The sequence below is a fragment of the Salvelinus fontinalis genome, chromosome 5 (genome assembly GCF_029448725.1).
Source record: "Salvelinus fontinalis isolate EN_2023a chromosome 5, ASM2944872v1, whole genome shotgun sequence".
Taxonomy (NCBI): domain Eukaryota; kingdom Metazoa; phylum Chordata; class Actinopteri; order Salmoniformes; family Salmonidae; genus Salvelinus; species Salvelinus fontinalis.
This window is the reverse complement of record NC_074669.1, coordinates 43861330-43922520: the sequence shown is the minus strand read 5'-3', so window position 1 is coordinate 43922520 and position 61191 is coordinate 43861330. Positions and strand designations below refer to the sequence as shown.

Sequence of the window (61191 nt, the reverse complement as noted above, 5' to 3'; positions counted from 1 at the left end):
ATCGTGAGCTTTTGAGTGAAAACCTCCTTCCATCAGCAAGGGCATTGAAGGTGAAACGTGGCTGGGTCTTTCAGCATGACAATGATCCCAAACACACCGCCCGGGCAACGAAGGAGTGGCTTCGTAAGAAGCATTTCAAGGTCCTGGAGTGGCCTAGCCAGTCTCCAGATCTCAACCCCATATAAAATCTTTGGAGGGAGTTGAAAGTCCGTGTTGCCCAGCAACAGCCCCAAAACATCACTGCTCTAGAGGAGATCTGCATGGAGGAATGGGCCAAAATACCAGCAACAGTGTGTGAAACCTTGTGAAGACTTACAGAAAACGTTTGACCTCTGTCATTGCCAACAAAGGGTATAACAAAGTATTGAGAAACTTTTGTTATTGACCAAATACTTATTTTCCACCATAATTTGCAAATAAATTCATAAAAAATGTGATTTTCTGGATTTTTTTTCTCATTTTGTCTGTCATAGTTGAAGTGTACCTATGATGAAAATTACAGGCCTCTCTCATCTTTTTAAGTGGGAGAACTTGCACAATTGGTGGCTGACTAAATACTTTTTTGCCCCACTGTATGTTATTTCATAGTTTTGATGTCTTCACTATTATTCTACAGTACAATGTAGAAAATAGTAAAAATAAAGAAAAACCCTTGAATGAGTAGGTGTGTCCAAACTTTTGACTGGTACTGTACAACAACTTATACTTCTGATCAATTAATAATTATGGAATGCACTGTGTAGATACAAAAGTAACGTAACAATATATACAAACAACATCATTTGACATTGTTGTGTGTTCTTATGTTACCAAAAAGTAATGCAGAACATCTCTAGCCATCTCTTCATATCCTCATCTACTGCAAAGCTGTCTTTTGGATCTCCCGTTTTACTACAACATTCAAGTACAGTATTTTTAAGACCTATCCAAACTAAAGGTATTTGCAATGGAGGCTAAGGCAGAATGATAGGCTGCAAGCCGTTCAGAAGAAACAGTAGACATCCCAAGTGGAGTATTCTTTGATAAGAACAGGACAGGAGGGATCTCAGCCATGACATTTGTCTCCTATATCAGTCTCTCCGCCATGTTGGGTGATGGGTTTGGAACTGGGTCCAGGCCAGTGAGTGTTTCCTATATGAGTCTCCCAATGGAACAATGGACAGGACAGTTGAGTGGTGGGTTTGGAACTGGCCCCAGTCTTCTATATGGGTCTCTCCATGAGTGTCGGATGGGCTATGTCCACATCTCTACGCGAGATCCCTCTTTCTCCTGTCGGCTGGGGCTGTAGGTGCCGTGGGTGGCCCTCTGGTTTAGCGCCACCACCAGGCCCACGGAGGTACTGACCAGGGCCAGCAGCAGCAGCACAACAGACACTAGACTGACTGACAGCAACAGGTCAGAGGTTAGACCCTCAGAGGTCAACTGGAGAGGGAGACGGATTGAGGAGGGGGGAGGAGGGGAGACAGGGGTAAGTACAAGTACACAACAAACGGGGAAGCAGGAAAAACATGAACATCAATTAAAAGGTGCAAAAGTGCATTAACAGCATGATAAATACTGGTCAGACCAGGGAAGGAACACAGACACACGCACACTCACTCATGGTTACGTTACACAAGGCGCTCCAGTTCCAAGTGCTGTACCAGCGTCATGAGGGATCTGTCCCCGAGCCCGTAGGCAGTAGAGCTGGTACCAGGGATCGACCCAGGCTGGGTAGGAGACTGGAGGGGTGAACCCTGCCTCCATCTGCTGCTGCTCACAGATTTTGGCTGCGACCCCAACGCCAGCACCAGCAACAGGACTATCATCATGCCAACCACACACGGCACAAGCATCGCCGCCATGCGCAAGACACCTGGGGTACGCTCCGTCAGAGGAGAATCACACACCCAGAAACGCACACGCTGTGTAAACGCAATCTAAATCCAGACAACCATCAAACAACGCAAAATCATAGCATTTTCCTAATGACCGAATATGTAAGTGAAATAATCACTGTTTTTGATACTGATTCACACTAATTTGTGTGTTGTATATCTGATGATTTTGACAAAATGTGCCATCATACTGAGCCACCGTCAAAATGCCCATACAAATGTCATATTGCCTGGTATCATATTGGAGCCATGCTGAGGAGCTGCTGGGAGATATGACCAGTTAAACCAAGTCAACAGTTACTTCACTTCACACAGATAAAGAGTTAGCAACATGCCCCTGTGGTGCTACTGTAAAACATTCCTTAAAACAATAACACCACCACAAAATTCTGGAACAATACTATTCTATCTTGTTTAAAAAATAATATGTTGTCTGTTTACCTGTCAGATGAGAAGGGTTTACTCTCAGAGTGAATGTAACACAGAGTACCCAGACCCAGAGAACTCCACAGCCAAGGGTCTTCATCAGTCAGAGGCAGACAGGTTCAGTACTCTACTCTCTAACCAGTCTGCATTCTAAGCAGTTTCTATGGCAGAGCAAGCCCACACACACAGTCTCAACCTGCTACACAGTACGCATCTCAGCAGCTAGGAGTCTGACAGGTAGATGTGTCCTGTACTGTGTGCCTATATATACAGTATACGTGTGTGTGTGTGTGTGTGACTGCCTCTAGATGAACGAGCATGTCTGCCAGTTAAGCTGCCCTCGTGCATTTCTGTGAAACAGTCCCAACCTGCAGGTACGCCACCAGATCAATGCTGAGTTGCACTTCAGATGGAAACACAGGCTGCTTTTAGCTGGCCAAGCACCATCTCTCTCTAACAGCCGTGCCACACAGCTCACCGGCAAACCCATGGAGTACTTACACTCATGGGTCTATGCCCGCCCGTACATACGTACATAAACAGACAGACACACACACACAGACAGACACACACACACACCTCTGCCCGGGACTTGACAAGTCTATGACCAGTGGAATAACTGTTGGCAAGTGGTTAGAGCACTCTGAAACTGTGACAAGAGAGGTAAAGTCATGGCAGGGTGTTGAAGTGACATTTATGAGGCCAGTTTTGTGAGTAGTGGCAGCTTCAAGGGTTGACTTTCCAATGTCACCAGTCCTAGAGCAGTGACAGCTACAGGACACTTCCCGCTGGGCACAGGCATCAGTTGAACAAAATTTTTTGAAATTGACATTTGATTCGTTGTCAACTAACGTGAATTCAACGTGAAATCAACAACAAATGTCACCATGCCATTGGATTTGGTGTTTCAAGTGGTGTGAAAATAAAAATCCCTTATGTTGATGACTTTTTGCAATCCAATCCGTTTCCCACGTCGATTTAATGTCATCACGTAGGATTTTTTTGTTGTTGTTGAAACGACGTGGAAACTACGTTGATTCAAACAGTTTTTGCCAAGTGGGATGTTTTGGAGCCGTTTCTGATGGCAAGCTTTAGCCATCCGACTTTCTCCAAAACCTACTGCTTTATTTTCTCAGATCATTGAGACGGAGAAACAATTAGGACTGGAAGAAAATAGCCAAGAGTGGTCATGTTGGATAAATTAAGACAGGTAGTGAAAGGAGGATAAACAACAGACGAGGATGAAAAAACAGGAAATGTTTATTTGAAGACAGAAAGTGGTTTAAAGAAGTAAGACATGACAGAACACCTCAGAACGGACACAGACCCGTCGAGAGACAGATACACTACATGGCCAAAAGTATGTGGACACCTGCTCGTCGAACATCTCATTCCAAAATCATGGGCATTCATATGGATTTGGTCCCCCCTTTGCTGCTATAACAGACTCCACTCTTCTGGGAAGGATTTCCACTAGATGTTGGAACATTGCTGCGGGTACTTGCTTCCATTCAGCCACAAGTGCATTAGTGAGGTCGGGCACTGATGTTGGGCGATTAGGCCTGGCTCGAAGTCGGTGTTCAATGGGGTTGAGGCCAGGGCTCTGTGCAGGCCAGTCAAGTTCTTCCACACCGATCTCGACAAAGCATTTCTGTATGGACCTGACTTTGTGCACGGAGGCATTGTCATGCTGAAACAGGAAAGGGCCTTCCCCAAACTGTTGCCACAAAGTTGGATGCACAGAATCGTCTAGAATGGTGGTGTTAGATTTCCCTTCACTGGAACGAAGGGGCCTAGCCTGAACCATGAAAACATTATTACTCTCCACTAAACTTTACAGTTGGCACTATGCATTGGGGCATGTAGCGTTCTCCTGGCATCCGCCAAACCCAGATTAATCCGTCAGACTACCAGTTGGTGAAGCGTGATTCATCACTCCAGAGAACGTTTCTACTGCTCCAGAGTCCAATGGCGGTGTGCTTTACACCACTCCAGCCGACGCTTTGCATTGCGCATGGTGACATTAAGCTTGTGGTCGGCTCCTCGGCCATGGAAATCAATTTCATGAAGGTCCTGACGAACAGTTCTTGTGCTGATGTTGCTTCCAGAGGTAGTTTGGACCTTCCACTTCATGATAACATCACTTACAGTTGACCGGGGCAGCTCTAGCAGGGCAGAAATTTGACTAACTGACCTGTTGGAAAGGTAGCATCCTATGACGGTGCCACATTGAAAGTCACTGAGCTCTTCAGGAAGGTCAATGTTTGTCTATGGAGATTGCATGGCTGTGTGCTCGATTTGATACACCTGTCAGCAACGGGTGTGGCTGAAATAGCCAAATCCACTAATATGAAGGGGTGTCCACATACTTTTGTATATATAGTATATAGTAGACAGACAGAGAGGTGGATATATATAGAGACATACAGACAGAGAGATGGACATACAGACAGACAGATTTGTAGGTATAGACAACAACAGAGAATGTGTGACAGAATTTTGATTAGTTTAAAATTGATAAACGGTAAGTGTGATTCGCTGCCTTCAAGGGCCTAGGGGAATCCATCTAGCTACACCACTTAGAGTATCAGTATGTACAGTACCATTATCCTCAAGGAATACACAACACCAAATGGACATGAGCCTGACCATATATTGTGAGACATTTTGCTTTCAGAGACAAGATTCATCCAAGGATATATATACATTTTTTCCAAAAGTGAAAAAGTTTTTCAATAGCAAAACATTCCTTTTGGAAATGGTGGTTCTACACTGACAAATCTGTGTAATTGCAAAACCAGTGTCTTGTTTTCCGTTTGGTCCATGGAAAATAGCCATTATTATAGTTTCTGTGTAGCTTAGTCTAATGTACAATATAATGCTACCTGATCTGTGTTAGTTTAGCAACATCGTCCAAAGGATATTCACATTGTCATATCCAACAGAGAGGATATTCCAAAATCACACGACTTTTTATAAAAATTTGCTGCCCATAAAAAACGTATTGTTTTAAGGCACAAAAAACAGCTCTGTGCTCTTGTCAGAAAAGGAAGATAATACATTTAAACTTGGCTCACCTGAACAATAGAACAACAAGTAAACCTATAGCTAAGTTGTACTTTTACACTCAGAGACATTAAGTCTTGTCCAGGGCTCCAATTTCTCATTGGCCCAGTTCAGGAACAACCCCTATTGTTTCTTAAGTCAAGTACTTAGTGGTCAACAGTCACAGCTGGATTTAATCCCGAAACACCGGGTATAAAGAATCCTCTCTGCTAACCCCAGTGGTAATGTAATGCACAGACACAGATATAACGGCACTCACACTATTTAGATCATAGCTGTTTTTCATTGAACAGGCATTTAACACCTTAAACACCCATCGCCATAAGTCTCAAGTTTATACACCACTCGAACGCACATGCACAAACACATGCACACACACACACGCACGCACGTACGCACTCGCTCTCTCTCAGTCGTCTTGCCCTCCCCAGTCGATCACGGGATCGTCATCGAGGTTCAGGATGAGGTAAGAGATCAGCTGGAAGAGGTTCTGCCAGAACAGAACGGCCATGTAAAAGTAAATGTCGCTCACGTCGACCTGGCAATTGTCCCCGGCGAAACTCATGTCACACACACAGTGGTACTTGTTCATGAGGTTTCGGCAGTAGCCCCCGTTCAGGCAGGGGTTGGACTTGCACTCATCCACCGCCTGCTCACAGCTACACACAGGATGAGGGTCAGATATAGAGACAGAGGCAAAAAAAAGAGACAACACACAACATCAAGATTGTCTGTGTCTAATGAATGTTTTACAAAGTTCACCTATTTTCTGGGTATATTTTTAGATGATCTCTCCCCTCCAATCTACCACCTTCCTTCTTTTTCCCCTCTGTATCCTTCTCTTTTCTCGATTTATTTATTTCTCTTACCGGTGTCCAGTGAAGCCGGGCAGACAGTCACAAGACAGGTCCCTCTCAGTGCAGTTCCCTGCGTTGAAGCAGATGTAGTTCCTGGTCTCATCTCCACAGACAGACACTGGCAGCTTGGGCCTATTGAGGAGAGAGAACCCCATACAGACCACACAATCAGACAGGCACACTCCTCTAGAGGGTGTGTGTGCATAAGAGAGATTTAGATGGGAGGGGGCAGAACATTGTCTTGCTTCCGGTAGCGTGGTTGAGCGAGTGGTGGTGCGTAGAAGAAACACCACCTGACGTTAAACAATGGGCAATGGGGGGCAGGGGTTATTGGGTAAAGGGTGTTATTGTCTACTAATATGTGTGTGTGTGTCACGTTCCTGACCTATTTATGTTAGTTTTTGTGTGTTAGTTGGTCAGGACGTGAGGTTGGGTGGGCATTCTATGTTATCTGTTTCTATGTTGGTTTCGGGGTGCCTGGTATGGCTCTTGATTAGAGGCAGGTGGTTTGCGTTTGCCTCTAATTAAGAGTCATATTTAGGTAGGGCATTCTCACTGTTTGTTTGTGGGTGATTGTCTCCTATGTCTGTATGTACGTTCGTACCACATGGGACTGTAGCGTTTGTTTGTTTCGTTTCATTTCGATGTCGTCCGTTTCCTGTGCGTAAGTTTATGTTTAGTTATGTAAGTTTATGTTCAGGTTTCGTTCAACGTCGTTTTCTTGTTTTGTAGTTTGAAAGTGTTTTGTTTCGTTTCGTGTTGCCATCAGATTGTATAATAAAGATGGCTTATTTCCCAAAGCCTGCGTTTTGGTCTTCAGATCCCTCTCTCCTCACCTCGTCCGAGGATGAGGAGAGCGTCACCCGTTACAGAATCACCCACCAAGCTAAGACCAAGCGGCAAAGGGAAACTCAACGGAGTAAAGGACAGGAGAGAAACAAGGATTTCTGGACTTGGGAGGAAATATTGGACGGGAGAGGTCCATGGGCACAGCAGGGAGAAAATCGCCGTTCTCAGGAAGAGAGGGAGGCAGCTAAAGCCCAGGAACGGTGGTTTGAGGAGGCAGCAAGGAGACGTGGCTGGAAGCCCGAAAAGCCATGGGAACAGGTGGAGGCATTGAGGAGAGCAGAGGCTACCTGGGAGAGGAACCGGAGCTATGAGGGAACGCGTCTGGCACGGAAGCCGAAAAAGCCCGTAAGTAATTCCCAAAAATTTCTTGGGGGGGGGCTAGGAGATAGTGGGCCAAGGGCAGGTAGGAGACCTGCGCCCACTTCCCAGGCTTACCGTGGAGAGCGGGAGTACGGGCAGGCGCCGTGTTACGCAGTAGAGCGCACGGTGTCTCCTGTACGAGTGCATAGCCCGGTGCGGGTTATTCCACCTCCCCGCACTGGGAGGGCTAGATTGGGTATTGAGCCAGGTGTCATGAGGCCGGCTTAACGCGTCTGGTCTCCAGTGCGTCTCCTCGGGCCGGCATACATGGCACCGGCCTTACGCATGGTTTCTCCGGTTCGCCTACATAGGCCGGTGCGGGTTATTCCACCTCCCCGCACTGGTCGGGCAACCGGGAGCATTCAACCAGGTAAGGTCGGGCAGGCTCAATGCTCAAGAGTGCCAGTACGCCTCCACGGTCCGGTATTTCCGGCACCACCTCCCCGCCCCAGCCTAGTACCTACAGTGTATACACTACGCACTAGGCTACCAGTGCGTATCCTGAGCCCTGTTCCTCCTCCACGCACTCTCCCTGTAGTGCGTGTATCTAGCCCGGTGCCTCCAGTTCCGGCCCCACGCACTAAGCTACCAGTGCGTCTCCAGAGCCCTGTACACACTGTATATTCTCCCCCTACTAATCCTGATGTGCTTGTCCTCAGCCCGGCGTCACCAGTGCCAGTACCACGCATCAGGGATAGAGTAGGCTTTGAGAATACAGTGTGCCCTGTCCCTGCTCCCCGCACTAGTAGGAGGGTGCTTGTCATTAGCACGGTGCCTCCAGTTCCGGCACCACGCACCAGGTCTACAGTGCGCCATATCCGGCCAGAGCCATCCGTCTCCCCAGCGCCATCTGAGCCATCCGTCTCCCCAGCGCCATCTGAGCCATCCGTCTCCCCAGCGCCATCTGAGCCATCCGTCTCCCCAGCGCCATCTGAGCCATCCGTCTCCCCAGCGCCGTCTGAGCCATCCGTCTGCCAGGAGCCTGCAAAGCCGCCCGTCTGCCATGAGCCTGCAAAGCCGCCCGTCTGCCATGAGCCTACAGAGCCGTCAGCCAGACAGGAGCCGCTAGAGCCATCAGCCAGACAGGAGCCGCTAGAGCCGTCAGCCAGACAGGATCTGCCAGAGCCGCCAACCAGACAGGATCTGCCAGAGCCGCCAACCAGACAGGATCTGCCAGAGCCGCCAACCAGACAGGATCTGCCAGAGCCGCCAACCAGACAGGATCTGCCAGAGCCGCCAACCAGACAGGATCTGCCAGAGCCGCCAACCAGACAGGATCTGCCAGAGCCGCCAACCAGACAGGATCTGCCAGAGCCGCCAGCGAGCCATGAGCAGCCAGAGCCGTCAGAGCGCCATGAGCGTCGAGAGCCGTCAGCCTGCCATGAGCGTCGAGAGCCGTCAGCCTGCCATGAGCGTCGAGAGCCGTCAGCCTGCCATGAGCGTCGAGAGCCGTCAGCCTGCCATGAGCGTCGAGAGCCGTCAGCCTGCCATGAGCGTCGAGAGCCGTCAGCCAGCCATGAGCATCGAGAGTCGTCAGTCAGCCATGAGCTGCCCTTCAGCCTGAAAAGGCTAGATACCCAGAACTGCCCATCAGTCCAGAGCTGTCTCTCTGTCCGGAGCTGCCTTTCAGTCCGGAGTTGCCCCTCTATCCTGATCTCCCTCTCTATCTTTATCTACCTCTATAGTCTTATCTATCCCTCTGTCTTGGTTTATCTCTCTGTCCCGGTATTGTCATTATTAGATATGTTATTAGGAGGATTTTGTGGGGGAAGTAAGAGGGTGGACATTCTTGAAGGGAGGGGGCTAGGATGGATTATGGTGGGGTGGGAACCGCGCCCGGAGCCTGAGCCACCACCGTGGTTAGATGCCCACCCAGACCCTCCCCTAGACTTTGTGCTGGTGCGTCCGGAGTTCGCACCTTGTGGGGGGGGTACTGTCACGTTCCTGACCTATTTATGTTAGTTTTTGTGTGTTAGTTGGTCAGGACGTGAGGTCGGGTGGGCATTCTATGTTATCTGTTTCTATGTTGGTTTCGGGGTGCCTGGTATGGCTCTTGATTAGAGGCAGGTGGTTTGCGTTTGCCTCTAATTAAGAGTCATATTTAGGTAGGGCATTCTCACTGTTTGTTTGTGGGTGATTGTCTCCTATGTCTGTATGTACGTTCGTACCACATGGGACTGTAGCGTTTGTTTGTTTCGTTTCATTTCGATGTCGTCCGTTTCCTGTGCGTAAGTTTATGTTTAGTTATGTAAGTTTATGTTCAGGTTTCGTTCAACGTCGTTTTCTTGTTTTGTAGTTTGAAAGTGTTTTGTTTCGTTTCGTGTTGCCATCAGATTGTATAATAAAGATGGCTTATTTCCCAAAGCCTGCGTTTTGGTCTTCAGATCCCTCTCTCCTCACCTCGTCCGAGGATGAGGAGAGCGTCACCCGTTACAGTGTGTGAACTAGGGGGAGTGGGATGCGCCGTCTGTCTCCCCACTGGGAGACTACAGGATTTAGGGGGCGATCAGGATAAAGACATTTAGACCCCTGACTGCTCCTCAAGAACAGGACATTAAACCACTACTATAGGACTTTAAAACATCACAGACTCTGTCCTGCTCTGATGGACGTACAATGTCCGGATATGTAGGGGGAAAACACTGGTGCTGGTTGTTATGTAATTTCTTGAAATAGGTGGGAGGAGTATCAAATAAGAAAACTTACAATTTTCTGCTGTCTATGTACCATGGAATGTCCTCAATGCGATCACTGGAGAGAGAGAGAGAGAGAGAGAGAGGAGGAACAATACATAAACTCAGCAAAAAAAGAAACGTTCCTTTTTCAGGACCCTGTCTTTCAAAGATAATTCGTAAAGGGTTTAAACACTGTTTCCCATGGTTGTTCAATGAACCATAAACAATTAATGAACATGCACCCGTGGAACGGTCGTGAAGACACTAACAGCTTACAGACTGCAGGCAATTAAGGTCACAGTTATGAAAACTTAGGACACTAAAGAGGCCTTTCTACTGACTCTGAAAACACCAAAAGAAAGACCCCCAGGGTCCCTGCTCATCTGTGTGAGCGTGCCTTAGGCATGCTGCAAGGAGGCATGGGGACTGCAGATGTGGCCAGGACAATAAATTGCAATGTCCGTACTGTGAGACGCCTAAGACAGCGCTTCAGGGAGACAGGACGGACAGCTGTTCGTCCTCACAGTGGCAGACCACATGTAACAAAACCTGCACAGGATCGGTACAGCCGAACATCACACCTGTGGGACAGGTACAGGATGGCAACAACAACTGCCCGAGTTACACCAGGAATGCACAATCCCTCCATCAGTGCTCAGACTGTCCGCAATAGGCTGAGAGAGGCTGCACTGAGGGCTTGTAGGCCTATTGTAAGGCATGTCCTCACCAGACATCACTGGCAACAATGTCGCCTATGGGGACAAATCCACCGTCGCTGGACCAGACAGGACTGGCAAAAAGTGCTCTTCACTGGCGAGTTGCGGTTTTGTGATGGTCTGATTTGCGTTTATCGTTGAAGGAATGAGCGTTATACTGAGGCCTGTACTCTGGAGCGGGATCGATTTGGAAGTGGAGGGTCCGTCATGGTCTGGGGCGGTGTGTCACAGCATCATCGGACTGAGCTTGTTGTCATTGCAGGCAATCTCAACGCTGTGCGTTACAGGGAAGACATCCTCTTCCCTCATGTGGTACCCTTCCTGCAGGCTCATCCTGACATGACCCTCCAGCATGACAATGCCACCAGCCATACTGCTCGTTCGGTGCGTGAATTCCTGCAAGACAGGAATGTCAGTGTTCTGCCATGGCCAGCGAAGAGCCCGGATCTCAATCCCATTGAGCACGTCTGGGACCTGTTGGATCGGAGGGTGAGGGCTAGGGCAATTCCCCCCAGAAATGTCCGGGAACTTGCAGATGCCTTGGTGGAAGAGTGGGGTAACATCTCACAGCAAGAACTGGCAAATCTGGTGCAGTCCATGAGGAGGAGATGCACTGCAGTACTTATTGCAGCTGGTGGCCACACCAGATACTGACTGTTACTTTTGATTTTGACCCCCCCTTTGTTCAGGGACACATTATTCCATTTCTGTGGAACTTGTTCAGTTTATGTCTCAGTTGTTGTATCTTGTTATGTTCATACAAATATTTACACATGTTAAGTTTGCTGAAAATAAACGCAGTTGACAGTGAGAGGACGTTTCTTTTTTTTGCTGAGTTTAGAATAAAAAAGATTGATTTAGGATGAAAACTTTCCAGTAAAGATAGACATCTTGTCTGAAACTCGAGCTCACTGAGGGAAGTTGTTTCAAAAACGTCCTTGTGAAGGAGCGATGTGAGAGAAATGTGTGTGAGCGAGAGAGAGAAAGAGAGAGTGTTGGTAGTGCAGAGAGAGTGTGTGTGTTTACAAGATAAATGGATGAAGGCATTCCCTCGATGATGCTCCGAGGCAAACGGGAGATGAGAGGCAGTAGCACTGAACCACCAGGGAGATAAATACACCACACACAGTACACGACGGTGACATACTACAGCAATGTTACTACACAGACTACAGCGACACACTAGAGCCATATATGACGTTAAGTAGAACGGAAATGCTACAACTTAAACACACGGTTCATGCATGGTTTAAGTGCTTTACAGAGATCTGAACATTACATGGTTTCCTTTTTCCTTACTTGTGTTATAAAGCTAAAAGGGAGTCCCACTGGTGTGCTATTGCTTTGAGATCCTTGGATTATACTTTTATCTCATTGACATATTCAAAATGCAGAATCCATGTTTTCAAAACATAAAATATTGTTTTAAGATGCTATTCTTTCAACTGTTGGTTATTAAAGCCTATTTGTGGACTGAATACTTCATATTTAGCAAATTGTGTTTAATCTCAAAGGGACTGCAACTTTGGAACACAAACTTTACAGATAAAAGGAAAGTGACTGTTTAGTTGTGTGTTTATTCCTTTGTATAAAAATAAATATTCCATTCCATTGCTAACCCCACCCATGTGACTCACTTGCAGTAAGGTCCGGTGTAGTTCTCAGCACACAGACAGGCGTACTTGTCCACTCCATGTAGACATGTGCCTCCATGAGCGCATAGATGGTTCTCACACACATCCACCTCCTCCTCACAGTCCACCCCGGTGTAGCCAAACTCACAGGCACACTCATATGCCAGCCGCTGAATGCTGCAGTTGCCATGGATACAGGGATTGGAGGCGCAGGTGTCTGTGTTGCGCTCACAGCGGCGTCCGGTCCAGCCCTCCTCACAGCTACAGTTGAACAGATTCCAGAGGTCCTGACAGCTACCTCCATTCATGCAAGGGCTGGGCTGGCACACCGGGCCTCCACTGCACCCGCTATGGGGTGGCGTGGGGGATGTCCGAAGGAACTGCTCCTCCTGAATCCGGGGCAGGTTGACCTCTAAGGGGCTGTAGTAAGGCAGGGCGATGCCCCCCACCTCCACAGTACCCAGGCACCCCTCTAGGCTCCAGCCAGCCTTGGGCCCAAGCCCCCACAGCTGGATGTCCACCCCCTCCCTGAGGAAGTCCAGGTTGCCCCCTTTGCTGCTGGAGTTCCCAGCTTTATCCACTTCCTCATCCAGCACTAGGGTCCAGCGGGACACCTCTGCCCATGGGGTGACCATGAAGAGGTGGACGCTGTGCCAATCCCCGTCGCTGACCCCCATGCGGCTGCTCAGGGACACCGTGGACGAGCCCTCACCACTCTGTAGCTCCAAGAAGAGAAGGCCATGCTGCACAGACACCGTCACAAACTCCGGCCCACGCTCGGCATGCAGGATGGCGACGTGGCGTTTACGGGTGCGCAGGCTGACGGTGATGCTGGCCAGGCTACGTTGGATACGGCCGTTACCGCGGTAAGACAGTACACTGCTGTCGTCAAGGAAGGTAGCACTGGAAAAGCCTGGGAAGGAAAATAAGGGATAGGTATGTAAATATGTGGTCATTTAATAAAGGCTTTAACCCTCAGCATCAGTCCAAAATGTGATGGAATATGGACCATAGAATAAAAGTAGTAATAAAGCAATAAAAAAATATACATGAACAAATAAATAGAAAATCAACCACAAAAAGGCTGAATGATGAACAAATGTGTGATGGGCAGACAATGACACTGTCTCCTCTGCTTTTTCTGAGTGACAGTGTTGTTTCTGTCTTCATTAAAGGACAGCTAATCATAGGGGTGACAGGGCAGACAGACGGCCACGTAAATCATCACTAATTCAACCACAGGCTAATCTGTCCTAATCCCAGTCCTACCTCACAGACCGACGGGCAGATTTAGGGAAGAATGACTCACACTCGAATCCCTGGTTGAGGGTGCGGCACTCCGCCTTTGCGGGGCAGGGGGCTAGCTCACACCACTTGACCTTCTCACAGTGCCGCCCTGCAGTGTTGTGGGGGCAGGTGCACATGAAGTCGTCCCACATGGGGTAGCACATCCCCCCGTTCTGACAAGGATTCCTCTGGAGAGGGAGAGAAAAAAAATACAGTTTATTAATATTATTATTATTATTACTACTACTAAAGGATATAGGGACATTCAGGTTATCTTTTATAATTCCTAAATTCATTAGGCTCTAATCTATGGATTTCACATGACTGGGCAGGGGTGCAGCCATCGGTGAGCCTCGGAGGGCTTAGGCCAACCCACTTGGGAGCCAGGCCCACCCACTGGAGAGTCAGGCCCAGCCAATCAGAATGAGTTTTTCCACACAAAAGGCCTTTATTACAGACTGAAATACTCCTCAGTTTCATCAGCTGTCTGGGTGGCTGGTCTCAGACGATCCCGCAGGTGAAGAAGCCAGATGTGGCGGTCCTGGGCTGGTGTGGATACATGTGGTCTGCGGTTGTGAGGCTGGTTAGATGTAATGCCAGATTCTCTAAAATGACATTGGAGGCAGTTTATGGTAGAGAAATAAAAATGTCATTATCACTACAACATCACTACACTAAAATGTCACTACAACAGCTCTGGTAAACATTTCTGCAGTCAGCATGCCAATTACACGCTCCCTCAAAACTTCTGTGGCGTTGTGTTGTGTGACAAAATCGCAAATTCAACAATGAGTGGTTTGGAAGGAATCAGTGGCTAACTGTAAAGGTTGCAAAGCAATCATTAGCCTGCTATTCAGTGGAGTGGGTGTGTGGCCTAAGTCTGGGTTTAAGGGTTTCTTTTCCAAGCTTAAAAGGATAAGAATTCCACACGATGGGCCAGAAAAGGTTGAATACATTGGCCGTGCTGTCAATCCAGCATGACTTCTGCCGTGTTCAAAACAACTGGAAACTTGGAACTGGGACATCTCAGACTTCAGTGACTTCAAACAACTGGAACTGAGTTCCGACTAGGAAAATGCATTCTGAACAGTCATCCAACTCGGAATTCCAACTCCGCCATCTTTCTAGAGCTCCGGCCTGAAGATCACTGACATCATGATTCAATCTTGTTTTTTTCCGAGTTCCCAATTGTCATGAAAGCACCATAAATCCAGAGAATGCCAGACCCCCGATTGCTCAGTTTGGCCGGTCTGCCAGCTCTAAGAGTCTTGGTCGTTCCAAATGTCTTCCATTTAAGAATGATGGAGGCCACTGTGTTCGTGGAGACCTTCAATGCTGCTTACATTTTTTGGTACTCTTCCCCAGATCTGTGCCTCGACACAATCACATCTCAGAGCGCATCTCTGACATGCACTGTCAACTGCGGGACCTTATATAGACAGGTGTGTGCCTTTCCAAATCATGTCCAATCAATTGAATTTACCATAGGTGGACTCCAATAAAGTTGTAGAAAGATCTCAAGGATGATTAATGGAAACCGGATGCACCTGAGCTCAATTTCTAGTCTCATAGCAAAGGGTCTGAATACTTATGTAAATAAGGAATTTATGCTTTATTTTTGATTTTTTTGCTTTGCTTTGTCATTATAGGATATTGTGTGTAGATTGACGAGGAAAACATTTATTTAACCAATTTTAGAATAAGGCTGTGGCGTAACAAAATGTTGGGTCTGGCGTAACCCATTTATACTGCCAGGCAGGGTCAAATCTACATTTGCCTGGCATTTTAGTTATCGATGTGATGTTTGGCGGTGCCTAATCAGTCAGTTTTGTACCTGCCTGGCTGAGTGGCAGTGTGAGTGGTATGAGCGAGCTCGCCAGGCAACCAGAGCCGAAACACGTGAGGAAATAAAACTTGGTAGTCTGCCTGGAAATTAATTCACAAGACCAATACATTTTTCTAATATTTTTCATATTAACGTATTTGATCATTTTCTCTTCTCCTCTCTTTTGAATTCAAGCATTTTTCAAGTACCAACTTCAGAGTTCCAAATTCAAGTACTTTAAGCACCTCAATTACTTGGTGCGAACCTCGTGAGATGGAGGACATTAAGCCATTACGGCCCATGTTATTAAATGGAGTCAAGTGCTTTAGTCAAGTAATCTAGCCCTAGCACTGATCCTAACTGAGCCCTATGGCTGCGTTCACACAGGCGGCCGAATTCTGAACTTTTCCTCTAATTGGTAATTTGACCAATCAAGTCAATCATTTGGCAAAATATCAGAATTGGGCTGCCTGTGTAAACACACCCTAACAGTTGGCAGTTCCTTATTGTCTCCCTGTCTTCTTGTCACTTTCGTCTTCTCTACTTCACGTTAAGTACGTAACAGCATTTCCAATTAACACCCTAAACCTCACCCTTAAACACAATTTAATTTGATTGTGTGGGATTGGTGACATATGTGGCTGTCAAACGCAGTGATGGCGAGTAAGATAATGAAGGCAGAGAATGGATCAGAAGGGGCAGGGTAGTCTGACATTGGGGCATAATTGGTAGGGCAAGGCATGGTTGTGTGCAGAGCAGGGAAAGGCAGGACTGGGTATGGCATGGGCAAAGGACAGGGTAGGGCAGGTGAAAGAAGGGGACAGAGTAGGGGTAGAAGAGGCAGGTGTAGAGAGTAGTAAGGATTGCTCAGTCCACTCACACTACAGGAGTCGACCCCAGCGCAGCCCGCCGTGACATTAGCCATGAGCACCAGAGGGTATGGCGTCACTGTGGTGTCCAGCCTGAAGAACTGCAGTCTCTCACCGTTGATCCTCAGGTCCTGGATACAGCCTTTAAAGTAGCCCCCGAATGCTGATGACGCCTTCTGCTCTGCCAGACCCCCCACATACACCACATCCCCCAATCTGACTGTCCGTCGTCCTGACCTCCACCGAGCCCTGCTTCTGGTTGGCCACGTATAGGACCAGATGCTCACGGTCCACCACCACGCTCACAAAGTGGATGTCCCCGTCGGTAACCGCACTCTCACTGGTCAAGGTCTCAAAGTTATGGAGCTGAACTCTGACCCGTTCCCTCATCCAGCCACAGGCGCAGGTATTGGCTGGTGCTATTGGCGAGCACCAACAAGAGGCCAGCGGCGCGGCGTGTGCTCAGAAAGAGGGAGACGGTGATGTCACTTCCTGCATCATCTGTGATGGTGAAAACGGCGTAGCTCTGAGAGTCGTCGTTGCCGAAGCGGGCCGTCTCATACTCTACAGAGAAGGACAGGGAGGGAGAGGACAGAAGAGGAGGGTCATTGTTTTATTATAACATATTCACGGTTTCAATTCCTGGTTCCCAAATAGTAAAAATTATGCATTTGTTTTGTGTGACAAAAATACCAAATACAACTTCTAGTGGTATGACTTTCTCGCTCACTGTCCAAGAAGTCTATGTTATATTGTGTGTGGTAAGCAGCCAGTAGCCCATATGTTCCCATGTTACAGACGCAGCCCAGACGACACTCATCTAGTACACACTCTGATCTGTCTAAGATAGCATTCACAGCCTGCACTGTCTGCCTTTTTCCACATGACACACATACACACAGGTGCATAGACACTGAACAAATGTAATCTCTCATTGTCACCCACTTCCCGTTCCAATAGCAGATAGCAGGCTATAGGTGCTGTAATTAAATAAGGCGGGGGGGGGTAATAGTGTGTTAATTACCCCACATCCTTGTGAATCTACTTTCAGAGACACACACACACGTTGCTTGCACATCCCCAAAATCAAGCACATACACACGCACGCGTATTACATAAAGACACACACACACGTTGGTGATCTGCATGCATTTAAGAGCGAAGGGCTTGAATTATCCATACCATCTAGGATAGCAGTAGCTTAACTCTAGATCTCAGCATGTGTGTGCAGCGTTTGTGTTTCTGTGTGTCTTTTCTTGGGTACTGGCAGATTACTAATCTGCTTTCGTGGCAATTGGTTATTAATATCCCTCTCTGAAAAGAAAGAATCCAAATGACTTACCAGGGTCTCTACCCTGACTGACATTTGTGTGACTACGGTTGCAAATCAATTTTTGTTTGGATTGTGTAACTATTGTAAGTGTCGTAAGCGCTGCTGCGTCCTTGTAAGGATACCTCATTGTATCCAACACAGATTTTCTCCCTCTCCTTTACTCCATTCAGGGAGCTGATCTCTCACTGTGACTTCTGACTGGTCTGCTCTACGCTCTCTCTATTATGTAGGTCTACTAAGGATGTTCTACCTTATATGATGAATGACTTTGGAGGGCAGAATTGTTTCATTTATTATGAAATATTAAAGCATTAGACCTTTCACTGAAGGCTTCAGTCACACAAAATGTATACTTAAAACTTCTTTGGGATAGGGGGGCGCTGTTTTCACTTTGTAAAAAATCGTTCCCAAATTAAACTGCCTCGCACTCAATTCTTGCTTGTACAATATGCATATTATTATTACTATTGGATAGAAAACACTCTCTAGTTTCTAAAACCGTTTGAATTATATCTGTGAGTAAAACAGAACTCATTTTGCAGCAAACTTCCAGACAGGAAGTGAAAAATCTGAAATCGAGGCTCGGTTCCAGGGCCTTCCTATTCATTTGCTTCAAATCTATGGATCTACATGCACTGCATACGCCTTCCACTAGATGTCAATAGGCAGTGAGCGGTGGAATGGGGTGTACAGTGATCCCTCGCCACTTCGCGGTTCACTTATCGCGGATTCGCTATTTCGCGGATTTTCATAATGCATTTTTTATTTTTTTTTGGTGCATTGTGCTCTGCATTCTGATTCGCTAAAAACTCACTCCCGCTTCTTGTATCAAAACATGCTACGAATTTTGCTATCATTTTGTCGTCTCGTGCAGTTATGTGTACGTACATAAAACAGCTTGGCAAATTTACATTAAATTGGCCAAATTATCTTGTAATTTCGAACATCTCCTAAACCCATAATGGCCACTGAACTTAAGCGAGTAGCTGAGGAATGGGACCCTTTGATGAGCCGTTCATTACAGTTCTCCAACGTAATCGATGGTGGCATGTCGGTGTACAAGGATCTTTTTGCAAAGAAGAAAAAAGAGCGACAACAGCTGCCTATCACTATGTTCTTCTCCCGAACAAACACACCTGCACCGCGGGCTTCAGAAGAAGAGAACACTGCAGAGCGCAGTCAGGATGCAGCGGCCCAGTCTGAAGAGCAGTGAAACGGCCTACACGTGAGTCACTGTATTTGTATACATGTAATAGTTGCTAATTGTAAAAAAAAAAAAAGTTTTCTATTTCGCGGATTTCACTTATCGCGGGTCATTTTCGGAACGTAACCCCCGCGATAAACGAGGGATTACTGTATAGCTTGATCTGAGGTCAAAAGAGAGCTCTTGGAATGACATGACCCCAATTTCCTTTGTTCAGCAAGGCACGGGAAGGAACTCTGGATTGCCTTCTGAAAAGCTTTCATTATAGACGGCTAATATCTCCGGCTTTGATTTTATTTGATAAATGTGATAATATCATCGTAAAGTATGTTTTTTCAATACAGTTTTATCAGATTATTGAAAGTTTATCGGGAGTTTTGGCGTGTTCTGTTCTCTGCGTTTGGTGGAGATGGACAGCTTCGCGCCACTTGGCTAACTTTGGTTGGTAATTCGACAGGAAAAAAGGACATTCTAAAACCAAACAACGATTGTTCTGGACAAAGGACCCCTTGTACAAGATTCTGATGGAAGCTCAGCAAAAGTAGGAACCGTTTATGATGTTATTTCGTATTTCTGTCAAAAATGTTTAGTATTATTTTCCGCCCTGATTTTGGGCGCAGTCTTGCTATAACGTAAGCTTTATGTCGTACTAAAGTTATTTTTAGAATTCTAACACGCCGATTGCATTAATAACTAGGGTATCTTTCATTTGCTATCCAACATGTATTTTTTAGTAAAGTTTATGATGAGTTATTTGGTCAGATTAGGTGAGTGTCAGAAATATATCCGGAGATTCTGGAAAAAAGTTGCTACGTTTTCACAATGTATAACCACGGATTTCAGCTCTAAATATGCACATTTTCGAACAAACCATATATGTATTGTGTAATATGATGTTATAGGACTGTCATCTGATGAAGATTGTGAAGGTTAGTGAATAAATTTATATCTTTTGCTGGTTTTTTCGCTATCGCTACCGTTGCGTTGAATGAATGCGGTTGTGTGGCTGGCTACTGTAGTAAGCTAATATAATGCTATATTGTGTTTTCGCTGTAAAACACTTAAAAAATCTGAAATATTGGCTGGATTCACAAGATGTTTGTCTTTCATTTGCTGTACACCATGTATTTTTCATAAATGTTTTATGATGAGTTTTTAGGTATTTCACGTTGGTCTCTGTAATTGTTCTAGCTGCTTCGGTGCTATTTGTGATTGTAGCTGCAATGTAAAACTATGATTTATACCTGAAATATGCAAATTTTTCGAACAAAACATAGATTTATTGTATAACATGTTATAAGACTGTCATCTGATGAAGATGTTTCTTGGTTAGTGACTAATTCTATCTCTATTTGGTCGGTTTTTGTGCAAGCTAACTGTGCTGTGAAAGAAATGTCTGTGCTTTTTTGTATTTGGTGGTGAGCTAACATAAATATACGTGGTGTTTTCGCTGTAAAACATTTTAAAAATCGGACATGTTGGCTGGATTCACAAGATGTTTTTCTTTCATTTGCTGTATTGGACTTGTTAATGTGTGAAAGTTAAATATTTCAAAAAAATATTTTTGGAATTTCGTGCGCTGCCTTTTCAGTGGAATGTGGGCGGGGCTAGACAGGTTAAATTCGAACCTCTTCTCCAGCAGATTAGTAAGAATGTCTCACCCCATGTTCAAGAATGGGCTTTTTACATTTATTTAGATTATAACCTTTAACTTTCATTTATTTGAAAATGAAATAATCTACAAAATATCACTATTTTTAAAACAAGTCACAGGAAGTTGGTTTTAATTTCAGTTTAATCCACCAGAAAAGACAGAACAAATATAACAAAAAAAATAAAAAATATACAAAATATAAATATAAATATTTTTTGTATAATTTTTGTAAATTATATCATAAATTGGACTGGTTGAGTTATGTCACACAAAATATATGGAAATGTCTGCTCTACTCAAAATTACAACCAACTAATTGCAGCATTACCGCAAAAATGAAAGAGACAAGTGAAAGGAGGAGAAAGTAAGGAACTTATCTGTCAGCCCTGCACTAAAGAACAAAATTGGTTAAAGAAAATTGTGATAAAAAAAGGCATACCACTTTAATTTAAGGACCAAAAAACTGACAGCCATATAGATTGCAAATTAGTTGGGAAGAGGTTTTTGATGTACCGATTCCATGGCATATGGTTTATGAATGAAGCTTAATTCAAAACTTAATTTTCAATTTAAATTATTATAAATAAATATTACGACCAATAGAATGTTATATACAGACCATTCGGAAAGTATTCAGACCGCTTCCCTTTTTCCACATTTTGCTACGTTACAGCCTTATTCTAAAATTGATTAAATAAGTTTTTGACAAATGACAAAGCATTTTTGACATAATGACAAAGCAAAAACAGGTTTTTAGACATTTTTGGAAATGCATTTAAAATAAAAAACTTAAATATTTACATAAGTATTCAGACCCTTAGCTATGAGACTCAAATCAAAATCAAATAAAACTGTATTGGTCACATACACATGGTTTTCAGATGTTAATGCGAGTGTAGCGAAATGCTTGTGCTTCTAGTTCTGACAGTGCAGTAATATCTAACAAGTAATCTAACAATTCCCCAACAACGACCTAATACACACAAATCTAAAGGGATGGAATAAGAATATGTACATATAGATATATGAATGAGCAATGGCCGAGCGTCATAGGCAAGATATAATAGACGGTATAATGTTTTAAGAAACAAGTGAGTCTCTATGTAGGCAGCAGCCTCTCTGAGTTAGTGATTGCTGTTTAGCAGTCTGATGGCCTTGAGATAGAAGCTGTTTTTCAGTCTCTCGGTCCCAGTTTTGATGCACCTTTACTGACCTCACCTTCTGGATGGTAGCGGAGTGAACAGGCAGTGGCTCAGGTGGTTCTTGTCCTTGATGATCTTTTTGGCCTTCCTGTGACATCGGGTGCTCTAGGTGTCCTGGAGGGCAGGTAGTTGGTAGACCGCACCACCCTCTGGAGAGCCTTGAGGTTGAGGGTGGCGCAGTTGCCGTACCAGGCGGTGACTCAGACCGACAGGATGCTCTCAATTGTGCATCTGTAAAAGTTTGAAATGGTTTTAGGTGACAAGCCAATTTTCGTCAGCCTCCTGAGATTGGCATGGCTGTGTGCAGATCAGGGAAAGGCAGGACTGGGTATGCATGGGCAAAGGACAGGGTAGGTCAGGTGAAAGAAGGGGACAGAGTAGGGATAGAAGAGGCAGGTGTAGAGAGTAGGAAGGATTGCTCAGTCCACTCACACTACAGGAGTCGACTCCTGTTGTGTCATCTGCAAACTTGATGATTGAGTTGGAGGCATGCACGGCCACGCAGTCATGGGTGAACAGGGAGTACAGGAGGGGGCTGAGCATGCACCCTTGTGGGGCTCCAGTGTTGAGGGTCAGCGAAGTGGATATGTTGTTACCTACCTTCACCTGGGGGTGGCACATCAGAAAGTCCAGGACCCAATTGCACAGGGCAGGGTTGAGACCCAGGGCCTCCAGCTTAATGATGACCTTGGAGGGTACTATGGCGTTGAATGCTGAGCTGTAGTCAATGAACAGCATTCCTACATAGGTATTACTCTTGTCCAGATGGGATAGGGCAGTGTGCAGTGTGATGGCGATTGCATCGTCTGCGGACTTGTTGCGGTGGTATACAAACTGAAGTGGGTCTAGGGTGGCAGGAAAGGTGGAGGGGATATGATCCTTGAATAGTCTCTCAAAGCACTTCATGATGACAGAAGTGAGTGCTACTGGGCGATAGTCATTTAGTTCAGTTATCTTTGCATTCTTGGGTACAGGAACAATGGTGGCCATCTTGAAGCATGTGGGGACAGCAGACTGGCATAGGGATTGATTGAAAATGTCCGTATACACACCAGCCAGCTGGTCTGCGCATGCTCTGAGGATGTGGTTAGGGATGCCGTCTGGGCCAGCAGCCTTGCGAGGGTTAACACATTTAAATGCCTTACTCATGTCAGCCATGTAAAAGGAGAGGGGGGGCCCGCAGTCCTTGTATACATCGTGATTGTGTATTGCCCGCATGAGTGCTGCAATCAATATGCTGATAGAATTTAGGTAGCCTTGTTCTCAAATTTGCTTTGTTAAAATAAACAGCTACAAAAAATGCAACCTCAGGATACATGGTTTCCAGCTTACATAGAGTCCACTGAAGTTCCTTGAGGGCCGTTATGGTATCTGCTTGAGGGTGTATATACACAGCTGTGACGATAACTGACAAGAATTCTCCTGGGAGATAATGTGGTCGGCATTTGACTGTAGGGAATTATGGGTCAGGTGAACAGAAGGACTTGAGTTCCTGCATGTTGTTATGAATACAACATGAGTCGTTAAACATGAAGCATACAACCCTTCTTCTTCTTCTTCTTCTTCCCAGAGAGATGTTTATTTCTGTGAGCGCGACGCATGAAGAAACCCGGTGGCTTTACCGACTCCGACAACATATCCTGAGAGAGCCATGTTTCCGTGAAACAGAGAAAGTTAAAATCAAATCAAATTTTATTTGTTACATGCAGATGTTAATGCGAGTGTAGCAAAATGCTTGTGCTTCTAGTTCCGACAATGCAGTAATAACCAACGAGTAATCTAACCTATAAATTCCACAACTACTACCTTATACACACAAGTGTAAAGGGATAAAGAATATGTACATAAAGATATATGAATGAGTGATGGTACAGAACGGCATAGGCAAGATGCAGTAGATGGTATCGAGTACAGTATATACGTATGAGATGGGTAATGTATGGTATGTCAACATTCATGTATTACATAAAGACGGCAAGATGCAGTAGATAATATAGAGTACATTATATACATATACATTATCTTACGTGGCATTGTTTAAAGTGGCTAGTGATACATTTTTGATCAATGTCCATCAATTTCCATTATTAAAGTGGGCTGGAGTTGAGTCAGTATGTTGGCAGCAGCCACTCAATGTTAGTGGTGGCTGTTTAACAGTTGGATGGCCTTGAGATAGAAGCTGTTTTTTAGTCTCTCGGTCCCTGCTTTGATGCACCTGTACTGACCTCGCCTTCTGGATGATAGCGGGGTGAACAGGCAGTGGCTCGGGTGGTTGTTGTCCTTGATGATCTTTATGGCCTTCCTGTGACATCGGGTGGTGTAGGTGTCCTGGAGGGCAGGTAGTTTGCCCCCGGTGATGCGTTGTGCAGACCTCACTACCCTCTGGAGAGCCTTACGGTTGTGGGCGGAGCAGTTGCCGTACCAGGCGGTGATACAGCCCGACAGGATGCTCTCGATTGTGAATCTGTAGAAGTTTGTGAGTGCTTTTGGTGACAAGCCGAATTTGGTGACAAGCTGCTGGGCCTTCTTCACAACGCTGTCTGTGTGGGTGGACCAATTCAGTTTGTCCATGATGTGTACGCCGAGGAACTTACTACCCTCTTCACTACTGTCCCGTCGATGTGGATAGGGGGGTGCTCCCTCTGCTGTTTCCCGAAGTCCACAATCATCTCCTTTGTTTTGTTGACGTTGAGTGTGAGGTTATTTTCCTGACACCACCCTCCGAGGGCCCTCACCTCCTCCCTGTCGGCCATCTCGTCGTTGTTGGTAATCAATCCTACCACTGTAGTGTCGTTCGCAAACTTGATGATTGAGTTGGAGGCGTGCATGGCCACGCAGTCGCGGGTGAACAGGGAGTACAGGAGAGGGCTCAGAATGCACCCTTGTGGGGCCCCAGTGTTGAGGATCAGCGGGGTAGAGATGTTATTACCTATCTTCACCACCTGGGGGCGGCCCGTCAGGAAGTCCAGTACCCAGCTGCACAGGGCGGGGTCGAGACCCAGGGTCTCGAGCTTGATGATGAGTTTGGAGTGTATTATGGTGTTAAATGCTGAGCTGTAGTCGATGAACAGCATTCTCACATAGGTATTCCTCTTGTCCAGATGGGTTAGGGCAGTGTGCAGTGTGGTTGCGATTGTGTTGTCTGTGGACCTATTGGGGCGGTAAGCAAATTGGAGTGGGCCTAAGGTGTCAGGTAGGTTAGAGGTGATATGGTCCTTGACTAGTCTCTCAAAGCACTTCATGATGATGGAAGTGAGTGCTACGGGGCAGTAGTCGTTTAGCTCAGTTACCTTAGCTTTCTTGGGAACAGGAACAATGGTGGCCATCTCTGATGTCTCTCTGGAAGGCAACCCTTGCCCTAATTTCATCCACCATGTTGTCTCGAGACTGGACATTAGCGAGTAGTATACTCGGGAAGAGGTGGGCGGTGTGCACGCCTTCGAGGCCTGACTAGGAGGCCGCTCCGTCTACCTCTTCTGCTGCGACGTTGTTTTGGGTCGGCCTCTGGGATTAGATTCAATGTCCTAGGTGGTGGTCCGAACGAAGAATCCGCTTCGGGAAGTTGTATTCCTGGTCGTAATGTTGTTAGATTTTCTGGGCTTACAATGTAATAATACATTTTTTTAAAACTGCATAGTTTCCTAAGAACTCGAAGTGAGACGACCATCTCTGTTGGTGCCATCTTGCTGACTCTAAATTGTGCTTAGGTGCATCCTGTTTCCATTGATCATCCTTGAGATGTTTCTAAGACTTGATTGGAGTCCACCTGGGGTCAATTCAATAGATTGGACAGGATTTAAAAAGCTGTCTATATAAGGTCCCATACTTGACAGTGCATGTCAGAGCAAAAACCAAGCCATGAGGCCAAAGGAATTGTCTATAGAGCTCCGAGACAGGATTGTGTCGTTGCACGGATCTGGGGAACGGAACCAAAAAATGTCTGCAGCATTGAAGGTCCCCAAGAACACAGTGGCCTCCATCATTCTTAAATGGAAGAAGTTTGGAAGCATTAAGACTCTTCCTAGAGCAGGCCGCCCGGCCAAACTGAGCAATCGGGGAGAAGGGCCTTGGTCAGGGAGGAGATCAAGAACCCGATGGTCACTCTGACAGAGCTACAGGCTTCCTCTGTAGAGAAGGCAGAACCTTTCAGAAGGACAACCATCTCTGCAGCACTCCACCAAGCAGGCCTTTATCCAAGATGGCGTAGCAGTGTAGACGTCTTTGTCCTGTCGTGTCCCGTGTCCCTTGTATATCTTTTTACATCTTTTTCTTCGCATATCTTTTAAAAATATTTTCTTAAACCTCAACTTCTAAATACTCTCCTGCAACCCGCCTCACCCAATGTTTCTATTTCTATTTACTTCTGATCTAGAATCCATCTACTGAAGATAGCCAGCTAACTGCCTACCAGCTATCAGTTAGCAAACCATTGCTAGCGGTCATCAGCTAACCTTTAGCTCGGAAAGCTCTCGCTAGTTCGAACAACGTGACTAAAACCAGAGCATAACGGACCTATTTCTCTCCATATCCCCGGATTCCGACCGCAAACTCTGAACATTTTCATCTGGATCTTCGCAACTAGCTAACCACAATCCCGGGTGGGTGACCACTCCTGGCTAGCGTTTCCATCCCGGAGCAAGCACCAATTTGCCTGAAGCTAGCCCGGCTAGGGCTCCTGTCCTACCACTGAAGCACCTCCTCCCAGCTGCCCACTGCACTGAGGCTAGATAACACGGTCACCACTGATAAGTCCGTGATAATCGAAAACTTCAACAAACATTTCTCAATGGCTGGCCATGCCTTCCTCCTGGCGACTCCAACCTTGGCCAACAGCCCCCCCCCCCCCCCCCCCCGCTGCTACTCGCCCAAGCCTCCCCAGCTTCTCCTTTACCCATATCCAGATAGCAGATGTTCTGAAAGAGCTGGAAAACCTGGACCCATACAAATCAGCTGGGCTTGACAATCTGGACCCCCTATTTCTGAAACTGTCCGCCGCCATTGTCGCACCCCCTATTACCAGCCTGTTCAACCTCTCCTTCGTATCATCTGAGATCCCAAAGGATTGGAAAGCTGCCGCGGTCATCCCCCTCTTCAAAGGGGGAGACACCCTGGACCCAAACTGTTACAGACCTATATCCATCCTGCCCTGCCTAGCTAAGGTCTTCGAAAGTCAAGTCAACAAACAGATCACTGACCATCTCGAATCCCACCGTACCTTCTCCGCTGTGCAATCTGGTTTCCGAGCCGGTCACGGGTGCACCTCAGCCACGCTCAAGGTACTAAACGATATCATAACCGCCATCGATAAAAGACATTACTGTGCAGCCGTCTTCATCGACCTGGCCAAGGCTTTCGACTCTGTCAATCACCATATTCTTATCGGCAGACTCAATAGCCTCGGTTTTTCTAATGACTGCCTTGCCTGGTTCACCAACTACTTTGCAGACAGAGTTCAGTGTGTCAAATCGGAGGGCATGTTGTCCGGCCCTCTGGCAGTCTCTATGGGGGTACCACAGGGTTCAATTCTCGGGCCAACTCTTTTCTCTGTATACATCAATGATGTTGCTCTTGCTGCGGGCGATTCCCTGATCCACCTCTACGCAGACGACACCATTCTGTATACTTCCGGCCCTTCCCTGGACACTGTGCTATCTAACCTCCAAACGAGCTTCAATGCCATACAACACTCCTTCCGTGGCCTCCAACTGCTCTTAAACGCTAGTAAAACCAAATGCATGCTTTTCAACCGTTCGCTGCCTGCACCCGCACGCCCGACTAGCATCACCACCCTGGACGGTTCCGACCTAGAATATGTGGACATCTATAAGTACCTAGGTGTCTGGCTAGACTGCAAACTCTCCTTCCAGACTCATATCAAACATCTCCAATCCAAAATCAAATCTAGAGTCGGCTTTCTATTCCGCAACAAAGCCTCCTTCACTCACGCCGCCAAACTTACCCTAGTAAAACTGACTATCCTACCGATCCTCGACTTCGGCGATGTCATCTACAAAATAGCTTCCAATACTCTACTCAGCAAACTGGATGCAGTTTATCACAGTGCCATCCGTTTTGTTACTAAAGCACCTTATACGACCCACCACTGCGACCTGTATGCCCTAGTTGGCTGGCCCTCGCTACATGTTCGTCGTCAGACCCACTGGCTCCATGTCATCTACAAGGCTATGCTAGGTAAAGTGCCGCCTTATCTCAGTTCACTGGTCACGATGGCTACACCCACCCGTACGCGCTCCAGCAGGTGTATCTCACTATTCATCCCTAAAGCCAAAACCTCATTTGGACGCCTTTCCTTCCAGTTCTCTGCTGCCTGCGACTGGAACGAATTGCAAAAATCTCTGAAGTTGGAGACTTTTATCTCCCTCAACAACTTTAAAAATCTGCTATCTGAGCAGCTAACCGATCGCTGCAGCTGTACATAGTCCATCTGTAAACTACCCACCCAATTTACCTACCTCACCCTCATACTGCTTTTATTTATTTACTTTTATGCTCTTTTGCACACCAGTATCTCTTCTTGCACATGATCATCTGATGATTTATCACTCCAGTGTTAATCTGCTAAATTGTAATTATTCGATTTATTGCCTACCTCATGCCTTTTGCACACATTGTATATAGATTCTCTTTTTTCTACCATGTTATTGACTTGTTTATTGTTTACTCCATGTGTAACTCTGTGTTGTTGTCTGTTCACACTGCTATGCTTTATCTTGGCCAGGTCGCAGTTGCAAATGAGAACTTGTTCTCAACTAGCCTACCTGGTTAAATAAAGGTGAAATAAAATAAATAAAAAATAAAAAATATGGTAGAGTGCCCAGACGGATGCCACTCCTCAGTAAAAGTTACATGACAGCCTGCTTGGATTTTGCCAAAAGGCATCTAAAGGACTCTCAGACCACGAGACATCAAGATTCTCTGGTCTGATGAAGCTAAGATTGAACGCTTTGGCCTGAATGCCAAGTGTCACATCTGGATGAAACCCTGCACCATCCATACGGTGAAGCATGATGGTGGCAGGATTGGGAGAGTAGACAGGATCGAGGGAAAGATGAATGGAGGAAAGTACAGAGAGATCCTTGATGAACACCTACTCCAGAGCACTCAGGACCTCAGACTGGGTTGAAGGTTCATCTTCCAACAGGACAATGACCCTAAGCACACAGCCAAAACAATGCAGGAGTGGCTTCGGGACAAGTCTCTGAATATCTTTGAGTGGCTCAGCCAGAGCCCGGACTTGAACCCGATCAAACATATCTGGAGAGACCTGAAAATAGGTGTGCAGCGATGCACCCCATCCAACCTGACAGAGATGAGAAGAATCGGAGAAACTCCTCAAATACAGGTGTGACCAGCGTAGCATGATACCCAAGAAGACTCAAGGCTGTAATAGCTGCCAAAGGTGCTTCAACAACGAACTGAGTAAAGGGTCTGAATACTTATTTTATTTTAAAATATCTGTTTTTTATGTTTAATACATTTGCAAACATTTCTAAAAACCAGTTTTTGCTTTGTCATTATGGGGCATTGTGTGTAGATTGATGAGGGAAAAAAACGATTTAATCAATTTTAGAATAAGGGTGTAACGTAACAAAATGTGGAAAAAGTCAAGGGGTCTGAATACTTTCCGAATGCACTGTGTTTACAAAAAATATATATGGGGGATTGTTAATTATGCAGACAGTAACATTGATGGAAGTCACAATCTATCTGTAATATTAAAGCTGATATACAACCCCCCCACCCCACCCCACCCCACCCCTACCCCGCCGGTACGTAGCTATGCCGGTACGTAGCTATGCATGTAGTGGACAAAAATGAACCCTTAAAATTAAAGGAGATCTCGACTATATCTTATACTCAGCATCCCCATCCACTCTGTCCACTCATTCCTCCATTCTTACCCTCAGCGCAGTCCTGGCCTTCATATGGCCGGGGGCACCGGCACTGGTAGCTCTGCCACAGGTTGGTGCACTGTCCTCTGTTCTGACAGGGGCTGTCTTGGCATCTGTCTCTGTGGCTGCAGCCTGTAGTCATGTTCACTGCCGAGTCGCTCAACCACTCCCCGGGAACCACCAGCTGGGAGTCCACAAACATGTCCCGCAGACAGCCGATGAAGGCCGGGACCGGGACCAAAACCACACCTTCCTCCACCACCCCACCGATGAAGGTGTTCTGGAGGGGAGACTCTGGAGAGTCTGTCCCAGCCAGAGTGCCTGCGACCTGGGCTTCCCTCTCACAGTCCTGTTCCTGACAGACCCCGCCATCCAGGAGCCTGAGGCTGAGTAGGCCGTCCCCCAGCATGGCCTCCACAGAGTGCCACCCCCCATCAGTCACGTTAAGGGGGAGCTCCAGTGTCTGGCTAAGTTGCAGGGCCTCTCCCTCTGCCCTTCCCCCAACCAAGGCCTCCCTCCTCAGGCTGTCTCAGATGGCACCCCAGCAGCTCCAGACCCAGGACCAGCCTTCCATTGCCCCGCTGGAAGAGGACGGCCCTGGGCAGCACTGTCCGGAAACTCAGGGTGATGTTGCAGGAGGCCTCTGTTGACATCATGGGGCTCTGCAATAACAGGTAGCCACTCTGCTCGAAGGAGAAGGCTGTGGGGGTCTGGCAGAGAAGCCCGGTGTGGCCCGGGGGGCAGTGGCAGGAGTAGCCATGATGCCCGTCGCTTAGGAACGGAGAGCATGAGCCCTGGTTCTGACACTCATGGCCCTCGCAGCCCACCAACGCTTCGCTGCAGTTCTGGCCCCCAAACAGGAACTCATCGAGGTTTTGCTGGGAGCAGTGGCACATATAGCCCCCCACAAGGCTCTGACACTGAGACCCGTTCTCACATGGGCTGGCGTTGCACATGTCCACTACCTCATCACAAAGGGTACCTGGAAGGGAAGGGAGACTGGATGATGATGTGGGTCAATGGTACTATGATTGGTACAGCTTAGTCTGTGAAGGTGTGGAAATTGAGTGACGTTATAACTTTTTCTCTAAGTTCTGCGCCCAGGTGGGAATTATTCACTCTTCACCTTTCCTGCTATTCCAGTACAGAAAACATACTTATTCTCCTCATCTTTGAAAGCACTATTGTCTATTATGAATCATGAATAATGTATGTAACTTAATATAGTACATGCCTACACTATAACTTCTTACTGGAGACATGTTAACCTTCCCTATATATGTATTGTTTATGTGCTGTGTATAGTCTATATTGGTGTGACGTTAAGTTCTAGACTAGAGGAAGCTGCCTGCCATATACCCCATGATGCCATCTCTGAGTTGAACCTCATCATCCTCGACATTTTGTCAGGTCAACTTCGACACCTTTGTCACTGACAGGTATTTATGGCATTTATGCCTCTGCTCCATCATTGGTGGCAGTTAGCCTAGTGGTTAGAGAGGTGAAACAGCAACTGGAAGGTTGCCAGTTTGAACCCTGGGTCCGACGGGAAATATATGGTGGGAAGTGAGCTACAGTAGCAATTGGGCTACTGAGCTCAAATCCTAGATGTTCTTGTGCAAGGCACTTAATCCCCCACAACAACAGCTCCCCCGTTGCCCAGTGTGGCAGTCCCCGCAGGTTTTTGCCTGCCATATGAGTTCTGTTATACTCACATTCAAACAGTTTTAGAAACTTCAGAGTGATTTCTATCCAAATCTACTAATAATATGCATATCCTAGCATCTGGGCCTGAGTAGCAGGCAGTTTACTCTGGGCACGCTTTTCATCCGGATGTGAAAATACTGCCCCCTACCTCAAAGAAGTTAAGGAGGATTTGAAGCAGTGTTTGTGGACTATACAATGCAATACCGTACCTAGGGCTCTATGGTTTTGGGAAGGCTCTGCAAACCAACCGACCTCATACCATCACGTATTCTAATACCCTGCATTGTCAACTGCAGTGGTCTGAGCAGCATGCTTTTGGCTTCGAGCATCACAAGTTCATGCCCAGTGCTGGGCACTTGTTTTTACACTTTGTATGAATGGAAACTAATGTTGGTGTAGCATACTGTTATTATCCAAAATACAAAAGCTGCTTCCTACCTGCATCCAAAGGCACCTACCTTAGTAGGTAGCACTTTTCCAGTAGGTTACTGCCCTTTGGGAAGGGATTAGAAGGCAGTATCATGTGATAATGCATTCACATTCCACCGAGAGCGAGACATTTGTAACCACCGTAGCAGAATGAGCAACTAGTACTAGCAATTCAGTGAATGACTATCCCAAAATGGAAATATCTCACACGAATAACAAGTAACAGAATCGATCGCCTCAGTACCTGATAAATTAATTGTTGTGATGTTTGATTTGTCCTATATTTTTATTGAACTTATTTCAATTTTAAATCCCATCCCCGCAGGAAGCCTTTAGCCTTTTGGTAGGCCGTCACTGTAAATAAGAATTTGTTCTTAACTGACTTGCCTAGTTAAATAAAAAAAATTAATTAATTTGACACCGACCAGAATAATTGTCCTCCTCTCGCATATTGCTTGGTCTGCTGCTCCATTGTTGTGGACATGACAGGTAAGCTTGCAGATTCATCCTGCAACTAGCCATTTAAATTACCATTTACATTAACATGATTGACTTTTACTTTTAGTGTTACAGATGACTAGTTGTGAAAAGATCCATAGCCTGGAGTCCTTCATTAACCAACTGTAAACTATTCTGATTCACCCAAAAACGTTTAACGTCAACAGAGGCATTTCCATAATCTCTAGGAACAAAATGTATAAATTGTCAGGTTGAATGTGTCCCTCACTATCAAATAAGACTTAAAAACAAGTTTTTATCCAGTGTCACGCCCTGACCATAGTAAGCTGTTTTTTCTCTGTGTTGGTTGGGGTGTGATAGTGACTAGGGTGGGTCATCTAGGTTTTTGTATGTCTGTGTTGGCCTGATATGGCTCCAATCAGAGACAGCTGTTTATCGTTGTCTCTGATTGGGGATCATAATTAGGTAGCCATTTTCCCCATTGTTAGTTGTGGGATCTTGTCTATGTTTAGTTGCCTGTCTGCACTATTTGTATAGCTTCACGTTTCGTTAGTTGATTTTGTTGTTTTTGTTCAGTGTTCATTCATTAAAGAGAATGTACGCATACCACACTGCACCTTGGTCTCTCTCATACGATGATCGTGACATCCAGGGTGTTCCATTCCTAAGATAATGTTGAAACACTCACTTCTTCTACATCTAGTGGCAGCAAAAAGCAGAGACCTTGAAGAACGAGCTCAGTGCTGAATAGGCCTAGTATAAAAAATTATACAAATACATTTCCTATAGCTTTTCCTTGGACTTTACGAGAAGAGGAATGGCCTATGAGGAGAGGCTTGCATAGCCTATAGCCCAGGGGTAGGCAACACTGTTCGTGGAGTGCCATAGCCACCCCCCCAAAAAATGAATTAATTGCGTTATTAGGTGTGTAATTGCGCAACAAAACAAAGACTGACATGCTTGGGTTGTAGCCTATAGCCTAAACTAGAAGCGTATGCATATTAGCCCATAATTCATAAGCTCAATGCTAAAAAAAGTATCACATGGGCCTAACGAAATCATAGGTAGCCTACACTATTTTTCAGGATGTATCGGCTAACAGAAACATGCTAATGCAGAGACTTCTAGAGGTGCGCATATTACTTATGATAATGCGAGAGCGCAGAGGAAGTTGTATCCATAGTTTCCACGTTTGGCTTCCGAGTTTTGAAAGCGTTTGAAAATGAGGTGGATAGTCCGTTTAGTAACTCCACTCACTACTTGTATCTGTATAGTCCGTTTGTTTGTGTTGGTCACGTGGCTGCTAGCACCGTCATGAAAAGAGGTACAGTATGAGGGAAGCCCTACAACATTACGTTTTTCTAAGCAGTGAGAACACTCAGGCGCAGGCAATGTTGAAAAGTAATCTTTAGACTTGTTGCACTTTTCATTAAATGTAGTTTTGTAATTGACTAAAGCAAGCGGACAAGAAAATTGTGTTTGACAAGTTTTTGCTGTGAGCTAATGGAGTAACCTAGGTAACCACGGGTAAGGCCTATATGTGTGCTCTGAAGGCAGCGGCCCTAACCACTAATCCACACCAGGCCACGAGTGAACTACATTTTGAGTTCATTCATAACCTTAGGATACAGACTTATTTAGAATATAGACTTATTTTCACTGTATTATTGACTGTATGTTTGTTTTACTCCATGTGTAACTATGTGTTGTTGTATGTGTCGAACTGCTTTGCTTTATCTTGGCCAGGTTGCAATTGTAAATGAGAACGTGTTCTCAATTTGCCTACCTGGTTAAATAAAGGTGAAATAAATAAATAAATAAATAAATACACTAGACACTTGTATGTCGTAGCCTAGTGGAGACCAATATCTATTTTGTGTCATTAAGTTACATAAAACGTTGGTTGTTGATGTGCATAGCTGCATTTCAGAAAACATAAAGAAAATTCTCAGCAACAAAAGAGTGATCAAGTTAAGATCCGACATCTGTATGTGTCTCTTTCGGAGGGTTTGGGTTAAAAATAGAAGACGAATTTAGGATTTTTGACCATTAAAGTAATCTTAATCTGAAATGTGAAGGCAGAGGTTTGGCCCTGTGGGCACGTTATTTGTTATACAGTTTTATTAATATTGATATAGATTTACATTTTAGACATTTAACAGATGCTCTTATCCAGAGTGACTTACAGGAGCAAATCAGGGTTAAGTGCCTTGCTCAAGGGCACATTGACAGATTTTCACCTGGGTGATTCAAACCAGCGACCTTTTGGTTACTGGCCCAACGTATTGATTTATGATGTATATATAGTTAATTTTTCTGTATATTGTTATTTTTAGTTATTTAGTTATTTTATGCTATGTGATGCAGAGGGATTACTGTTGTTTTGTTTTGTCTATCTTGTGTGTATTCCTTCAGGGAACACATTGGAAACAAGTAGAATCACTAACTTCACTAGGGCAGCATTAGGAATTTTGGATGAAAAGCGTGCCCAAATTAAACTGCCTGCTACTCAGCCATAAAAGCAAGAATATGCATATAATTAGTAGATTTGGATAGAAAACACTCTGAAGTTTCTAAAACTGTTAGACTGATGTCTGTGAGTATAACAGAACTCATATGGCAGGCAAAAACCTGAGAAAAAAATCAAACCAGGAAGTGGGAAATCTGAGGTTTGTAGTTTTTCAACTCTTGGCCCGTCGAATACGCAGTGTCTATGGGGTCAAATTGCACTTCCCAAGGCTTCCAGTAGATGTCAACAGTCTTTAGAACCTTGTTTGATGCTTCTACTGTGAAGTGGGGGTGAATGAGAGGGGAATGAGTCAGAGGTCTGCCAGAGAGCCACGAGCCCATCTCGCACGTTCATGTGAGAGCGAGCACTGTTCCATTGCAATTCTACAGACAAAGGAATTCTCTGGTTGGAACATTATTGAAGACTTATGTTAAAAACATCCTAAAGATGGATTTTATACTTCGTTTGACATGTTTCTACGGACTGTAATATAACTTTTGGGACTTTTCGTCCGTACTTTCACAGCTGAAAACTGTTGTGCTGATTAAAGAAGCAAAAAAAACTGGCCTTGTTTAGACTAGTTTAGTATCTGGAGCATCGCCATTTGTGGGTTTGATTACAGGCTCAAAATGGCTAGAAACAAAGACCTTTCTTCTGAAACTCGTCAGTCTATTCTTGTTCTTAGAAATGAAGGCTATTCCATGCGAGAAATTGCCAATGAACTGAAGATCTGGTACAACGTTGTATACTACTCCCTTCACAGAACAGCGCAAACTGTCTCTAACCAGAATAGAAAGAGGAGTGGGAGGCCCCGGTGCACAACTGAGCAAGAGGACAATTACATTAGAGTGTCTAGTTTGAGAAACAGAAGTACTCAACTGGCAGCTTCATTAAATAGTACCCGCAAAACACCAGTCTCAACATCAACAGGGAAGAGGTGACTTCGGGATGCTGGCCTTCTAGGCAGAGTTCCTCTGTCCAGTGTCTGTGTTCTTTTGCCCATCTTAATCTTTTATTTTTATTGGCCAGTCTGAGATATGTCTTTTTCTTTGCAACTCTACCTAGAAGGCCAGCATCCCGGAGTCGCCTCTTCACTGTTGACGTTGAGTCTGGTGTTTTGCGAGCCCATCTGGGCAAGAAAAACATTTACATTTACATTACATTTAAGTCATTTAGCAGACGCTCTTATCCAGAGCGACTTACAAATTGGTGCATTCACCTTATGACATCCAGTGGAACAGCCACTTTACAACAGTGCATCTAAATCTTTTAAGGGGGGGGGGGGGGGTCAGAAGGATTACTTTATCCTATCCTAGGTATTCCTTAAAGAGGTGGGGTTTCAGGTGTCTCCGGAAGGTGGTGATTCACTCCGCTGTCCTGGCGTCGTGAGGGGGTTTGTTCCACCATTGGGGTGCCAGAGCAGCGAACAGTTTTGACTGGGCTGAGCGGGAACTGTACTTCCTCAGTGGTAGGGAGGCGAGCAGGCCAGAGGTGGATGAACGCAGTGCCCTTGTTTGGGTGTAGGGCCTGATCAGAGCCTGGAGGTACTGAGGTGCCGTTCCCCTCACAGCTCCGTAGGCAAGCACCATGGTCTTGTAGCGGATGCGAGCTTCAACTGGAAGCCAGTGGAGAGAGCGGAGGAGCGGGGTGACGTGAGAGAACTTGGGAAGGTTGAACACCAGACGGGCTGCGGCGTTCTGGATGAGTTGTAGGGGTTTAATGGCACAGTCAGGGAGCCCAGCCAACAGCGAGTTGCAGTAATCCAGACGGGAGATGACAAGTGCCTGGATTAGGACCTGCGCCGCTTCTTGTGTGAGGCAGGGTCGTACTCTGCGGATGTTGTAGAGCATGAACCTACAGGAACGGGCCACCGCCTTGATGTTAGTTGAGAACGACAGGGTGTTGTCCAGGATCACGCCAAGGTTCTTAGCGCTCTGGGAGGAGGACACAATGGAGTTGTCAACCGTGATGGCGAGATCATGGAACGGGCAGTCCTTCCCCGGGAGGAAGAGCAGCTCCGTCTTGCCGAGGTTCAGCTTGAGGTGGTGATCCGTCATCCACACTGATATGTCTGCCAGACATGCAGAGATGCGATTCGCCACCTGGTCATCAGAAGGGGGAAAGGAGAAGATTAATTGTGTGTCGTCTGCATAGCAATGATAGGAGAGACCATGTGAAAAAAAAAACCTCTTGCCCCTAGGGCATGGAAGCCCGACGAGCTAGCTGAGGCACCCCCAATACCATCGACGGCACCCGGACCCAACGTCACCAACAAAAAACAAGGTCCCACTGATGCGTCCAATTTTGGTGTCAGCATACTGTGAGGATCGACGCTGGAGACATTTAATAAATACCGGACATGAAACAGGACATGAACAGCGTCTGGACAGGGGACAAAATAACGACATCAATGCTGACACAGGGATGGAACAGAGGAAACAGACCGACAAAGGGCAGGCAATCAAATCACGATGGAGTTCAGGTGGATCCATGGAGGCGCAGGTGCCCGCAATGAAAGGACAGGTATGTGTAATGATAGGCAGTCTGGTGCAGTCTGGAAAAGCGGGAGCAGGCGTCAGATAAGCCTAACCACTGGGCACAGATGTCAGTCTGGTTTTGATTTACATTTGGTTGAGATGTCAACGAACGTGAAATCAACGTAAAAGTTGGGTGAAAAAATATGAAATTCCCTTATGTTGATTATTCCATTACGTTTTCCACGTCGTTTTAACGTCATCACATAAAAAACATTTTAGGACGCGCTGTCACGCCCTGACCTTAGAGATCCTTTTTATATCTCTATTTGGTTTGGTCAGGGTGTGATTTGGGGTGGGTATTCTATGTTCTATTATTTGTATTTCTATGTTTTGGCCGGGTAGGGTTCTCAATCAGGGCCAGCTGTCTATCGTTGAGAACCATACTTAGGTATCCCTTTTTCCCACCTGTCTTTGTGGGAGGTTGTCTTTGTTTGTTGGCACTATAGCCTTTAGCTTCACGGTTGTTTTGGATTGTTTGTAGTTTTTGTCGGCGTCATATAAATAAAGTAATATGTACGCTCACCACGCTGCACCTTGGTCCTCTTCATTCAACGGCCGTGACACGTGCAGTGATTCAACCAGTTTATGCTCAGTGGGACTTTGCAGTTTACATTTAATTGAGAAGGTTTTTGTGGAAAGTCTTTCTTTCTACCCTCAAGATGCCAGTTATCATTAGCATCGCTAAATGGCTACATACGGATTGAGGATAGACAAACGCGTGCACCAAACAGACCGTTGTGACTTTACTTTCATTAATCTGATGACTGTTATTTATCTAATGAACTAACTATGTTTAATTAAATCTCCCGAATTAAACTCTAAAGATCCTTACCTATCACATCCATAAAACAGTCAACGTATTAACCATAACCTCTTATCATTTCATAATTCTGAACAGTCGTAACCTTCTTGCATCTGCAAAACCCCCAGCCTTACTTATGATTCAGTACTACACAAATTTGTTTAATTATTTATTTACTAACTAACTAAATGATAACACAGAATACACACTTAATACATTAGGAAAAGGTCCCTAGCGGACTGACACAACATATGGCGTTACACAACGACATGGAGAGAGAGAGAGAGAGAAAAATACTCTTATCGTTGATACATTTTAGAAACTATTCTCACTGTAATAATTTACTTTGCCGCCCGTTTGGAGTAAGACATCATGAATGTATTTACATTGAAATGCCTTAATTCGCTGTGGGTCTCTGTCAAAACCAGCCCTCCTTTGGAAGAGTGATGGGCCTTTCAGCGGCACGCTTGTAAGGCTGTGATTGTCCGAAAGGGGTCCAGACCCGTCTCGTCTACTGTTGTTCACTCTGGATGATGCTCCTTTGAAGATAGGCTAGCCAGCCGTATCAACGGTTCTCATTGGGTGATGAGAGTAGCGTACTACAGTGATTTGAGAAGAGTAACAGAATAGGATGGTGTGAAGGGTAGTAGAATGGTCCCAATTAAATTCACTTTTCTAGATAACTTCGCTGTCATAAAAAAGTTTCTTCTCCATGTTGTGTTGGTATTCAGAGTTCAAACCACTTTACACACGCAGCTGCAGCCTGGAGAAATTCTGGTCTAAATGTTAATTTCTTTACCCATCCTTTTATGCACTCTGGTCAAAAGGGACGGTTTCGTCAGACTGACACTTACTCTGCAAAGTTTATAGCAGACAAATTCTCTCTTCTGGCTCCTAAAATTACATTCCTATCTTAACAAAAACACTTTAATAATTTTTCATATTTTATATACAACGTTAAGGATTGAGACTTCGTAAATGTAGTGTATATACTTTAATATAAGAATATGTTAGTGGTAAAATACAGTACCATGGCTTCTATTCAGGCCAATAGACCCATTCAATCTTATATACAGTAGCAACCGCATAGCAACAAATGTTACTAGACTAAGACATTTTCTCAATCCAGTTTACAACACACAGAAAAGATGGGAAGCTTAAAACACGATGACGATCAACAATAATCACTTAATTCCATTTACTTCAATGAGATTGTATAGTAATGCCATTACAAGCATGCATTGTCACTGAAACAAATAGTCACATACAGTACATAAAGCACAAAGAACAACATGTAACCATACCTGCATTTAGCAATAGAATGCTCGAAATCCATACTTCCACTTTCAGCATTACGTTGGTTTACGAGTTTCCCACCAGTAATTGCACGCACGCCTAGATGTGAACTACCACTGTGTGTACAATCTCATTGTGACCATAGGTCATCAGGGTGTCCGGCAGTCCCTGTCCTCGTCTTCAGCCATGCACAACTAAACACAGTGCTGGGTCCTACTGCAGGCAGGAGTCTAGGAAAGCCAGATCCTCAGGATTAACACTAATGCAATTAGTGCCATTTTACAGTGTGCACTGGTGACTGCTAGGGAGTCAATTATAGAACAATGTTGGGAGACGCAGCCACTAGTCTTACCTGCTGAGCCTTACAGGCAGATCACAGGCTTGTGTAAGCAGCAGGGCAACTAGAACATTCCTCTTTTGTAAAAGAAAAGTGTGAATGGGTGAAAACTGTAAATAAACCCAAGCTACAACCATACATACACATACTTGGTACCTGTCATATAGTTATCAAACTGAGAGCTGATCATTGACTCTTGGGCGTACTTATGGTTTTCACATTTTAAATGAGCATGCCCTAATTTGTTATGGGATTGCATAGAATCATCAAGCACCCCAGCAATTTGAACCTTGGACAAGTTTTGACAGTTCTCAATAATCATTCATAATGTTTCTATGGGACATTACTTGTGGTTCCTGGTTGGTAGCTGCATATGAATCCTGCAGCATGCTGTGGGACGTAGTGGTCTGGAAGCAGAGGCTCTGAACCATACAGGCTATGCCAGGACAGCTCTATACACCAGCCACCATAGAGACAGGGGCTGCTACTGCACTCACTCACATCCACCTCACACTGACGACCCTTGAACCCTGAACAGGACACAGACACAGTGTAACGCATATAGAGGGGATAGACAACACACACATGCAGGCCCGCAGGGAGGGATGCACACACACACACACACACACACACACACACACACACACACACACACACACACACACACACACACCTCTGTATTTATAAAGATAACAAATACATTTCCAACATTGTGAGAACTCTACCTCTCATTCCTTCTCCCTCTCTCTCCCTCTCTCTCTCTTTCAATACCCTCCCCCTCTCTTTCTCTCTCCTACCCCCTCTTGCTCATCCTCTTCTTCCCTCTTCTCTCTCCATCCCAGCTAGCACATTTGGTTCATTGGAAGTTGTGGGAACCAGTGTTTTTGGTTTCAGTTTGGTTCCGGGAGCGAAGATTCCTGACCGGCAAAACAGGCTGTAATTTCAGGCTGTTTTTTCAAACAGCTCCTACACTAAAAGGGCATTATCGTAATTTTCACAATATTATTCCAACCTCATAGTGTGGAAATATATTGAACAAAAATGTAAATGCAAAATGCAACAATTTCAAAGATTTTACTGAGTTACAGTTCATATAAGGAAGTCAGTCAATTCAACTAAATTCCTAATCTATGGATTTCACATGACTGGAAATACAGATATGCATCTGTTGGTCACTGATACCTTAAAAAAGGCAGGGAGTGGATCATAAAACCAGTCAGTATCTGGTGTGGCCACCATTTGCGTCATGAAGCGCAACAAATCTCCTTCGCATAAAGGCTGTTAATTGTGGTGTGTGGAATGTTGCCTCACTCCTCTTCAATGCCTGTGGAAAGTTGCTGGATATTGGCGGGAACTGGAACACGCTGTCGTACACATCAATCCATAGCATCCCAAACATGGTCAATGGGTGATATGTCTGGTGAGTATGCAGGCCATGGAAGAAGTGGGACATTTTCAGCTTCCGGGATTGTGTACAGATCCTTGTGACATGGGCCTGTGCATTATAAAAGGTGAAACATGAGGTGATGTCGGTGGATGAATGGCATGACAATGGGCCTCAGGATCTCATCACGGTATCTCTGTGCATTCAAATTGCCATAGATAAAATGCAAGTGTGTTCGTTGTCCGTACCTTATGCCTGCCCATACCATAACCCCAACGCCACAATGGAGCACTTCGTTCACAACCTTGACATAACTTGTTAGGGTCCCTTTTTCAGAATTTCTGCTGACTGACATGCCCAAAATTAACTGCCTGTTACTCAGGTTCAGAAGCCAGGATATGCATATAATTGGTAGCATTGGATAGAAAACACTTTTAAGTTTCTAAAACTGCTAAAACAATGTCTGAGACTATAACAGAATTCATATGGCAGGCTCCCAGGCTCTTATTATGTAAACCTATTGTTTCTATGCATGTCCGTCACCCAGATTGCAATTCCTATGGCTTCCACTAGATGTCAACAGTCATGTTTTGAAAAACTAACAATTATTTGGAGTTTCTGTAAGGTTACCACCTGAGGCGAATCAGTCTTTCGGCGCACGCTTACGAATTTGCCTTTCCTATTGAACATACTACTTTCCGTGTGAAATATTATAGTTTATTTACATTTTAGAGTACCCGAGGATTAAATAGAAACATCGTTTGACTTGTTTGGACAAAGTTTAGCGGTAGCTTTTTGGACTCATTTGTCTACATGTTGAACGAGTGGATTACTGAAATCAATGGCGCCAACTAAACAGAGTTTTTGGGATATAAAGAAGGATTTTATCGAACAGAACAACCATTCATGTTGTAGCTGGGACCCTTGGGATCGCAAACAGAGGAAGTTCTTCAAAGGTAAGTGATATATTATACCGCTATTTGTGACTTTGTGAAGCCTGTACTGGTTGAAAAATATGTTGATGTGGGGCACCGTCCTCAGACAATCGCATGGTATGCTTTCGCCGTAAAGCCTGTTTGAAATCTGACAACGCAGTTAGATTAACAAGAAGTTAAGCTTTTAAATGATATGACACTTGTATGGTCAGGAGTGTTTAATAATACGAATATGCATTTGAATTGCGCGCCCTCCAATTTCACCAGATGTTGGCTAGCCCAAACAACTCACCCACTCCAGACCATACACGTGGTCTGTGGTTGTGAGGCCGGTTGGACACACTGCCAAATTCTTTAAAACGACGTTGGAGACGGCAATAGCTCTGGTGAACATTCCTCCAGTCAGCATGCCAATTGTACCCAGCCTTAAAAACTTCCGACATCTGTGGCATTGTGCTGTGACAAAACTGACCATTTTAGAGTGGCCTTTTATTGTCCCCAGCACAAGGTGCAAATGTGTAATGATCATGCTGTTTAATCAGCTTCTTGATATGCCACAGTATGGATTATCTTGGAAAGGAGAAATGTTCACTAACTATTTAGAGAAATAATAAATAATGTAACATTTTTGGGATCTTTTATTTCAGCTCATGAAACATTTGACCAACACTTTACATGTTGCATTTATATTTTTGTTCATTGTATATATAAAACACAGGAAATCATGTTTTTGACTGCAGTGGTCCTTTAAATAACATTCTTAGAATGTTTTCTGAATGTTACTAGTGCTACGTTTGTAACAAAGTGGGAATTTACGAGTTTCCCACTAGTAGTTACCAGTTGAAGGGCCATTCAAATATATTTAACCCAGTCTTGTGTGGAAAACATAGAGAATGATAGAGAAATCATCTTTATGTATGTCCCATTGATTCAGAGGGGTTTGGTTAAATTCGGAAGAACCATTTCAGTTGAATGCATTAGGTTCTACTGACATTAGGTTGTACTGACTTCGTATCACCCTTTCCCATGATGTTGTTTGTGAGCGCATGGGCAGCACCATTGAGGCCATCTCCATTTTTAAATAGTCCATTTTTTCCCCTACTACTTCTATGAGTTGGGAAACATACTGAAAGGGTGCATACTGCCAGCTAGAGTGTGTTTGAACAGCTATGAAGCCAAGGTTGGCTATTTACTGCCACCTACTGTTATGGAATGTTTGCTCATGTTTATAATCTATTGGCTGACCCCTCCTGATGACCCGGATGAAATCATGTAATCCTTCCTTCACCCATAGGAATGCCTACCCAGTTGACTACTTTAAAATGGTGGAAGACCACAATGGCAATGCCAATGCCAATATAAGTTATTATTAATCTAGAGTCATCTATCTAACTCTATGGTGGTAAATTCCCACGCCCCACTTGGTCACAAACGCTTTATGAAGTTTTCTTGTGGTATATATAGAAACTTTTCTTAATGTTCTGCGAACGGAATGTATGTTTTAAGTAAGATTCTTAGAACATGTTCTAAAGTTTAAAATGTTTTTTTTTATGGATAGCTTTCTCAATATATTGAGAACATGATGGATATGTTTTTAAATAACACTAAGAACATTCTATGAAAGTTGCTAACGTTTTTGTGGTTTAAATTGAAAGTTTTCTTTTTGTTCTGAGAACAGAATTTAGAGCTTATTGACATTACCAGAATATTGGCAAGAACTGACATAAAAGAGAACCATTCCTTCTCTGAATCAAGGCAATCATCAATCAATCAATCAATCAATCAATCAAATGTATTTATAAAGCCCTTCTTACATCAGCTGATGTCACAAAGTGCTGTACAGAAACCCAGCCTAAAACCCCAAACGGCAAGCAATGCAGGTGTAGAAGCGCGGTGGCTAGGAAAAACTCCCTAGAAAGGCCGAAACCTAGAGAGGAACCAGGCTATGAGGGGTGGCCAGTCCTCTTCTGGCTGTGCCGGGTGGAGATTATAACAGAACATGGCCAAGATGTTCATAGATGACAAGCAGGTCCAAATAATAATAATCACAGTGGTTGTAGAGGGTGCAACAGGTCAGCACCTCAGGAGTAAATGTCAGTTGGCTTTTCATAGCTTTTCACAGCACCTGCTGTATCTAGAGAGTTGAAAACAGCAGGTCTGGGACAGGTAGCACGTCCGGTGAACTGAGAACATCAGTTAAGTCACACCATGTTTGAGTACGTTCCCAGAATGTAGTAAAAATATGACAGTAAATAGAACCACATGGAAACTTGTGTGGAAGTACTGAAATTCCCACAGAAGGATGTTGCTTCTGAAAGTTCTCTGAATTTTTTGACAACATTCCCTATATTCCCTCATTTAGTGTTCCTAGAATAATACTTAAAATAAAAAAATAAATTGAACCATTTGTGAATCTTTAGGAAACCAAGAAAATAAACCTTTTTTGTCAGGTTCCTTAATGTGCTGAGAATGTTCCAAAACCAAGCAATTATCCTGCACTATTTCCAGGAAGTTGTAGGAAGCTTGAATGCAAAATAACCATAGGACAACAACACTCTCACTAAGTTCTTAGAATGAGATCCCTGTCTTTCCCTCACTCCACCTTACTCTCATACCTTCTTAGGGGACATCTAGAGAGGGGCTGCAGGTGCTATTTCAAGAACAAATGACATGCCTACAGTGCTTTCTGTTCTGTAACTGTGTGACTGTACTGTACTGTACCTGGCCAGCAGTCACATGTATAGTTTCCCTCGTCCTCCAGACAGGTGGCGCTGTTGACACATGGCTGGGAATTGGACGGAGGGAGAGGAGTTTCACAGTGTCGCCCATTGAAGGTGGTCTGAGAGCAGTCGCAGCTGTACCTGAACGATAACAATTTTTAGTTACAGATCTTTCAGTTTCAGTGCCAATTACTTTTCCAATAAAAAGTGAAGCTATGCAAGCAAACATTATGCAGGCGTTTCTTGTTTTACTCCACAAAAAAATACAAATCTCTCTCTCACACAAACACAAACTTCTTACTCATCACCTTCAGGACACAGGGCCCCGTTTTGGCATGGCTGGTCTTGGCACTAGTCAATTTCGATTTCACAGTGGTCTCCCTGGAAACTGGACATGCAGGTGCACAAGAAGCTGTAGACGTAGTCATGACAACTCCCACCCTTGAGGCAGGGCTGTGATTGACACTTGTCAATCTGGACCTCACAGGTGGCATCTGGAACATCAAACATCCAATATGGCCGACAGTCAGTCACAGGGCGCTGGTCGTATAATACACACTGGCCAAACCATCTGGACAGGTCAGTTTAGGGAAACACGAAGGGGAATATCAACATGCACCTGTGGAGATAATACTCAATGTGAAATGCTTTCATGTTGACTGGCTTACTGATCATCATGTACTGATTATTAGAGGCTCTGTTTCCTTTACTCGTGTTGTTGTTACTGTTTGTTTCTGTGTCAGTTTTGACATAAGCCCCCCTGTGTGGCTTTCATCTGTGTTCTACCATGTTATTCTGAATCCCAGATCAATCATACTGTAAACCAGAACACAGGGCGATGGACTACATAGCAAAATATTTTCTAAGTGTGTATTTAATCTTTCCTAAAATGCTCTAACGAGCTAGGATTACCTGTAGATTATCTTTAATGAGCAAATCTCTATTTCTATAACTGGATGTTATCAAGCATGGAAAGGCTATAGATATCCTGATTTTATGTTTTTGTATTTCTATTTTCAAATGTATGAGCTATAGCATAGAAGCGGCTATAGAACAGAGGGTTAGATTTGAGGACTAGAGTACATAACTCAAATTGCCACTAGATGGCATCTGTTTTACTCATTGGGTCAGTGGTGCGCAATCTTCATCCTGTGACCGGGAACACACATGATTCAACTTATCAAAGTTAGAATTAAAAACGAGTTTATTAAGAGATGTGTTACTGCTTGGCTGGAGCAAAAGCCTGCACTCACATTCCAGACCTCTGCGGGTAAGATTGGCCACCCCTTGATCTAAACCATTTAAGGGGGTTTGCGACCTAAATTCACATAACACATGCCTGTTTCAAAACATTTTCTCCCATTTGGTAACTACTGAACAAAGCCCTGAAGGAGCTGTCTCTTCTCATCTTACCTGTAAACCCTGGGCTGCAGAGACAGTCGTACCTGCCCACCCTGTCTATACAGGTGACTCCGTTCCTGCAGGGCTGTGACACACACTCGTTCACCTCTATCTGGCAGCACACACCCTGGAACCCAGGCACGCAGAAACACGAGTAGCCATCACCACGGCTATGACAGATGGCCTGGCTGTAGCAGGGGTTGGGGAACACTGGTCCGTTACCATTACCGCTGACCTCGCCATCAGGCGCGACACACCTGGGGACAGGAAATATAGTTTGATTGATTGTCTGACTGATGTGTTTCTGTTAGCATAAGGGTGGGACGCTCCAGATCTGGAGGGCCAAGGGTTTTCTGGCTTTTGTTCTGTCCGTGCACTAACATTTCTGATTCAACTAATATTGATTGATCCCCAGGGGGAAATTGAAATGTCACAGCAGACTTTTCTGGTATATATTATTTGAATAGGTCTTTCATACATTCTCTTTCTCTTTATTACATTCTCGTACCAATATGTCAGTACCACCAGAAAATTGTATTGATATTGAAAAGGGTAAGTGTTTAGTGAGGGTGAACTGAAAGGTATCCATATTTTATTCTCTTAGCAGTGTGTTACAATGAGTCATGCTTTGCATTGTCCCACACAACCATTGTGTCCTATAATAGCCTATGACACAAAAGGTTCTCTTTCCACCTGTGAAAAAAAGTATCCTACCATTATCCATTGCAGTACAAGGACATGTGCAAACTTAAGAGCCTCACAAAGCATCACAGCGTGCCTCCATGGCAACCAATTCCACAGTTCCATTTCTACATTGCCTCTATTGCCATAGCGACCGCAGGCAGACAGAAGTCACTCATTTGAGGTTTTTATCATTCCATTCATTCGAAGCACAGCCTCATAGCTGCTGTGGGTCTACTTAATCACACAGCACAGCAGAGCTTAATGACACACCACCTGGCCTGCCAGTCAGTCACAGTTATGTTTTTCCTCTTTTCATTTGTTTGGCTATAAACATGTTGCCTCCAATACTAATTAGTGGATTAGACCATCCATTTGTTTTTACAAAACACATCTTAGAGGGAGGGAGGGAGGAATGAACAGCATGGCTCCTCCTAATGCCCAGCTTACAGGAATATAGAACTTCCACTCAGATGAGCTGGCATCATGCATACTCTAGATCGGGGATGGCCAACCCTTCTCCTGGAGAGATAATGTTACCTCAGGTGTGTTTTGAGTAGGGCTTGAGCAAAAGCCTCTACACCCAGTAGGTCTCCAGGAGGATAAGGATTGGCTACCCCTGCTGTAGATGCTATAGCACCCATGTAATTTACTAAACAAATAAAAGATTTCTATGGGAGCGGAAGGTTAGTAAACATGCATGCACCATCCATCCCGACACACTGCAGATGTACTATCTCGATTAAGTAAGCTAAATCAAGCTACTTTTTAACCTGTTGGGGATGGGGGCGCTGTTTAGACTATTTATGCTAATTTGGCTAATTTTTTAAACGGCTTCCCACAAAATCCTTGATCGTACAATATGCATATTATTATTATTATTGGATAGAAAACAGTCTATAGTTTCTATAGGAGTTGAAATTTTGTCTCTAAGTGGAACAGAGCCCATTCTACAGCAATTTCCCTGACATGGAGTCAGATTTGAGAAATGTTGGCCACTCTTCTGAAGTCATTTAAAAGGGCACTGTCGTTGCTATGACTATACGGACACTTCTTACGTCTTCCCCTGGATGCCTTTACGTGATGACGATTCCAACGGGGTCGATTGCGCGTTCACAGGCCCTACAAATGAAAAAACCCTGAAGCTAGTCATTCTTTGGGAGCTGCGTCATGAGCCTAGAGGACACCGGCGCGCACCTGTTCCAAGCGTTAGTTTAGCCTGTTATATTTCTCCGGTCATCTTTTCACTCGTTTTAGGAGTTAAAAACATCATAAGGTAGTTAATTTAAGGCGTTTTATAGCAATTTATATCCGTTTAGTGCGATTTTGGGACATTTATTTTTGCAACGATGTGAAAAGTTGGGCACGCTTTTCAGTTCATCCCGAACGCAGTTGACATTTCCACATGGCAAGAGGACAGCTTTCCACCAAAAGACGATTTCTCCCAAGAAAGGATCCTTTGCCCAAGATACTGATGGAAGAACAGCTCAAGGTAGGACATTTTTATTATGATAAATCGTGTTTCTGTCGAAACATTTTAGTGGCTTAGGACGCCATGTTTTTTGACGTAGCTTCGCTTGGCGCAAACTGTATTGAAAAGTAAGGATAAATTAAAAAATGTAATAACGCAATTGTATTAAGAATTAAATTGTCTATCAATCCCTGTCCACCCTATATTTTTTAGTCACGTTTATGAGTATTTATGTATAAGAGTAGATCACTGTCTAAGTGGCGCAAGGACATTTTCTGACCAGCTGAGCTACATTTCACATTGTCTAACCATGATTTTGGTGGCTAAATATAAACATTTTCGATCAAACTCTATATGGATTGTGTAATATGATGTTACAGGAGTGTCATCTGAAGAATTCTGAGAAGGTTAGTGAAAAAATTAATATGTTTTTGGCGATGTTGACGTTATCGCCCACTTTGGCTAGAATCAATGCTGGGCTGCTATGTGCTATGTGCTATGCTAATATAACGATTTATTGTGTTTTCGCTGTAAGACACTTAGAAAACCTGAAATATTGTCTGTATTCACAGGATCTGTGTCTTTCGATTCGTGTATGCTGTGTATTTTTACGAAATGTTTGATGATTAGTAGTTAGGTAAACACGTTGCTCATTGTAATTATTCTAGTCCATTTGTGATGGTGGGTGCAATTGTAAACTATGCCATCTACCTGAAATATGCACTTTTTTCTAACAAAACCTATCCCATACCATAAATATGTTATCAGACTGTCATCTAATGAGTTTTTTTGTTGGTTAGGGGCTATAAATATCTTAGTTTAGCCGAATTGGTGATGGCTACTGGTGTTGGTGGACAAATAAAAGATGGTGGATTATGCTAATGTGTTTTTAGGTAATAGATGTACATCTTTACATATTGTGTCTTCCCTGTAAAACATTTTAAAAATCGGAAATGTTGACTGGATTCACAAGATCTGTGTCTTTCATTAGCTGTATTGGACTTTAATGTGTGAAAGTTAAATATTTAAAAAAAATATTTTTTTTGAATTTCGCGGCACTGGTTTTTCAGTGGGGGGGGGGGGGGTGTGCCGCTAGCGCCACGCTGATCCTAGACAGGTTAAGCTCTGACTCTGCTGCAGATCCTTTTACATTTAGGAAAACATTAGTACATGCACATACAAATTCATCTTCTTCTCTGCCTAAGCAAGTTCTGTCTGACTCTGGCATAACTGAGAAAAATGGGGAAAGTGTTGCTTTTAACTTCTTATGGCTGGGGGCAATATTGAGTAGCTTGGATGAATAAGGTGCCCAGAGAAGCACAGAGTAAACGGCCTGCTACTCAGTCCCAGTTGCTAATATATGCATATTATTATATGCATATATTATATATGATATATTTGGATAGAAAACACTCTGAAGTTTCTAAAACTGTTCGAATGATGTCTGTGAGTATAACAGAACTCATATGGCAGGCAAAAACCTAAAAAAATCCAACCAGGAAGTGGGAAATCTGAGGTTGGTCGTTTTTCAACTCATTCCCTATTGAAGATACAGTGGGATATGGGTCATGTTGCACTTTCTAAGGCTTCCACTAGATGTAAAAAGTCTATAGAACCTTGTTTGATGCTTCTACTGTGAAGTGGGGCCGAATGAGAGGGGAATAAGTCAGAGGTCTGTCAGAATGCTTTGAACTCGTGACGCTCGTTCACGTGAGAGCGAGCTCTGTTCCATTTGCTTTTCTGAAGACAAAGGAATTCTCCGGTTGGAACATTACTGAAGATTTATGTTAAAAACATCCTAAAGATTGATTTTATACATCGTTTGACATGTTTCTACGGACTGTAACGGAACTTTTTGACATTTCGTCTGCTCCTAGTGAACGCGCTTTGTGACTTTGGATTTGTTTACAAAACCCGCTACAAAAGTAGCTATTTGGACATAAATTATGGACATTATCGAACAAAACAAATATTTATTGTGGAACTGGGATTCCTGGGAGTGCATTCTGATGAAGATCATCAAAGGTAAGTGAATGTTTATATTGTTATTTCTGACTTCTGTTGACTGCACAATATGGCGGATATCTTTTTGTCTTGATTGGGCTCTGAGCGCCGTACTCAGATTATTGCATGGTTTGCTTTTTTGAACTCTGACACAGCGGTTGCATTCAGGAGAAGTGGATCTAAAATTCCATGTATAACACTTGTATCTTTGATCAATGTTTATTATGAGTATTTCTGGATATTGATGTGGCTCTCTGCAAAATCACCGGATGTTTTTGGAACTACTGAACATAACGCGCCAATGTATACTGAGATTTATTTACATAAATATGAACTTTACCAAACAAAACATACATGTATTGTGTAACATGAAGTCCCATGAGTGTCATCTGATGAAGATCATCAACGGTTATTGATGAATTTTATCTCTTTCTGCTTTTTGTGACTCCTGTCTTTGGCTGGAAAAATGGCTGTGTTTTTCTGTGACTTGGCGGTGACCTAACATAATCGTTTGTGGGATCCCATTAACGGGATCTCAGCCCATCATTTTATCTCGGCAGACTTTTTATTTGAGAGAAATGGTGGTTTATTTGACCCTGGTCAGTCAATCGATTGCTTTTCTCTCTACCAACCTCAGGGGTTGCCAAACTTTTTCACTCGGGGGCCCTCCTTCTAGCATTGGGGAACATCCCGCACCACGTCTATTTCTATGGGCACAAGCACTGTTCATGACACAAACTGTTCAAACGCCTCTTGTTGGTGGAGATAATTTTGCAGTTTTAAAGCTTATTACCTGCAATTCTGTCATGGGGTGATAGAAAATGTTGCAGTTTTAAAGAAAATTGTATGTATTTTGCCATGTCTAATGTGCATTCATGCGATATTTGATTGACTAAAAAGTTACAACAATATCTATGGGCTAAAAACCTAAATTAAAAAAATTGGGTTTGGAAGGTGGTCCATATACTCCCCTTTCACAAAGGTTGTGACCCTTGTGACCTATTTCTAAACTTTCTTACCTAGCTACAATTGTAGAATCCTTGATTCATTCTCAGCTAAGATCTTTCTTAACTTTGAAATGTATTCTAAACATACATCAGCCTGGTTTTAGACGAGATCATAACACTATCTCTGTTGCATCCCTAGCTACAGTATAAATGATGTTGTTAACTGTATGGATTAAAGGCAACGTTGTGCTGCCCTCTTCATTGACCTGTCAAAAGCCTTCGATACTGTTAATCACTCACTGCTAAGTCAGAAGCTTTCCTCAAATGCCCTAGACCAGGCTGCATTTAACTGGTAAAAAAAATACTTGACAGGTAGACCTCAATGTGTAACTGCTGATGGTGTTAGATCAGGTTTTCTGGATATAAGGAAAGGTGTCCCACAGGGGTCGATTCTGGGTCCTGTACTATTTACTGTTTACATTAACAATATTGACTTGTCTGTAAAAAAAAATGTAACCTGCACTTGTATGCTGATGATACCCCCACATTTGTTGTTTTGTATTTTAATAGGATCGCCATTAGCTGTTGCGAAAACAGCAGCTACTCTTCCTGGGGTCCAGACAAAACATGACATAATACAGAACATTAATAGACAAGAACAGCTCAAGGACAGAACTACATGAATTTAAAAACAGCACACATAGCCTTCTTATTAATACATACCCACAAAATATATTGGTCAAATAGGGGAGAGGTGTTGTGCTGTGAGGTGTTGCTTTCTCTGGATTTTTTTAAAAACTAGGTTTGCTGCACATTTGAGCAATATGACATGGAAGGGAGTTCCATTAAATAATGACTATATAATACTAAACGCTTTCTTGAATTTGTTCTGGATTTGGGGACTGTGAAAATACCCCTGGTGGCATGTCTGGTGGGGTAAGTGTGTGTGTCAGAGCTTTGTGTAAGTTGACTATGCAACAATTTGGAATTTTCAACACGTTAATGTTTCTTATAAAAATATGTAATGCATTCAGTCTCTCCTCAACTCGTAGCCAAGAGAGACTGGCATTCATAGTATTTATATTAACCCTCTGATTACAATGAAGAGCAAGATGTGCTGTTCTGTTCTGGAACAGCTGTAGCTTAACTAGGTCTTTTTTTGCAGTACTTGAACACATTTATACTGAACAAAAATATAAAAGCAACATGTAAAGTGTTGGTCCCATGTTTCATGAGCTGAAAAAAATAAAGATCACAGAAAATTTCCATACTCTAAAAAAGCTTATTTCTCTCAAATTTGAGGCACAAATGTAATTACATCCCTGATCGTGAACACTTCTCCTTTTCCAAAAGAATCCATCCACCTGACATTCGATTAAATAGCATGATCATTACACAGGTGCACCTTGTGCTGAGGACAATTAAAGGCCAGTCACAAAACAATGCCACACAATGTCTCAAGTTGAGGGAGTGTGCAATTGGCATACTGACTGCAGGAATGTCCACCAGAGCTGTTGCCAGAGAATTTAATGTTAATTTGTCCACCATAAGGCACCTCCAATGTTATTTCAGAAAATGTAACCATGCTAGCTCAGGACCTCCCCATCTGGCTTCTTCACCTGCGGAATCATCTGAGACCAGCCAAGCAGACAGCTGATGAAACTGAGGAGTATTTCGGTCCGTAATGAAGCCCTTTTGTGGGGAAAAAAACCTCAGCCAATTCTAATTGTTCTCTCGAGCTCATAATAATAATAATCCCTGCTTACAAATACAGTGCATTCAGAAAGTATTCAGACCCATTGACATTTTCCACATTTTGTTACGTTACAGCCTTATTCTAAACTGGATTGAAATAAATGTTTTCCTCAGCAATCTACACAAAATACCCCACAATGGCAAAGTGAAAACAGGATTTACATTTTTTTAGCAAATGTATTAAACATGAGATTTGAAATTGAGCTCAGGTGCATCCTGTTTCCATTGATCATCCTTGAGATGTTTCTACAACATGATTGGAGTCCATCTGTGGTAAATTCAATTGATTGGACATGATTTGGAAAGTCACACACCTGTGTGTATATAAGGTCCCACAGTTGACAGTAAATGTCATAGCAAAAACCAAGCCACGAGGTCGAAGGAATTGTCTGTAGCGCTCCGAGACAGGATTGTGTCAAGGCACAGATCTGGAAAAGGGTACCAAAACATTTCTGCAGCATTGAAGGTCCCCAAGGACACAGTGGCATTCTTAAATGGAAGAAGTTATAAATCACCAAGTCTCTTCCTAGAGCTGGCCGCCCAGCCAAACTGCGCAATCAGGGGAGAAGGGCCTTGGTCAGGGAGGTGACCAAGAACCAGATGGTCACTCTGATAGAGCTCTAGAGTTCCTCTGTAGAGATGAGAGAACCTTCCAGTAACACAACCATCTCTGCAGTACTCCACCAATCAGGCCTTTATGGTAGAGTAGCGAGACGGAAGCCCCTCAGTAAAAGGCACATGACAGCCCACTTGGAGTTTGCAAAAAGGCAACTAAAGACTCTCAGACCATGAGAAACAAGATTCTCTGTTCTGATAAAACCAAGATTGAACTCCAAGTTTCACGGCTGGAGGAAACCTTCCCTATGGTGAAGCATGGTGGTGGCGGCATCATGCTGTGGGGATGCTTTTCAGGAACTGGGAGACTAGTCAGGATCGAGGGAAAGATGAACAGAGTAAAGAACAGAGAGATCCTTGACGAAAACCTGTTCCAAAGTGCTCAGGACCTCAGACTGGGGCTAAGACCTTCCAACAGGGTTAAGACCATAAGCACACAGCCAAGACAATGCAGGAGTGCCAAGCTTGTAGCGTCACAGCTAAGAAGACTCAAGGCTGTAATCGCTGCCAAAAGTGCATCCAAACTAACCCTCAAGTTACCAAAGTAACCCTCACCCTAATGCTCCCAATACCTCAGATACCCTCCGTTGATACCATGCCATGTCTAGCTCTAGGACACATACCAATGGGAGTTGATATCACAGACAGGCATCTCCCCAAACATGGCAACCCAAACTTACCATAACACCCCCAGCAGAATCAATGGGACCAGATCACCAGCAGTGGCATGCCATGTAATGAGTGGAATGCATATGAAGGGATCCACAGCATTTAACACACAGGGTGTGAAGTGCACACCTGTTTTAATTTTAGTACATTCCAGTGGGCCATTCTCAAAGATGGATATGACACTAATAAAGCCCTCCGCTCCGGGAGGGACAGGGAGGCCCATCCGCTGATGGGCTCAGATGGGACGGAGGCAGGTAGTGGTGGTGTGGGGGCTGGTGCTGGACCATGCAATAAAATGCAAATTAATTACTTAAAAATTATACAATGTGATTTTCTGGATTTTTGTTTTAGATTCCGTCTCTCACAGTTGAAGTGTACCTATGATAAAAATTACAGACCTCTACATACTTTGTAAGTAGGAAAACCTGCAAAATCGACAGTGTATCAAATACTTGTTCTCCCCACTGTATATATGTATATATATATATATATATATATATATATATATATATATATATATATATATATATATATATATATATATATAGGTATATATATATATACACTACTGTTCAAAAGTTTGGGGTCACTTAGAAATGTTCTTGTTTGTGAATGAAAAACAAATTTTTCTCTCCATTAAAATAACATCAAATTGATCCGAATTCAACTTGCTCATTTGTGCACTGGGGCCTCCTACTCCTCTTTCTATTCTGGTTAGAGACAGTTTGCTCTTTTCTGTGAAAGGAGTAGTACACAGCGCTGTACCAGATCTTCAGTTTCTTGGCAATTTCTCGCATGTAAGAGCCTTCATTTCTCAGAACAAGAATAGACTGACGAGTTTCAGAAGAAAGGTTTTTGTTTTTGGCCATTTTGAGCCTGTAATCGGACACACAAATGCTGATGCTCCAGATACTCAACTCGTCTAAAGAAGGCCAGTTGTATTGCTTCTTTAATCAGCACAACAGTTTTCAGCTGTGCTAACATAATTGTATCTGTACCGTTTAAACCTCACCTTCTGAACCTGCGTTCTAACTCCTGGCGTATACGTTACAAAATAACACCTCACAAGATTCAACTCTCTTCCAGACTGCAGGAACCTCCAGGAACCTCCCGCTCCACTGGAAGCTGAGCCCCCGGAGGGTCAATGAGGTAACATACCGTTTACAGCTACCCACTGACTACCGGATCTCACCGTCTTTTCATGTTTCTCACCTCACGCTGGTGGTTTCTGGTCCCCTGGCTGATGCTGTCCCCCATGACACCCCACCGCCACCCCTGGACATCGAGGGAAGCCCAGCCTATGCTGTCAGATCCCTCCTGGATGTCGTGGGGGTTGGCTACAGTACCTGGTGGACTGGGAGGGGTACGGTCCAGAGGAGCAGTGTTGGTTAAACTCACCTTCTGCACCTGCTTTCTGACCCCCGCTGTATACGTTCCAACTCATAATTTCAAATAGGCTACATGTTGTACTAAACAGCATATAAACACTCAAAATGGGTCAAGAGCCATAAGGGGTAGTCTGAGTTATTTAGGCTATATTATTAACCAATTATTTAAAATATTTCAAGTCCATATGAATTAATTGTGAAGCATTTGCGAGTGCGACACACTAGGCTGGCAGGGACATTATAGTGCTCAGCATTTAAACATTTTGTATTAAATCGTTATAGTGTATAAATTGCGCATAGACAGTAGGCTGTGCCTTACTTAGAATTAAATTAAACGAAAAATGCCTTATTAGGCTCAGTGCCTTTTAATACATTTTGAGGACACGAGTTTGGTCAGAGTCTGTGGCTTCATGCGATGGTGCCTGTAGAGCTGGCCAGCAGCAGAGAATACCCTCCGCATGCTTGCAGAGCCACTGGGGATGCTAAACACCATTTGGGCCACTCTTACCATGCTGGGCAGGGATGCAGAATTGTTTTAAAATGTTTCTATAGTTAGGTCTAAAGGTTTTTAGGCAAAATAACCCTATCAAAACAGAAAGTTCATTGAAAGAGGAATTATGTCTGGCCTATTGGGCCAAAAACAATGATAGCCTATTACTGTATATAGATAATAGAATGAAAATGAACTAAACTTTTAAGATATCAGATTTTTTATTTAGAAATTGTAACGGTCCTGACCTGTTTTCTGTTGTTTTTGTATGTGTTTATGGTCAGGGCGTGTGTTTTGGGTGGGCAGTCTATGTTTTCTGTTTCTATGTTGGTTTTGGGTTGCCTGTTATGGCTCTTAATTAGAGGCAGGTGGTTTGCGTTTTCCTCTAATGAAGAGTCATATTTAGGTAGGGTGTTCTCACTGTTTGTTTGTGGGTGATTGTCTCCTGTGTCGTCGAATGTATGTACCATACGGGACTGTTTGGCTGTTCGTTTATTTTGATGTCGTCTGTTTCCTGTCCGTGAGTTTACTTTAGTTATGTAAGTTTATGTTCAGGTTTCGTCAACGTCGTTTTCTTGTTTTGTATTTTTGAAAGTGTTTTGTTTTTTCGTGTTGCCATCATAGTTTTTTTTCAAATAAAGAGATGGCCTATTTCCCTACTGCTGCATTTTGGTCTGATGATCCTTCTCTCCTCTCCTCGTCCGAGGATGAGGAGAGAGACAGCCCTTACAGAAATAATGTGTAACAACGACACACTTAGCTAGCTACCCACTTTATTCTTTTCTGTTAGTATGTGCACATATACTGAACGAAAATGTAAACGCAACATGCAACAATTTCAAATATTTTATTAGTTACAGTTCATAAGGAAATCACTAAATTGAAATAAATTCATTTGGCCCTAATCTATGGATTTCACATGAATGGGAATACAGATATGCATCTGTTGGTCCCATATACCTTACAAAAAGGTAGGGGCGTGGATCAGAAAACCAGTCAGTATCTGGTGTGACCACCATTTGCCTCATGCAGAAACACAGATCTCCTTCACATAGAGTTGATCAGGCTGTCGATTGTGGCCTGTGGAATGTTGTCCCACTCCTGTTCAATTGCAAAGTTGCTGGATATTGGCGGGAACTGGAACACGCTGTCGTACACTGAGATCCAGAGCATCCCAAACATGCTCAATGGGTGACATGTCTGGTGAGAATGCAGGCCATAGAAAAAGTGGGACATTTTCAGCTTCCAGGAATTGTGTACAGATCCTTGCAACATGGGGCCGTGCATTATCCTGCTGAAACATGAGGTGATGGCGGCAGTTGACTGACATGACAATGGCCCTCAGGATCTCGTCACTGTATCTCTGTGCATTCAAACGGCCATTTTATAAAATTCCTTTGTGTTCGTTGTTCGTAGCTTATGCCTGCCAATACCATAACCCCATGACACAATGGGGCACATTGACATCAGAAAACCGCTCACCCACGCAACGCCATATACTTGGTCTGTGGTTGGACGTACGGCCAAATTCTCTAAAATGACTTTGGAGGCAGTTTATGCTAGAGAAATTAACATTCACTTCTCTGGCAACAGCTCTGAGGGACATTCCTGCAGTCAGTCAGCATGCCAATTGCATGCTCCTTCAAAACATAAGACATCTGTGGCATTGTGTTGTTTGACAAAACTGCACATTTTAGAGGAGCCTTTTACTGTCCCCAGCACAGAGTGCACCTGTGTAATGATCATGCTGTTTAATCTTATTGATTAAGATTAAACATGGGACCAACACTTTATATGTTGCGTTTATATTTTTGATCAGTGTCGTAAGAACACCATCATGCTTTCAGGATAGGTGTCCTTTCAGATTCCAGAATTATTCCTTAGTTGTGGACACTATATCACAGCACTCCCTCTCTTGCTCTTGTTCCTCATTTTTGTAAGTCACCTTGATTTTGAACCTGACTTGCCTAGTTAAATAAAGGTTACATTTCTTTATGAAAATATTTAGCTAACTTCATGACAGTACTTAAAGCAAAGGGCTATAGCAACAAATGGCCTACAAATGCATGCTGGGCAGGGTATGCTCTGAGCTCATGAATTGAGCGGAATTGGAGCTGGCGAGAAAGGTGAAGCGTCAGCCTTTGGGAAACTAAATGCTGATTGGTTAAAACCATATTCCAGCTGGTGTCTATTCCACAAGTTACCAATGGCTAAAATGCCTATTTACACTGTTCCATCTGACTGCGCAATCCATTGTCTCATCAGCCCAACCAGGCATTTTATAAACTTCTCCACTATAAAAATCATCTAGACGTTATCTCACGTTTCTTTTAAACTAACATTTCGTTTTCAACAGCGGAGATTTCTATAAACCTCGCTGTCTGTCTCGCCGATATTTGCAACATTGTTTCAATATTTCAATTCAATGTCCAGCTGTCCCATAGTAATGAACGTGTCGGCAGTCGGGAAGAGACAGGCAAGCAGCTTTTCTCAGCCGTCGAAATCATGAATCAGCTGGCATCATTTTTATGGATATATATAAAGAAATGTCAATAGAAATGCAGTTAGTTAGCTGTCTTTCCAGCTTCAGTTTGAAGTGATTGTGTTAGCTGTGTTGTTGGCTAACTTTTCTGCTCTGAACAACAGTGTCCTGACGAGATAGCACATTTTCTATGCCAGGCGAAATTGTGCATCATTAGCTCATTGTTATGGATGTATCCAAATAAAATGTCACAAGAAAACAGCTTAAACAAACGCAAATGCAGCTACTTTGCTGTTATTCTGGCTACGCTGTTTGACGCGACTGTTTTTTAAATTACATTTTTTATTTCACCTTTATTTAACCAGGTAGGCCAGTTGAGAACAAGTTCTCATATACAACTGCGACCTGGCCAATATAAAGCAAAGCAGTGCGACAAAAACAACAACACAGAGTTACACATGGGATAAGCAAACGCACAGTCAAAAACACAATAGAAAAGTCCATGTACAGTGTTTGCAAATATAGTAAGATTAGGGAGATAAGTCAATAAATAGGCCATAGTGGCAAAATAATTACAATTTAGCATTAACACTGGAGAGATAGATGTGCAGATGATGATGTGCAAGTAGAGATAGTGGGGACTGGGGTGCAAAAGAGCAAAAAGAATATGAGGATGAGGTAGTTGGGTGTGCTATTTACAAATGGGCTGTGTACAGGTACAGTGAGAGGGCTATATAAGTCTCCAGCTTCAGTGATTTTTGAAATTCGTTCCAGTCATTGGCAGCAGAGACCTGGAAGGAAAAGGCAGCCGTGTAGGCTTTGTGGGTGACCAGTGAAATATACCTTCTGGAGCGTGTGCTACGGGTGGGTGTTGCTATGGTGACCAGTGAGCTGAGATAAGGCAGGGCTTTACCTAGCAAAGACTTAAAGATGACCTGGAGCCAGTGGGTTTGGCGACGAATATGTAGTGAGGACCAGCCAACGAGAGCATACAGGTCGCAATGGTGGGTAGTATATGGGGCTTTGGTGACAAAACGGATGGCACTGTGATAGACTACATCCAATTTGCCGAGTAGAGTGTTAGAGGCTATTTTGTAAATTACATCGTGAAGGAGGCTTTGTTGCGAAATAGGAAGCCAATTGTAGATTACATTTTGGATTGGAGATTCTTAATGTGAGTCAGGAAGGAGATGTGAAAAACTGAGTTTATACAGTATGTATTTGGCTAAGGTGTATTTAACCTTTCTGACTTCAACTGTACCTTTAACTGCTGATCTAGGATCAGTTAAGATGACAGTTAAGTACTGTTCCTATTAGGATGGATGAAGTCAACTGACCTTGGATCAGTGTGTTTTGTTGTCTGAGGCCAACTATCACTTCTCTTCTATAATGTGGTCTCAGAAACAACGAGATTGAAACACTGTCTTTGTTTTGTCCTCAAATCAAATTTAATTGGCCACATACACATGTTTAGCAGATGCTATTGCGGGTGTAGCAAAATGCTTGTGTTTCTAGCTCCAACAGTGCAGTAATATCTAACAATTCACAACAATACACACAGACGTAAAAGAATGGAATTATTGAATATATAAATATTAGGATGAGCAATGTCAGAGTGGCATAGACTAAAATACAGTAGAATAGAATACAGTATATACATATGAGACGAGTAAAGCAAAAATATGTAAACATTATTAAAGTGACTAGTGTTCCATTATTAAAGTGGCCAGTGATTTCAAGAATATGTTTAAAGGGCAGCAGCCTCTAATGTGCAGATTATATAACCTGTGATGTCTGTTTAGCAGTCTGATGGCCTTGAGATAGAAGCTGTTTTTTAGTCTCTCGGTCCCTGCTTTGATGCACCTGTACTGACCTCGCCTTCTGGATGATAGCGGGGTGAACAGGCAGTGGCTCGGGTGGTTGTTGTCCTTGATGATCTTTTTGGCCTTCCTGTGACATCGGGTGCTGTAGGTGTCCTGGAGGGCAGGTAGTTTGCTCCCGTGATGGGTTGGGCAGACCACATTCCACCAGCATCCATGTGGAATGCTTTCGTCACCTTGTAGAGTCCATGCCCCGACGAAGGGAAAAGGGGTGCAACTCAATATAGGAAGGTGTTCCTAATGTTTTGTACACTTGGTGTACATAAAATGTTTGTCTATGAATGGTTGCAGCAAGTTATGTGAGCCAGAGCAGTACACTGGATGGTGCTATTGGACTACTGATATGATGAACTCTGTGTTAGGGAGACTGATTGGCAGTAGAAGGATTGTGTGCGTGAGCGCATACTGGCTGTCCCCAGAGTGTTGTGAGCGTCTGGTGACGAGTGTTGTGAGCGTCTGGTGACGAGCGGCGCCACGCTGGTCATCTTCGGCGCTCATCCGCAGCTGCAACCGGAGAATCCCCTGTATGGGGGTCATTACCTATGC

At 44.0% G+C, this 61191-nt stretch overlaps 1 pseudogene; it reads right to left on the bottom strand.

The window, feature by feature from the left end:
* Positions 1-659: 659 nt before the first annotated feature.
* On the bottom strand, positions 660-46987 carry LOC129856094 (protein crumbs homolog 1-like; annotated as a pseudogene).
* Between the last annotated feature and the right edge of the window lie 14204 nt (positions 46988-61191).